Source organism: Hemicordylus capensis, chromosome 4, assembly GCF_027244095.1.
Source record: "Hemicordylus capensis ecotype Gifberg chromosome 4, rHemCap1.1.pri, whole genome shotgun sequence".
NCBI classification, from domain to species: domain Eukaryota; kingdom Metazoa; phylum Chordata; class Lepidosauria; order Squamata; family Cordylidae; genus Hemicordylus; species Hemicordylus capensis.
Window position 1 is genome coordinate 194,822,469 of NC_069660.1, and position 72,089 is coordinate 194,894,557.

Consider the following 72,089-nt stretch of genomic DNA (forward strand, 5'->3'; position numbering starts at 1 on the left):
TGGGGTCATGAGAAAGAGCTCCTTTTTTCTTTTTCTGTGATAAACCACTTTGAGCACTTTTGTTGAAAAGCAGTATATAAATATTCATAGCAGATTTGAAGGAAAACAGTGGTGGTATTTCATAGGTGGTCTAGGAGCAAGCCAGAAAACAAATCTACCCCTCGTGGAGGTCTCAATTGTACAAATGATGGCTATTTAAGATTTGCTCAATCCATTTAAATCTCCAGAGGAATGAGAACAGACTTTGATCTCAGGAGGAAAGTCTATCCCCACTAGTATTGTCAGGTATGTTCAGCATCAATTATAAAACTGGACTGCAGCAGATTTACCAGAGTGTGCAAGTTCCCATCTAAAGAAGCCTTTACACTTTGTCCTTTTTAATCAAAGTTCTTTCTTTCTCTCTGAAGCATGGCATCTTGCTGGGATGTGAAGTGTACACACTTTGGTTGAAAAGTGGCTCCTTGGATCACTCCTCCTTGATCTAGTATCACTTCATACTTCAGATGATGGTTCAGATCACTGACACCACTCCTCCAAGCAAAAAATAAATAAATAATAAAATCCTTGCCCATAGAAAAACAGATGTTGGGGAGAAGTGTTCTAGCCTAGCCTTCTGCCTGACATGCTAGTTGTCTAAGTGTAGGTGTGTGTGTGTGTGTGTGTGTGTGTGTGTGTGTTTAAAATGGGAGACAGTTTGCAGTCATGTTGGCTCCTTTCTCAGTCTGAAATGGTAAAGCCCAAACACAGGTTTTCCAGTCAATTAACCCTCATCCAGAGTCATGAGGTTTTTTTTACCACATGAGTAGAACTTCCAACTCCAAGTGGATACATTGGATGCCCCCCAGCTTTTGCAGGCCACAGGACCCACAATAATTCAACATTCCATACTAGGGGAGTGCAGTGGTGACCCCGCCCCCATCACTGCACAACTCACTGAGAATGTTGGTGGGCGGCAAAGAACATTTCAAACCCCACAGTAATTAGGAATCATAATTCAACATCTCAGTTCTCGAGCGCTCTGCTAACTTCATTTTGGTGGCAGTGAGTTGCCACAGCGCAGCTCCATACCATGGCGACTTGCAAGGATACCCCCGCCGGCTAAAACAAGCCTCCCGGTTTCGGAGGTCTCCCCAGGATGCCCTGTGCACTTGCATGGGACATCCTGAGAGTTCCAGGGGCTGGGTGGCCCCCAATCCCCACAGCCCCTACAAGCTCCATGACAGAGCCAGTAGTAGTATGGGCAGCTGATCCAGCTGCCCAGGGCTAGGTGTTTGACCATGAGCAGGCTAAGCCTGCTCTTCCTGCACAAGCCCTGCAGGGTCTCCACACTGCTCATATGGAGAGCCTCTGTGACTGATGTGAAGGCACTGCTTGTGTTGCTATAATTGCGCAGATAGGTTCAAAGAACCTGGGCCTCCCAGCTCCTGAGGGCCCACTAGCTCCACCCCTCCCTGTTTTCTTCATTATCTCCCTCACTCTGTGAGGCCGCCAGGGAGAGGGGCGAACATGTGCCCCCTCTCCCCAAGCTGTGCCCCTGAGGCCAGTCACCCACCACATCTTTTGCTTGGTTTCTTGTCAGCAGTCCTGGGCACAGACTTTCTGGGCACACATAATACCAAAGCCTTCTGTCCATCTAAGCCAAACACAGATGACCTTGCTTCCCTTTGTGAATGTGATTGCATCTCTGAGGTTTTTGTCTCATAGTGCCTACACACATCAACCCCTTGCTCAGGAAAGCCTCTGCAACCATGAAAAATATGAGCCCTCACCACAATTCTCTGAGGGCAGGTTCAGATGAACATTGCCCTGCACATATGAGAACATCAGGTCTGTGGCAAGAATGCACCTGCCCTGATGACATTGGTAGATGTACCAACATGTTCTTGGCACATCCTCTAATTGCATGAGAGGGATGTTCATCTAAATCACCCCTCTACATGCACTTCAACAAGGTTTTGGGGTGCATGGAGAGGGGCGGTTCACCTGAAGCAACGTACAGGCTGCACAACTTAGAGGCCTACCTGCCTATGTTGCAGTCCTCCTACAGCTTGTTCCCAAGGTAAACATTCATTGTCAGTGGGTAGGATGCTTTTTCATCACAGCAACATCATATTTTTGAACCGTTCTTTGGCTTGCTTGACATGTGTTGCCAGAGGGGACAGTGCCTCAGAAAACTAACAGCTGCTCATCAACTGCTGGTCAGACCCAGGTATGTAGCTATACTACAACTCCTGCACAAACCAGTTCCAGATACCTGTAGTGATTGTCAACTTGGCAATCACTCTTCTATCCTGTTGTATGGCTTTGTCATCAAAGCATAAATTACTTGTGATCTCTTCAGATCATCTCAGCTGCATCATGAAACAGAAGTAAGAAGGTTGCAAATGTACTGCCCACAGTCCATGCAGCACTTCATGATTGACATGAAACACACCAGCCAGGACTAGCAGGCCAAGATACGCTTTCAGTTGTTAGGTCAAGGTGCTTCCATTGGAACATACAGGAAGCTGCTCCCTACTGAGTCAGACCTTTGGTCCATCTAAAGCATCATTGTCTACTCTGACTGGCAGTAGCTCTCCAGCGGCTAATGCAGTATTTGGATTCCGAGGGCTGTCCTTAGACAGCCTTGATGGGGTGTGGGGCCTGGGCAAATCAGGCAGTGTGGGGTCCCCTTCCTGTTAATTCTAATGGGGCTTAAAAGAGCAGGGCCAGGAGTGATTGCCCTGCTTGCCATTCCCTAAGGACAGCCCTGTGGATTCCTCTTTCAGGGTTCATGATGGTGCCCATCCCCCTTTCTCAGTCTCAGATTGCAGGGGAGTGAGTTGTTTCCCTCACTGCCTCCACCTGCTGGACTAAACTTCTGTTGGTCTGGCCTCTCACTGGAGGACCCATACCCGCCTCACCACTGCATAGTGGACAAGTTATAGACTGATTGTAGACCACAAGCATTTCTGCTTGTCTTGCAACCCATTATCTTGGTACCTTTACTGGCAAGTGAGTAAGGTTCCGCCGACTGTTCAGTGCCACACATACCACATCAACTTGCTTTCTCCACCTGGAACCAAGCTCCAACCCCCACCCCTTCTGGGCTGTATCTCACTAGGATAAATGGGGAAAGGCAGATATGTACTGCAGATGGTTGATCCGCTGATGCCAGGCTTACTAAAGCTGGCATGTTGTGGTTTGTTTTATAGCTCATTCCCTCATAAACACAAAGTAATCTTATGTAGATTTAACTAATGTTTATTCAGACACAACTCCATTTTCTCCTTCTCCTTTCCCTGCCTTTCCCCTTCTGACTCCATCAGCCACATTCTGTACAGGATCCCCACTGGGACAAATTTCTCAACAACAAAACATTACTAGGTAGAATACAACATGATTGCTGCTGCAGGCTAAAATCCCTGCTTCTGTGAGGTCAGATGCTTCCAAAGACTTGTTCCAAACACTAGGTCTGCCTTTATGGGAGGGGCTGGTTTCATGTGCCCTAACTCAAGAGCAGTGCCTCAGGCTGGTATTGTGACTCTACAATCATCAGGGGAAACAAAACTCAAGTTTCCAAAGAGAAGCAGGATGATCTCATCCATCCCAAATGGCTTAACATGGGTATGGGATAGAAACTACCCCACCATAGAAAGCCCATTCGTTCCTGGGTTGTTTTTTTTATCTCAATTGACTTATAATGGGAATGGGACAGAAACCATCCTATCATAGGGATTTCATTTATTTCTGAGATAGTGTTTCTCTCAATTGACTTAACATCGAAGTGGGATAGAAACCATCCCACCATAGGGGGTCAATTCATTTTGGGACCGTTTTCTACCCCATGTCATATTTTTTATTAATCACATAAATATCATAAGTGGTGAAGGGCCATACTTATGGATATATTATGTACTAGAGTGCAGGAAAGAGTTTGACAACAAGAGCATAGCTGGGAGTGCAGTGGTTTGCTTGTTTACACACATTTATGTAGACAGGCATTTCCCAGGCAGCAGGCTTTACCATAGGATTAAGAGGGGTGAAATACTATGAGTTATGGGGCATATCAGATATTTTGAATGTGCCCAAAAAACAAAACAAACAAACAAAAAACCCTGATGCAAAAAGTGGATTTTTTTTTTACCCTAGACATAAATCGGGCTAAGCTCCAATGTGCAGTGAAAAACCCAAATCGTGTATGGAGTGCTCCCTGATACCTTGCAGGGATTTCAGCATAAATCTGGACAATATTGAATGCACACCTGCCTTTCCAAAGTAAAATTGCTGTGCAGCAGGGCTCCTGGGGGTGGAAATCCACCCTGAAATCCAGTTGAGGATTAAAAATGAGGCCTTTATATTCTAGGAGTAGAACTGCTGCCAGATATCTTTTCTCCTGTTACTGTTACCTTATTAGTCTGCTGGAATTTCTCCATATATCAGGCTGGTCTCTGTCAACCAAACTCAACTGCAGCTTCATTAATAATGTGTGATTTTTAGCTGTGTCAGATAGGAATCCAGGACTTTTTGTGACACTTACTACTATATTGTGCTTAACTTTAATTAAGTTAAGCACAATTGTAAGTGCCACAAAAAAACTTTGCCTGCAGCAAAGTTTCAAGACAAATTTTGACATTCCTGGTAGGGTGAAATTTTGAAATTTTGAAGAAAAAGTAAGAAAGAAAGAAAGAAAGAAAGAAAGAAAGAAAGAAAGAAAGAAAGACCTCTCCTTAACTCACAAGAAGTTAGTAATTTATTTTTGTTAATATAGTAACTTGTATTAGATATTTTGGTAAATGTAATAGATAACGATTTATTAAAAATGCTAAGGTTTCTAATTCAGTTTCCACTTTTTAGGCAAAAATACTATTTAACAAAAATAATGAAGAATCCTATGGCACCTTAAAGACTAACACATGCATGGTAGGCATGATCTTCCACAGACAAGAAATTCATCAATCTCATGAAAATGAATGGTGCAGGTGCTGGATAGAATTACGTGCACACACAGGTATGAAACAGGCAAGAGGAATCTGTTTAATAGATGAGAATGAAAGATACAAAAGGCATCCTGACATCAGATAAATAGTACATTACTTGATCAAGGTCATTCTAATAATCTTTAGTCAACATTCACTTCCCAACAGCAGCTAGCCAGCCAGATGTATGTCCTAAGCTGACAAGCATGGCATAAAGCTGATGCTGGCCATCCATTTATTTTGACAAATGTTCCTGATGTCCTTCAATATTCAGTTGGGGAGGAGCTGTGGCATAATGGTAGAACACCTGTTTTATATTCAGAAAATCTTGGACTCAATACCTTGTATCTCTAGTTTAGAATGAGAAACACCTGTGTCTATAACTCTGGAGAGCTGTTGCCAGTCAATGTATACAAAACTGAGCTAGATGGACCAGTGGTCTGGCTAAAGTTAAGGCAGCTTCATATAAGCAATGTAAGTATTTCCAGGATGACTGATGACATGAAATTAAAAGACAGTAATAACAAAACACTAGAGATGTGTGAACCAGTTCGATTCAAACCACTGTCTGATTTGAATCAGCCCAGTTCTGCTAGTCCGAGTTCAAACCAGACCAGCCCCAACAAGGGGGGTGCCAGTCTGAGTTCGAGTCAGCCCGGCCCCGATTCTAAAAGAACCTGGTTAGGGGAATATATTTGTAAAGGGGAACCCAGTGAGAATTCCCCTTTACAAGTAAAGGGTCATTCCCTATATTAAGGTGGAGAGGCAAGAGAAAGTAACTTCTCTTTGCAGGCAGTGGGGACGGAGGCAGCTACTCCAACCCTCCCTCTGGTCTCCTTAAAAACAGGCCAGGCTGTTCTTCAGGAGGCCAGCAGAGGGGTTGGAGGACACCCCACTGCTGCCTCCGCTGCAGATGTATCTGCTGCCACTGCCTCAGCTGTCCCCACCAGCTGCAAAGAGAAGGTACTTTATCTTGCCCCTCCACCTTAAAATAAGGAATGACCCTATACTTGTAAAGGGGAATCCTCGCGGGGTTCCCCTTTACAAGTATGTCCCCCAAACCAGTTCTGACCCCAACTTTCTCTTGCCCTCACTTTAGTATAGGGAATGCCCCTTTACTTGTAGAGGAATCCTCACCGAATTCCCCTTTACATGTATATCCCCAGAACCCTAACCCTACTCCGTTATATAATCTGGGGCTGTCTGAGAAGATTGAAAACGTCACCTGATTCTGAATATGACAGTGTTATTCAGAACATCTAGAAATGAAGATGCCATTATTTACCTGAATCCAAGACAAGGTCCCCCCACCTCACACACACGAGTTCTTTCCTGTTAAATATGCAGGGAAGGGGGTCAACTCAGATTCAGAATCCACTTTCTTTGAGGTAAATACTAGGGATGTGCAGAGAACTGGCTGGTCCGGTTTGGTTCAAGTCTGGACCAGACCTGAACTGGACCAGGCCAGTTTGGTCCAGCACCCCGTTGAACCCCCCCCCCCAACAGTTCAGTTCAATCCAGGAGGGTTTGCGAACATTTTTTTAAATAAAAAGAATTATTATTTTTTACTTACCCCCTTCAGGGGAGTTGTTGGAGGCAGTCCGCAGAGGTTCCCCCTCCCCCTGCCGAACTCCCTTCATGCCCATACCGGCTGGCTCTTTGGCCCATTTGGGCCTTCCCCCTCCAGTGTGGCAGCCATTTTGGAGGCTGCCGCACCTGTGCAATTGGCCTCTGCATGGCCTGGATCATGCAGAGGCCAATTGTGCAGGCGCATTGACCTCCAAAATGGCCATCGTGCCGGAGTGGGAAGGCCCGAACAGTCCAAAGAGTCGGCTGGTATGGGCATGAAGGGAGGTCGGCGGGGGGAAGGGGAACCTCTGTGGACACACACACACCCACCACCTCCAACAACTCCCCTGACAGGGGTAAGTAATTTTTTTTTAAGTCCGCAACCACCACCACCACCCCCCACAGTCTAGGGGGTTTGGTCTGTGGTCGAACCAAACAGGGGATTATTTGGTTCGACCCCAAACGGTTGAACCAAATTCATTCGACACCGAACACATTTGACGTTGAACCTGTTTGCACATTCCGAGTAAATACTGGCATAACTTGTATTTAATTTCTATCTTTTAAGGCATCATCTTAAATTTAGAGTTGCCTTCTGTTTGGGTAAATGTAATGTTTTGCTACTGTTTGAAGACTACTGGTTACTAACAACTGGCTACTAGTTTGTTTCAAGTGCAATTCAAAATGCTGGTTTTAATGTTTAAAGCTATATATGGCCTAGGGTTAGGGTATCTGAAGGACCACCTTCTTTGATATGAACCTGTCCAGCTGCTAAGATCTTCACTGGAGGCCTGGCTCTTGATGATTGATTGATTGATTGATTAAGTGCTGTCAAGTGTGTGTTAACTCTTAGTGACCACATAGATAGATTCTCCCCAAGATGATCTGTCTTCAACTTGGCCTTTAGGTATCTCGGTGGTACGTTCATTGCTGTTGTAATCAATTCCATCCACCTTGCTGCTGGTCGTCCTCTTCCTCTCTTTCCTTCCACTTTTCCCAGCATTATCTACTTCTCATTGAGAAGTTCTCAAGGGAGCTGGGTCTTTGCATAATGTTTCCAAAGTATGATAGTTTGAGCCTGGTCATTTTTGCCTCAAGTGAAAATTCTGGATTGATTTGTTCTATGATCCATTTGTTTGTATTCCTGGCTGTCCATGGTATCCTCAAAAGTCTTCTCCAGCACCAAAGTTTAAAAGCACCAATACTAAGGTGAATGGCTATCAGAGACAGTGCTGTCTATAAGGGACAGGCTTCTTGGCCTTGTTTATGAACCCACTGTTCTTTTTGCCTAGTGCCACATCCCCAGGTGACGCCAGCTTTGTGTTTTCCTGGACTGCTAATTATTTTTCTTTTGTCTAACAATAAACTGTTGTTGTGCTACCTGCCGTTTTATTGTTGTTGTTTCTAGATGTTTCTAAAAGATGTGGTAAGCTGCCTTGGGAATCATAGATTGAAAAGTGGATTTTAAATTTTAAATTATTTATTTTAAAATGTTTTAAGCGACTAAATAATTATTACAAGATTTTTTTCTTCTCATTGTATCAAATGATGCTTAAGATAGAATAATTCACTAAATTGACACACTTACCTTCTTTTATCCTCCTGTCTAAATAATGACAAAAAGGGAGGAGATTTCTTGGTAACTAAAAGGGGATATAAAATTTAGGCTGCGAACCTATACACACTTACTTGGTAGAAAGTTTCCTTGAAGTTAGTGGGGCTTACTTCTGAGTAAGCACACTTAGAATTGGGCTTAAATTTGCTTTGACACCCACCCATTGTAACCCATGTTGGTGTTGTTTTCTCTTTTCTCCTAAAAGAGAGTGCTTTTTAAAAAGGATATATGTTTACTCTATAGGGATGTGCAATTCAATTCGTGAATGAATCAATTTGTACCAAACCAGGGCAATTAGCATGATTCTAATGTGACTCAAATAGCCCTTAAAATAAAGGGGCTGATTTTATTAGAATCTAATTAGCCCTGATTCAACAGAAATCAATTTGTGTATAGGGGTGTGCAGAACTGGTTTGATTGCAAACTGGACCACAGCGAACTAGACTGGCTCAAGCATTTTGATCGTGAACCACTTCAAATTGGTTTGAGCTGTTTCATTGAACCGACTGGCCAAGCTGATTGGTTTGACTAAACCAGGTGAAATACCCATGGTTTGGTCCACATTCAGTTGGAATTCAGACTGAACCGCACCACCCACTCCGTGCACACCCCTATTTGTGTGATTTGAGTGGCCATTTTGGTGGGCTTGCCCCTCTTGCTACCTGCTTTTATGGCACTGAGATCTCCTTGCTTCTTGGTTGGCTTGTTGTCATTCAGATCAAGTGTTATCATGGGTAACTGTGCCCCTATTGTCTGGTGGGGGAGGGGGGAGGGACAAAAGGGAGGGAATTTCAAAATGTTTTCAAAGGGTCTGGGGGAAGAGAGTGCCCTTTGTGTGCCCTTGAGGAGGATACATCAGGAGAGGAGGAACGAACGAATCAAGGAAGGTTTGATTTTGTGGTTTTCCTTTCTATGCACTGAATATATGTTGCGCTGTTGCTGTATTAACTGTCTGTTTTTTCTGGATCTCAGATTGACAAAGGCAGAACTTGGGTGCCTGTCCCCCTTCCTTGAGTTGTTGTGATTTGGTTTGTGTTGTGGCACTGGACAATGGCAGCTCAGCTAGCGCAGTGTTCTCGTGCTCTCTCGCTTATTCTCTCTCTCTCTCCCCCTCCCCCCTTTCTCATATATTTTCTTGGTGATTGCTGTGAGATGAGCTCCATATCTGGCCTTGAGAGATTAACTTGTGCTTCACTCACTGCTCTGCGATCTGCTTTTCAGGTCAAGGTGTACTTACTCAGTCAAAATGTGGCTGAAGACGTTGCTTTAGCTGAGCTTATGGCTATGCTTGCTGCTAAGGGTGTGTGCTGCTCTGGCAGCTGTTGCAATACTAGGAAGTAATGTAAGGAGTCATAACTGTGTGAGAGAGAGCAAGTTGTGCCAGTGATATTACTGCAATGCAGCACTGTGGCTGGCAGTGGATTCTGGGTCAGTGATTCTTTTTTGTCCATCTTTGGCCTGTGTGATGGGCCAAATGTGTTCTTCTGTGTTGAGATAGACTGTGTGTGCCTCTGTTCTGCAGTGTTGTTTTTCAAGGCAGGTTGCAAAATAAGTTCAGTGCATTTTCTTGTTTCGCCCAAAGGGGACAATGGGGAACTTGAATCACTCCATTGTTCGCATGGGAGTTCCTAGAGAGACCAAAGTGGGTTGGGTGATATGGAATGTTGGGTGCTACTTACTGCCCAACTCATAAAAGAAATGGGCAAGCAGATGGTTTTTAATTTTTTTTAAACATAAACCCCCATAGGATCCTGCGGGTTTTGGGGGAAAATTTAGATTTTTTTAAAAAATGCTTGCTTGCCCATTTATTTTGTGGGTTGGGTGATAAGTAGCACCCATCATGCCCTACTACGCAATCCACTTTGGTGTCCCTAGGAACTACCTATGCGATACAATGGGGTACCCTAACCACATTGGTCCCCATGGGTGAATCACTCTGTGTGTGTGTGTGTGTGTGTGTGTGTGTGTGTGTGTGTGAATTTTTGAATCTATTCATTGAACCAGCTAGCAATGGCCAACTGGTTTGATGAATTGATTTAAATTCAATTCAAGATTGAAACGAATCACAATAAACAATTCATGCATGCCTCTATTATTCGGTGAGTCGAGAAAATATGCTGTAAACATTTTACCTTTTTAGGATTTAACCAATAAGACACTCCAGGGTATGCTGTTGAAGTTTATTTTTAATAGACTTTGCTGACTGAATGCATGCTGCTATTGTACGAGGAAAGTTGATGCATCTGACAAGTATAACATGCCAATAAATATTATTTTAATGCTTTCATTGCATTTTTGCTTTCTAAATCCCTTGTGCACACATATGAAATGGACATGCAGAGCAATCCCATGCATGATTTCTCAGAAGTAAATCCCACTGTGCATGAGCTTGCAATCGTAACTATTTTAATGTGGGTAGAGGGTTTGCTTTAATGGTTTCTGAGGTTACTACTACGACGATGACTACTACTACTACTACAAATATGTATATACCACTCTTCAACCAAAGTTCTCAAAGCAGTTTACTTAGAAAAATAAATAATGCGTAAATAAGATGGCCCCCTGTCTCCAAAGGGCACAGAATCTAAAAAGAAACAGAAAGTTAGCAGATCCCACCAACAGCCACTGGAGGGATGCTGTGCTGGGGCTGCATAGGGAGTAAATACTTACTCCTGAATTATTGAAAATTAACTGAAGCTTAGTCATTTGGGGCTTTTCAGTCTAAACCAGTGATTTTCCAGCTGTGTTCTGAGGAATGTTGAAAGACAGTTTGCTTCTTACTACCCAGCTTACCCTGAAATGTGGCACTATAGGGTTAGGGAGTGAATGGTATGGTCGAGGTCATTGGTTTTGAACTGGTGGGTCAGGACCAATAATTGGGTTCTCCCCCAACACAAAGGGAGCCACCCCAGTTGAAATACCACCTTTGTCTTTTTACAGAGGAATACCTTTTCTCATGTGCATTCCACTGTGCCCTCTTGAGTGGAGCTTTGCATTGAGACTGACCACCTCCTTTTTTACAGAGAAGGATTGTACCCTACTAAAATTTTCCAGGCAGAGCCAGTACTTTAGATAATGGGGCACTTTAGATATATATATTTTGAAAAAAACCCATTTATATCCTCCAAGGAGCCCTGAGCAGTATTTATGGTTATGTTTAGCCTCACAACAATTCAATGAGGTAGGTTAGACTGAAAGATAAATGACTGACCCAGAGCCACCCAGTGAGTTCCATGGCTGAATGAGGATTTGAACTCAGGTTTTCCTGGTCCTAGTCCAACACTCTAACCACTATGCCATGCTATCTGTCCAGGGGGCAATCATCAGGGCAGAGTTTGTTTATTTATTATACATATTTATATACCACCCAAAACGTAGATCTCTGGGAGGTTTACAATAAAACAGTTCTGATTAAAACACAATTAAAACATTAAAATAATTTAAAATTTAACACACTGTTAAAAGCTGTACACCTAATTAAAAGCCTGGGTGAACAAGGGTGTTTATAATAGTAATAATAAAAATAATAATAATAATAAGTAGCTTAACCCATGCAGAACATTTGCGCACTAGTACTTGATTGCCCCCTTACCTCAGAGATCTCTCCACCCTCACCTAAGCCACACTCCTGCTCCTCCATCTGGTTGCTTCCAGCCCCTTCACACTCTTGGTCACTCCTCCATCCCTTTACTCCACCCCCTACATCCCTCTTGGTCGTGGCTGCAGTGTTGTGGTGCCTATTGGCCCAGCTGCAGCCCCCTATCCCCAGAGACCTCTCCACCCTCACCCGAGCCCCACTCTTGCTCCTCCGCCAGGAGCAGCAGCAGCAACATTTGACCGGGCCCTTGCTCAGTGCCACTACCGCCATGGTCGCTCAGTGCCCTCAGGCCACTGACAGGCTTGGGCCCATCCCTTGCCCTTCTTTCTTTCTCTCTTCCCCTCCCTTCTTTCTCTCTCTTTCCCTTTCCTCTGCTTGCTCTTCCTTTCCCTCCCTCCCTCCCTCCTTCCTGAGTTAACAGATCTTGTTCATCTTGTTTCCTCATCTAATTCACACAATGGCAGCTTCCTGAAGGGGCTCTTTCCTCCCTCACAACCCCTCTCTTTGCAGACCCCTGCCCACTCTCCTTTTATATAAAGAGATTCCTCTCCTCTACAATCAAGAACATCTTCCGACCAGTAACAGTTGAATTCCAACTGACCATAACCATCACAGGCACCATCTGCATATGGAATCCCCACTGCCCAATTACCATGGGCTTCTGCTCTCACAGGCTCCTCCTGCCTATCTGCATGTGAAATCCCCACTGCCCAATCACCATGGTGCTTCTGCTCGTGAACTATCACGAGAGCTGCCACACACAGGATTAGAGAATTATATAGATAGATAGTAACAACAACAACAACAAGTGAAATAAACCATCTGCTGTACATGGACGATGTGAAGTTGTATAGAAAGTCCCAGTCAGAAATTGAATCACTGCTAAACGTTGTCCGTATATTCAGTAGCGATATAGCAATGGAGTTTGGACTAGACAAGTGTGCTGCATTAATAATGAACAGAGGAAACATAACAAAAACAGAAGGAATCGAACTGCCCAATGGAAGCAAGATCAAGAACCTGGAAGAGAAAGAACATTACAAATACTTGGGCATTCTCCAGGCTGATAACATCGCACACACTGAAGTTAAAAGAAAAATGGGAAGTGAAGACATCAGGACAGTTAGAAAAATCCTCAAGTCCAAACTCAATGGCGGGAACACCGTACAAGCCATAAACACCTGGGCTATACCTGTTATCAGATACACTGCAGGAATAATAGACTGGACCGAGGTAGAGTTAGAGATGCTAGATCGTAAGACCAGGAAAATCATGACCATCAATCATGCTCTGCACCCCCGCAGTGATGTAGATAGGCTATACCTCCCTCGCAGCTCAGGTGGAAGAGCAATGCTGCAAGTCCATCAAACAGTAGAGGAGGAGAAAAGAGGCCTTGCAGAATATATCAAGGACAGTGAAGAAGATGCACTTCAAATGGTCAATAATGCGAAACTATTCAACACCAATCAAACAAAGCAGGCCTACAAGAAAGAACAAGTCAAGAACTGAGTAGAAAAATGGAAAAATAAGCCCCTGCATGGTCAGTATTTGCACAATATAAGTGGAAAATCAGACATCACCAAGACCTGGCAATGGCTTAAGAATGGCAACTTGAAGAAAGAAACAGAGGGTTTAATACTGGCTGCACAAGTACAGGCACCAAGAACAAATGCAATAAGAGCAAAAGTAGAAAAATCCACAACAAACAGCAAGTGCCGCCTTTATAAAGAAGCAGATGAAACAGTGGACCGCCTAATCAGCTGTTGTAAAAAGATCACACTTACTGACTACAAACAAAGGTATTACAAGGAAGCAGGGATGATACACTGGACCTTCTGCAAAAAATACAAGCTACCTGTAGCCAAACATTGGTGGGACCATAGAATTGAAAAAGTTGAAGAAAATGAAGATGTAAAAATATTATGGGACTTCCGACTACAAACAGACAAACATCTGCCACACAATACACCAGATATAACTGTAGTCGAGAAGAAAGAAAAACAAGTTAAAATAATCGACAAAGCAATACCAGGAGATAGCAGAATAGAAGAAAAAGGAATAGAAAAAATCACCAAATACAAAGATCTACAAATTGAAATGGAAAGGCTGTGGCAGAAAAAGATCAAAATAATCCCAGTGGTCATTGGCGCCCTGGGTGCAATTCCAAAAGACCTTGAAGAGCACCTCAACACCATAGGGGCCACAGAAATCACCACCAGCCAATTACAAAAAGCAACTTTACTGGGAACAGCCTATATTTTGTGACGATATCTATAGTAACCAACAGTATTGACGATAAAATTCAGCCATTCCAGGTCCTTGGGCAGGACTCGATGTCTGGATAAAACAAACCAGTCAATAACACCTGTATGACTGTGTAAATAAATAAATAAATAAATAAATAAATAATATAGTAGTAGTATCACTATTTAAAAGCTTTGAAAGAAAGCAGATTCAGAAATCAGGATGGCAGGTTTAGAGTATTAATGTATTTTTCATTAATGCAAGAATGATGTTGCTTTTTTTTAAAAAAAAATCTTATTTAAAACAGGAATGATTGTTTTAGGCACAACTACCTTGGCAAAAACCAATGGAGCTATTTTAAAAAATATGTTATTCCTTTTAGTAGAATTTTGAGTGTGCTGGCTGCCTTTCAATTCTTAGCTCATTCACCTCAGACGACAATTTTAGTATAGATGTTTTGATATCCTGAACTTCTATTCCACTCTGTGTTAATATCTATCTATTAACTTGTAAAGGATTCTTTATTTTCATCAAAGGAAGAAAAAATTAGGTCAGATGGTAGTCAGGATAGATGAATAGTCTATGTAAAGAAACCACTTTGGAATTTGTGCTGCCTTTATCTTATCACTTGTGTTGTTTGTTTTGTAAATAAAGATAACTATATAAAAACACAAATTTGATTCTCAAAGAGCAGATCCTTATCTAGACCATACATAAGTAGGAAAACATGTTAATTGCCTGGAAAAAGAACTTTGAAGGAAGGTCAGATGCAAAGCCAATAATTACAGCCACAAGACATCTTTAAATAATAATGAGAAAGAAAATAAACATGAAATTTCATAACTGAAGTGATAAATGAGTTTAGATTGATTTAGTTCCCACAAGTCACATATTTACAAATGTCACATTTACACTCAGATAACCTTTCCGGGGGTGGGGGTGATGATCTGTATGGATTTATAAATATTTTTCTAAATGGTCCCTCTACATTTGAAATTCATTATTATGTTAATTGAAATGACAGTACACTGCCTTACACCTTAAAAAACAAACAAAACAGTAACTATCAAGATCATTTACTGAGGCTTTAGGGGTGTGCACAAATCCGGTTTGCCAGGTTTGGTTTGAATCAGAACCAGACTCAAACAGAACTGGGCATGTTCAGTTTTGTGCACCCCTGAAAACCCCCCCCCCATCTCGGATTGAATTTAAGCCGGTCTGAAGGCTCTAACATTTTTTTAAAAAATTGTTTTTTCAAAGGACTCACTGCCTCTGCACGGGGCACTGCTGTGGGTGCAGGTGGGAATCTCCAGTGGTTCCCCCTCCACCCGCCGGCCTCCCCCGGTCTCAAAATGGCCCAGTTCAGGCAGTTTTTAGCCTGTTCTGGGCCTGTGTGTACTGTCGGGAGCCATTTTGGAGACTGCCGCACTTGAGCCATGGCCACCTGTGTAACCCAGCCTTTGGAGCAGCCTCTTAAATGAGGTTAAAGGAGCAAGCACTCCCTTAGTCCCATTTTCCTGATCATATACAGCACCGGCTGCTTTCAGTCAATCCTGCAACACTGACAGGTGTCTGCCCATAGCTGGGGTTATCCCCACAATGAACCGCACATTCATATGGTGTATTGTGGGAGTACCAGGAGCCAGGATGATATGTCCCATCCCCCACACCTCCACTCTACCAGGGGAAGTAGCAGAGCGTCAGGGTAGGATCGTGCGCCCTGACCCTCACAGACCTGGCAGCCAGATTGTTTTCAGGAAAGGCAAGCCTCTGCTTCCTTCCCTACCACCTGCCCAGAAGTAGGGATGGGCCCGGACCGGTCCAGAGGCCATTAAAATAGCTTCCGGACCGGTCCGGACCTGGGCGGTCTGGTTCGGGTGGGGGGGTCCCTTTAAGAGCGGCGGGAGCACGTCTCTGTGACGTGCGCGCACGCGCAAAGGACTCCTGGGATTTCAAGCAACGTCGGGGAAGGGGTGGCAGGGAGGTGTCCTGCCGCCCCAATTACTCTACGGATTACGGGTGCCAGAGCGGGAAAGCGGCGGGAGGGGTAAGTAAACCCTCCCACCACTCTTAAATGGACCCCCCCCACCCCAGTGCCGGACCACAGTTGGCGGTTCCGTGCACACCCCTACCCAGAAGCCGCCTCATATGATTGTGAGAAAGGGCTCACTGACTGCTTGTCAAGATACATGTACAAATCACTGAAATCTTAAAAGATCCTTATCACGCTGGGCACAAATCCAGGTTGCAGAAAGGTCAATCTATAAGGGCTTTTGTTTATTCCCCCTCCCCCCTTCAGGAACAGGCAAGGTTGTCTGAAGGTGCTGAATAGGCATGTCTGGGTTATTTACACTTGATTCTCCACATGGGTGCTGCCCTAGGATGACAGCTGCATGAAGGACATAACAATTCTCAGCCTAACCTACTTCACAGGGTTGTTGTGAGGAGAAACTCAAGTATGTAGTACACTGCTCTGGGCTCCTTGGAGGAAGAGCGGGATATAAATTGAAAGAAAGAAAGAAAGAAAGAAAGAAAGAAAGAAAGAAAGAAAGAAAGAAAGAAAGAAAGAAAGAAAGAAAGAAAGAAAGAAAGGACCAACCAGCTTCCAAGCATCAATTCACACAATCACAGGAGATAAAAAAGCAAAGTACCTCCTAGCTTCTGCAGAACTCCACAGAGAACCTGCATGGTCCCACTGACTTATATTACTGTCTCTACATGGTTCCTGTTGCAGAACCACTCTGTGCAGGTGATGTTAGGGGTTATGACGTGGGCCACAGTATGTTTTCAGGGCCTGATAATTGCGTATGTCGCATTTTCAGTGTTATATGCTGAAGAGGCTCATATCACAGTTCAAAGGGATTCACAGAATCTCTGTCTGCTGCTCCAACAAAAAGTGAAGGGGGAAAAAAAATCACAGCCTTGCTTTTCTTCCTTTTTGTAGCCCTATTCAGACATTAGCCTTCTTCAGATTATGAAGAAGAACGCCAGTGGCGTTCATGCTTACAACTCTGAAAGTGGGGAAGAAATCTTCCCCTACCATTGTCACTTACAGCCTCCAGACGGCCACTCACAGTTATGGCTCCGCCTGTCTAAAGGTCTGTAACACTGATGGCAAATGCTTCTGTGAGTGGCAACCTTGGGTGAACCAGGTTGCTGCTCATGGAAACACGATGAAGCCATAACCATGAACTGATGAAGCCATAACCATGAACAGCCATCTGGAAGCAGTGAGTGACAGTGGTGGGGCGGCACTTCCTCCCCACTTTCAGAGTTGTAAGTGTGAGCATCTCTCGTACTCATAACATATGAAGAGGGCTATAATGTTTTATGAGTTACATATCTCTGTCCACTTGTACATGTTTTTGAATGACTGTACCTGTGCTCATTCTAAAAGTGAATCTGAGTATATGCCCCTCAAATGATATTTACTGCTAATACCAGGGTTCAACATTACATGTTAGCAGCTGTACCTGTGTATAGTTCCGTACCTATGTATGTTGTAGACTTATTGTATGAGTGTTGAACATATTATGTGAATAGGAACTTAAAGCAGGGGAAAGCCTTCTGCACAGAAGCTGTGCTGGAAGATGAGTGGTGGCTTAGTGCTCCAAGCACTAGTGGAACAAAGAGGTCATTGTGTATGCTGTTCTCCGGCTCCTACCTAATCCCAGGTAAGGGAGAGGGAGAAGGAGAGGACAGGAAAAGATGGGAGGTCTGAAGAAAACGTCTGATTTCTGACTTAATTTGATCTGACACTCCCAATCTGGGCCTGCTACCTACCAATTTTAGAGCATCTAAGTAAAGATGTCATCACTGACTGCTGCAAAATCCATTAAAATATCAAATACATAAACAAAGTAATCCAGAGAACAGGACATGTTGAAGGTTCTGTTGAGTAATAGTTGTCAAAATGTTAGAGGACTCACCAAGGTTATATTTAAACAAAACTTGTTCATGCCATTTGAAATAGTGCCCATCCATTATGATGGATTGGAACTGATGATTGGAAAATTGTTGTTGGTACTATTGTCTAGGAGGCTTTTAGATGCACTTAGGATAATATGTACAGGCTTCTATTCCTAATTTTGATTATGAAGGTTACGCAGGTTGTCAGATTGTTTCTTCTTCTCTCCTCTGTGACCTCAGTATGGCAGGGGAGGGGTAAGCTTATCACCCTGTTCCTCCTACCCAGCAGGGCATTCTCCTTCAGCTATCCCCGTACTTCCCTGGGTGGCCTCCAACGTACTGCTTTTCTCCTCTTCAGCTACCTGTCTGCTCTCTGTTAATAAGCCTTTGCAGCACCACTTAGCCTTGCCAGATCTAGTTCTACCCATGTTATTCCAGTCAACCCTCAGCTTGCTCCCACCTGTGTTTCAGTTGGTTGCCTGGGCAACTGCCAGCATGCCAGGCCTTGATATGGCTTCCAGCTTCCTCAGCACTATTCAGAAGCAGCAGCTGTGTCAGAAGTAGCACCGGGATGTGAGTTCGTTGGCTGTTTGTAGTGGGTGAAGGGGGGTCTCTGCAACTGTGAACTAGGAACCTTGACACAAATATTGCAGAAAAATGTGGCACTAAGGCTCAGAATACTCAATGGGATTTCTATGCAGTATATAAATATTCATCATGTCCATACAGGTGAAACTCGGAAAATTAGAATATCATGCAAAAGTCCATTAATTTCAGTAATGCAAATTAAAAGGTGAAACTGATATATGAGACAGACGCATTACATGCAAAGCGAGATAAGTCAAGCCTTAATTTGTTATAATTGTGATGATCATGGCGTACAGCTCATGAAAACCCCAAATCCACAATCTCAGAAAATTAGAATATTACATGGAACCAAGAAGACAAGGATTGAAGAATAGAACAATATCGGACCTCTGAAAAGTATACAGTGTACTGTGCTTGATTGGCCAGCAAACTCGCCTGACCTGACCCCATAGAGAATCTATGGGGCATTGCCAAGAGAAGGATGAGAGACATGAGACCAAACAATGCAGAATTGCTGAAGGCCGCTAATGAAGCATCCTGGTCTTCCATAATACCTCATCAGTGCCACAGGCTGATAGCATCCGTGCCACACCGCATTGAGGCAGTAATTGCTGCAAAAGGGGCCCAAACCAAGTACTGAATACATATGCATGCTTACACTTTTCAGAGGTCCGATATTGTTCTATTCTTCAATCCTTGTCTTCTTGGTTCCATGTAATATTCTAATTTTCTGAGATTGTGGGTTTGGGGTTTTCATGAGCTGTACACCATGATCATCACAATTATAACAAATTAAGGCCTGACTTATCTCGCTTTGCATGTAATGCGTCTGTCTCATATATCAGTTTCACCTTTTAATTTGCATTACTGAAATTAATGGACTTTTGCACGATATTCTAATTTTCTGAGTTTCACCTGTACCTGTATGTGCAAGTTTAGTATTTCCTTGGTCTAGCCAAAGCTTCTCTTTTTATTAAAATCACAAGAAGAAACATTGGCTTTTCTCATGAGGGCTGCTGAGAGGATTTACAAAAGAGGCCCTCACTCTTTTGTGGAGTGGCCCTCACTCTGAACCCGAATTTGAGATGTTACTTCCTAGGTACCTGTGTGATTAGTGGTCACAGCAGATAAGCCAGTAATGAGGGATAATTTTTCACTCTGTGCCTAATTTCCAGAAGGGCAACTACGTTCATCTGTTGTTGTGAAAATAATTCGGTATGCTGTAGTATCTTTGGGATTGAAAACGTTTACTGTAGTAAAAGCTTATGGAAATGTGGAGCCCACTTGGTGTCAGATACATTGGATAAAGGGCCTTGTCATCCATGCATCTCCAAATGAGGATGTGCACGGAACTGGTTCCATGCACTCCTGGGAGGGTGGGGGGTTTGCTTTAAGGTGTGGAGAGGGTGTCCTTTCCTCCCTCGCCATGTTTTCATGTTTTAGACTGCTGAACTGGTTCGTGCACACCCCTATCTACAAATTCTTAAAGGTGTCACAAAAGTCCATGTTGTGTTTTCTCAGTATTCAGACATCCCTCACTGTGGCCTCCCCACTGGTGAAGATGTTGTTCCCTAATTCATCCCCCAGCTGGCTAGCTCACCTAGTGACCGTGGGCTTTATACACCATTAGAACAGAAATTTAAGCTCAATCCTATGCTAAATTTACAGTGTCTCACTTTGGTGCAAGTTCCCTGATACACTGATGAGGGCCCTACACTGGTGTAATGCCAGGGATATGCCAGCACAATGCTTTCACAGTTTAGCTGGTGCACGCAAGAGCCAAAAGGGGGGTATTTTGGAAGAGGTGAAGCCTTAGTCTGCATTCTAAATTCCTTTGGACTCCACTCTCCAGCCCCTATTAGAGTTAAGGTTATACTGTCAAAAGAGGTGTTGCTACAATTGAATGGGGAAAGTGGACAAATGTCCCTGGCCCCCTGAGGGATGGGGGCGGGCGGTTGCTGCCGGCCAAGCAGCAGCCTGCTCTTTGCTCTCCCCTTCCTGCCATTCTGGAGAAGAATGGGAGAAGAATGAGCAGGGACCCATTTTCACTTTGTGTACCAGGACCCACTTCAGCCTTGTTATGCCCCTGAGGTGGTGACAGTCAAAATGGTCTTATTGAACCCAGGAGACAAAATACACTGCTGCACCTTTACCTGCTCTACCCATGAGCCAGAGCACAGGATTCAGACTAAAATCCCATCCAGATATTATGTTGTACAAATCTACGGATGTCTGTAGACTCGTACATGGTTTTGTGTGAATGACTGCACCTGAATTCATGTTAAAAGTGAACCTAGCACAGGCCCTTCAAATGCATGGTACATTTGGGAAGTCTACTTCTATACCTGTGTTCAACAAAACATGTGAACACTATACACTTCTTGTACAAAGCCTGATTCAGACATTATGCTGTACGAGTGTACAGATGTCTATACACCCGTACATGTGGTTGTGTGAATGGCTGTACCTGTGTTCATTTAAAAAGTGAACCTGATACAGGCCCTTCAAATGCATGGTACAGATAGGAAGTGTACATCTGTACCTGCATGCAGCATAACATGTGAATGACTGCGTACACTGAATACTATATACGGTGTACAGCTCTGTAACTGTGTACACTGTATGTTTGTTGTACAAGTGTTGAACATAATGTGTGAATGGGCCTCAAGTGTTGAACATAACATGTGAATGGGGCTTAATTCTGTGCCTAATCACAGTACACTAATACGGGGATATGAATTCCTGACAGGGAGTTCTTTTTAAACCTTACTGCACACATCCCCCCTCCCCGTGACATACTAATCCCTCCCTCCCACTATAAACTTGACTTGAGGACGCAAATCACAAGTTTATCAACAGTACTGATTTCAGGTATGTTTTAACCTTAAAGTTCCAGCTATAGCACTTGAACAGAACAACAACAACAAAAGCCTTCTGAATTGCCATCTCAAAATGCAATGTACCGTATTAATGGCCCTGCAAATAAAAGCAATGTTACGTAACCAGGTATATTGTGTATACAAAACAATCTAGACTAATACTTTTTCAGTGCAGCAGATAGCCTTTCAAGCAGCAATGCTTTCATGTGAGAAACTGATTAGCAAAAAAATGTTCTTTGATAACATTGTGGGGAAATGCAATGTATTTTAAGCAAATTCTTGTCTTCTTTTGCTATCATGTTAAGCAGTTGAAAATCAACCTCTCTATTGAACATTGCCATTAGCTGCTCCTGCCTTGCAGGTGTGCTTGACAGGTGCTCAAAAACAACAGTTTTGATGGTCCCAGTGGGACAAAACTTCCTATGAAGCATGTTTATGTGCACCTATGAGATATTATCAAGAAACACTGCTTCAGCACAAATTTGTTTCTCTGGGAATATGCTCTTGTTTTAGGGAGAGCACTCTGAACGGTTGCTATGATGAAAAAAAAATTCTGACAGAAAGATACTCAAAATGTGGTTTTCCGCCCCCGCATCATCTCCACACTGGAAACATGGCACTGCTTTATCGCAGCCGTACAGTTTGTAAAATGTACATATTCTGTGTTGGGGGGAAAGTTGACAATGCTATTTTCATATCACATGTCATGCGCAAAGGGGGCATGGCCTGGGCTGCCGAGAGCCCGAACAAGCTCTCAGCTCATCATTTCAGACAGCGTCGACTGCCTGATAGCACATTTCCCCCTTTCTCTCCCTCCAGAGAGGGAGAGGAAGGGGGGAAACATTCTATTGGGCAGTCTGCGCTGTCTGACATAACTAGTGCAGAGTTTGCCCGGGCTCTTGGTGGTCTGGGCGTGGGAGGGGCGAATTTGCTCTGGGCTCCTCTGGAGCCCGAGCCATGCCCCCATGCATGTGACATCACGCACATGGGTGAATGCGGAGGGGGCTGCCGAGAGAGGCTGGACACAGGCCACCACTCGGCTGGCTCTGCATCTGTATGTTCCTATGTTCCTAGTGCAGCAAACTTGATAGATGATTTGCTGCAAAGAGGAGGTTGAAGTGTACAACAAAGACGTGATGCAGCTTTGACCTTTCCTGCTCTAGATTTCTGTTACTTGATTAGTGTTTCTCTCCAAACTATTACTTCAGCACAACTACTATGGAACACTTGATCACTGTTCTGAGTCACTGTCCTTGTACCCCTCTACTCCCTCTTGCCTTGCACTTTTTAAGACTGAGGCTTGACATGCTTATCTGGGTCAATTCTTCTTCTTCCCTTTCTACTTATGGCTGTGAACAGCGATGCCTTCTCAAAGGATCTTGAAAAGTCCAGGTTTTCATCCTTGACAGTGCTCTTCTGGAAATATTCCACATATTTCCGTAATGGCATCTCACGGTCAAAAAGAGAAAGAAAAGTTTCCTCTTCATGCTGCTATTGCATAGCAACATATGTGGATGGACTCAAAGTCAGAAAGACTCAGTAATTTTTGAACAGTTCAATAATACTGCTAATAGTATGAAAGAAACACCATAATGTCACATACACGTTTCACAATTCAAAATGTTTTGTTCCTAGCAAGCACAAATGGAATCACTGACAACTCTCAACAAGAAGCTTTAACCAGAAATTAGGCTTGTTCACATGACCATATAGATGTAATGGAGCTGAAGAGCTCCTGCCTCATTAGCTGCACATAAGCAGAACTACTGTTTGGATCCACAAGTTCAGGAAATAGAAGATCAATAGTCCAATCATTTTAGGTCAATTTTTTTTAGCAAATAACAGAAAATCTCAAAGTTTTGAAAACCAGTATAGATATTGAAGACACTATTGTAAGTAACATACGAAAAGTACTGATTGATACGACTTGAACTTTGGCCACCATCTTGGAAAAATGGAAGCCAAAAATAGTTTTTCATATATACCAAACAAATTGTTGCTTCAACAGGCTACCCTGTTCTGATCATGATAACTCATAAAAAACTCTCCAGCCCAGGTTTTTCCAAGCAAGGTAACCCAGCTAGTCTACCCTGCTTTTAATTGAGAGTAGAAGATAGGAGGAACATAGGAACATAGGAAACTGCCATATACTGAGTCAGAACAATGGTCTATCTAGCTCAGTATTGTCTTCACAGACTGGCAGCGGATTCTCCAAGGTTGCAGGAAGGAATCTCTCTCAGCCCTATCTTGGAGAAGCCAGGGAGGGAACTTGAAACCTTCTGCTCTTCCTAGAGTGGCTTCATCCCCTGAGGGGAATATCTTGCAGTGCTCACACATCAAGTCTCCCATTGATATGCAACCAGGGCAGACCCTGCTTAGCTATGGGGACAAGTCATGCTTGCTACCACAAGACCAGCTCTCCTCTCCAAAGGTAGGAGGCTTTCCTACCTTGATTCTCTGGTCTTGAGAACTCAAACAGCTCTTCTAGCATCCGGTCCCCTCCCCCACATGGCAACCATAAAGCTTTGTGGCCAGATAAACCACTGGAAAGGGACACACGAGTTGGCAAGGCTCACAGTATGATCCTGGAACTGCAGTAGCTTTGGGAGTGCTGGGTCTGCCTTCTAAGCCTTTATGACCAGTGGGAGGGCAGTTGCTGATGTTATAAGGCTTTTTCCATTCTGCTGGCAGCACAAAACATGCTGGCAAAGCAGAGGGGACTTTGAAGGACTTTCCATGAAGGGACAGGGCTTGCAGCTGCCCATTTTAACAACAGATAATGCGGCTGCCTTATAGTCCCATCATTTTAAGTCAATTTTTAAAGTCATTTTAAGTCAATCATTTTTAAGTCAATCCCAAAGTTTTGAAAATTGGTACAGATGCCAAGGACACTGTTGTAAGCAAATTACTAAAAGTCCTGATGGATACAGCTTGAGCTTTGGCTGCCATCATGGAAAAATAGCCACCAAAAATAGTTTTTCATATATCCCTCACAAACCATAGCTCCGATGGGAAAATGTTAAATATGAAAATTGTAGAGCATGAAATGCTCTATAAAAATGTGATGTTCATTGTCAATTTCAACCAATGGTTTTGCCATAAAGTAGAGGTTTACGTGGAATCCTACTTCATGGCGACTGCACCATCTCAGTTGCTTTGTCTGTAGCTCAACTCATACAAGCGTTTCCTTCAAAACCCAACTTAAATATAATTAAGGAGCATGAAATTTACTGTCAATCACAAGAGGGGGCTCCCCCCCTTTTTTGCTATGCTATTCAAGGAACACATGGAGGATAGGGTCCAAGCAGTTCATGAAACATGCCTCCTACACACTCATTTCCATACCACGCAAAAGGTAGAGTACTGGTGCATCTTTTTTTAATGTGGTAAACCTATTAGGCCTAATCCACAAGCTGCAATTTAGAAAAAAACTTATTTTTGGCTTGGTTTGTACTTCATCTAAATCAGAATGTTGAAGATCAATGGCAAAGTTGGGCTTTCCTTCTTTGTTTTTAGCTTCAAGTGGCCGAAGATGGCTCATGCACTTTTCTTATCATTTGTTGACCTTCTACCAAGCTGTTATGAAGCTGTGTATACAGTCTTACATTTAGCAGCTGGTTAAAAAAAAAATGCAGGGTTGAACCTACCAGGCATCCACATCATCCATTTTTGAAATCAGTAGCTGCAAGACCCATCCCTCCATGGAAGGTCCATCAAAGACCCCTCTGCCTTGCTGTTTTGTGCTGCCAGAAGAATGGAAGCCAGCAGAATGGAATGCCAGCAAAAAAATGCCAGCTAATGACATCAGTGGCTGCCCTCCCATTGGTCATGAAGGTGCAGAAAGCAGACCCAGCCAAAAGGAGGCAGACTCTGCCAAAGCTACTGCAGCTCTAGGATCATACAGTGTGCTTTGCCAGCTCATGTGTTCCTTTCCACTAGTTTCTTTGGCCACTGAACTCTGTGGTTGCCACGTGGGGGAGGGGAAGAAGAATGCTGTTGGACCAGCTTGAAGAGCTGTGTGAATTCTCAGTACCAGAGAATCAAGGTAGGAGAGTGCTCCTACTCTCAATTAAAAGCAGGACAGAATGGTAGGATTACCCTGCTTGGAAAAACCTAGGCTGGAGGGATTTGCATGAGTTCTCACAATCAAGCGGAACAAGGTAGTCCAGCTTCTACCACAATTTAAATGGTTGTGTGAACCAGCTTACTGTTTACTAGGTGCTAAAGCTGTGGAGGATCAGGATGCCCTTGATGTTTGGGGCATTTGAATTTGAAACCTCACAATAAAAGTATCCCTAAAACCAGAGACGTTGAGATAAGATAAATGTCAGGATCGATGTTGGAATTTGCAACAGTACATCTTTGTCGACATGCATTGTCCCTTTTGATTAGTCATTTCATTGTCCCTTGTGAGTGTTCACTCATACTGCTAAAAGGAGAAAGTGGCAGCACTCTCCTCTTTCATTGGGAGCCCATTCATTTATCTTAATCAGACTTGGTGCTATATAATAGGGGTGTACACAAAACCACCTGGCCCAGTTTGGTTTGAGTTTAAACTGAACTTGAACCACACCAGGCTAATTTGGTTTTGGTCGCTTTCAAAACCCCTCCCCTCACCTATTTGGTTCTGTTCGGGGGGGTTCAATAATTTTTGAATATTTTTTGTTTAACTTGCCCCCTCTGGGGGGGCTTCTCCAAGGCTGCAGGGGGGTCTGAAGAGGTTCCCCTTCCTCCAGCCTTCCTTTCCCTAAAAATCACCCAGTCCGGGCATCTTCAGTCCTTTTGGGGCCTATTCCTTGGTGTGGTGACCATTTTGGATCCCTAGAAAGGAAGTCCGGTGGGGGGAGGGGGAACCTCCTCAGACACCTTGGAGAAGCCCCCAGAGGGGTTTAGTTAGAAAAAAAGAATTACAAAAATTGTTCATCGAAACCCCTCCCAAACCAAATGGGTGGGGGGAGCGGTTTCAAAGGGGGCCAAAACCAAACTGGCCTGGTGCAGTTCAAGTTCGGTTTAAACTTGAACCAAACCAGGCCAGGTGGTTTTGTGCACACCCCTATTATATAGCACCAAGTCTGATGAAGAGAAATGAATGGGATCCCAATGGAAGGGCCACCTTGGAGAAGCCCCTGGACGGGGTAAATTAAACAAAAAAATAAAAATTTCAAAAATTGTTTGTCAAACCCTCCAAACTGGGGTGTGTGTGTGTGTGTTTGGTTCGGGGTTGAGCTGAACCGGGGGTGGTTCAGCTCAATCCCAAACCTTCGAACTGAACCTGTTCTATGTTGAACTGGTTCAGATTCGAACCGGTTTGTACACCCCTACTATATGATTCAACACGTTTTGAGGTAGTCGTTTTTCTTTAGAAGAATAAGGTTGGAAATATACATATATGTTATTTTACATTTTAAATATATATTTAAAGATCACACATGCATACTGTATATTGAGTATAGGTTTTAAAAAACCCTTCTCTTGCAGACTCTAGTTAAAAATACTAGATTTAAATTCATACTTCAAATTCAGTACTCTCTTCTTGTAGCATTGTAAAGCAAAGCTATAACATGATGGAGGATGTTAGCTGTTAACATGAAGAAAAATGAGTATTATTCACTAGGCCTGTGCAAAGATTTGGCTTTGAAGCATCAATGCCAAATCATGTGCACATCTCCCTTGGTGCCACATGTGGAAGCTCTTTCCACTGCTTACCTCCATACCGGTCTTGTGCACAGTGCTGAATAGGGGTGCTTAAAGGGAAATGGAGCTAGGGGAAGCCCCAAGGATATATTGGAAGGTGCTCAGAGAGGCACGCATGGAGTGTAGTCCTTCCCAGCTCCTATGTCCCCAGAGAGCTTGATGCGGAAGTACTAGGAAGGACTACACTCCCCATGGCTCCACATGTGCCTCACTTGGACATCACTTGGGCTTTCTGTGGCTCAGCTTCCCTTTAAGGGCTCTGCTGGTGCTGTGCACAGGATCACTCCGTGCAGAGGTATCGGGGGGCAAGGGTAATTTGCTAATGATTCAGCTTTGACGTTTCATTACTTTATCTTTATACAGGCCTATTATTCACCAGATTATCTATCTATCTATCTATCTATCTATCTATCTATCTATCTATCTATCTATGAAAAAGACTAATTTTTTCTTCTGTTATATGCTTCTGCTTAATTTTGTTGCATTGTTGTGATTGTATATGGAGATAGTCCTCCTTCCTGCTCCATGAAACGAACTGTTGTCATGAATCACTTACCATGGGGGGAAAGTCACAGTAGGAAGCAATTTTAAAAGGTCTCTGTGCTGCAACATTGTGCAATATAATTGCCAACAATCAAATATCTGTTATTCCAAAGGCCAGATGCACTGTTTGAGAGAGACACATTTCCTGAGCACCCCACATACATAGGGAGTCCCTTTCTCCCATTAGGCGACTATCAAAAATCCAAACATAGGTGTTCCTTATATTGCAGCCATGGTTGTCAGGAGTTTGGCATTGCTCGGCAGCTACCATGGGTGTTCTGCTGATCCCTGAGATCACCTCTTTCCCCTTAGCCTTTCAGTGGTCTTGGTGGTGGTGTAATTTTCTTGGGATCCGTTTAGGTAGGAGGGGCCCAATCTGAGCAGTTTACTGAGGACCCTTGAACTATGGAGCTGGGCCTGATGTCAGCCAATATCCCATGGATGCTGAATAGAACCACCCAATTCCTGTATCTAGGTCAACTGACACCTGGTGATCCTCAGACTGGCCTTTTAAGGTTTCTCTGGATGATGGTAGTTAGCTCAAATAGAGAGTTCAAATGTCTTTTAGATTTGATTCCCTTCATGCATTTTTCCAGTGAATAAATTGTATTGGTGATGAATTGCAAGCCATGAATTAGCAAAGAAAGCAAAGTCAATTGAAATTCAACCACAGTCTGAAAAGGTGCAAAGTTGCATATTTATCAAAGGAAGCAATTTCTTCAAGTGAAACACAGATTCGTTTTTCATCTAAATGCTATCACCTGTACTCCGAATGCTTGCCTTCAACCATCACTGTATAGCTTTAAATTAATGTTTACACAGAACACTGCTTAGAAATTAATATTTTTTAATCTTTAGACTGACCTTTGGGAGGTCTATGTCTGCAGTTTCAAATTATTTTTGCCTGTGGTTTGTCTTTCATAATGACAAAGTCCGATTTCAGTAGCATAGCTTAAAAGAAGTGGGATGAAATCCATAAGAAAAAGATGGTATGTTGATAAAATTTGGTCCTCTACCAACTGTTTACTGAATATTTTCCTAATATTGGCATCTAGTGATATTTGAATTAAATATTTGGTATTTGCCAATATTTGACTAATGGCATGCCATAATTGGCATCTGAGAGAATTTGAATACTGATATGCCATGGTATTTGGCATTTGACATTATTTGACATCAAATATGTGGATTCAGATCAACAGCCCCCTCATATCATTAAGAGAGTGCATGAGGATGTCCTTGGGGACATCAGGGCATGTGTGTTTTCAACACAACCCTCAATCAATTTGGTTCTTCATGGAGAGCTGGTCTACCCATTCAAACCAATTGGTAGACCTGCTCTCCCCAGAAGAACAGTGCAATTTGACGACTGCTTTTTCTTGGGAATGCTGGTCAACCAATTGGGTTGATGGGGAAGACCAGCCCTCAGAGAAAACCAGTTGGTAGACTTGCTCATTGTGGTAGATATCCACACTGGATGTTATCTGGGTCAGTAGGTCAATGACCTGAAATGGCCCTGACAAACTTATTTTTATTTATCTATTTATTTACATTTTATATCCTGCTCTTCTTCCAAGGAGCCCAGAGCGGTGTACTACATACTTAGTTTCTCCTCACAACAACCCTGTGAAGTAGGTTAGGCTGAGAGAGAAGTGACTGGCCCAGAGTCACCCAGCAAGTCTCATGGCTGAATGGGGATTTGAACTCAGGTCACCCCAGTCCTAGTCCAGCACTCTAACCACTACACCATGCTGGCTCCTCTAATGATTATTCTAAAAATCATTAAAAACTACTTGATTGCCTGATTGCTTGGGGGGTTGGGTGGTGGGTAGCACCCATCATGCCCCACCAGCCAACCCTCTGTGCTGCCACCAGAAGCCACACATGGGGGGCAATGGGTTGTTTTGAGTCCCTGTTGTTCCCTATGGGAGAAACACAGCACCCACAAGCTGTTCCTCTCAACAGAACACACATTTCAAAGACATTCAAAAGTAGATCACAAAAATAATTCACACTTACCCATAATCCACTGCCAGCCACTGTGCCAGTGCTCCAGTAAATATCATAGGCACAATTTGCTCTCTCACACACAGTTATGGCTCTCTCCTTACTTGCAACAGCTGCTACAGCACAGCAACACCCTTAGCAGCCAGAAATTGAAAGCAAGATCAACTACAGCAATGTGTTCAGCCACATTTTGACTGAGCAAAGGCGTAAGAATAGGGGGGACGGGGGGGCACGTGCCCCGGGCACCATCTTTGTGGGTCACGTGGGGGAAACCACCATGAGCCCCAACGATCCCAAAAAAACACAAAATTTCAGCAGTCAAGGGAGCGCGTTGGCGCCCCTCCCGCCACTTTCCAGCTTGGCACCCGTATTTTGTGTAGAAATTGGGGTGGCAGGAAACCAGCCGCCCCCGCCGCCCCCGGATTAGGGGCCAAATCGGCCCAAAACTACTGCCGCGGCCGCCAACCACCCACCCAACACAAGGCCTGATTTCGGGCCAAGGGAAGCCAACCCCAAACGGCCCAAACCGGCCAAAACTACTGCCGCCGCGGCCGCTGCCCGCCCACCCACCCAGCCGCCCGGGGCCTCACCTAAACAAGGCCCCACAATTCAAAAAGGAGAGGAGCTTGCAAACAGAGCTCCTCTCTCTGCAAAGTCTCAGACGCTACTGAGGCTTTGGGTGCGCGGCGCAAAGGACACCTGGGAGTTGCGCCAGAGGCCCGGTCTACCCGCCAGGACGAGGCCGGGTAGACCGGGGCTCCGATCGCCAGAGGCCCGGTCTACCCGGCCTCGTCCCGGCAGGTAGACTGGGCCTCCAGCGGAACTCCCAGGCGTCCTTTGCGCCGCGCGCGCAAAGCCTCAGTAGCATCCGAGACTTTGCAGAGAGAGGAGCTCTGTTTGCGAGCTCCTCTCCTTTTTGAATTGTGGGGCCTTGTTTAGGTGAGGACTCGGGCTCGGGCGGCTGGGTGGGCGGGCGGGCGGCGGCCCTGGCGGCAGTAGTTTGGGCCGTTTTTGGCCGTTAGGGGTTGGCTTCCCTTGGCCTGAAATCGGGCCTTGTGTTGGGTGGGTGGTTGGCGGCCGCAGCCGTGGCAGTAGTTTTGGGCCGATTTGGCCCCTAATCCAGGCGCGGGGGGCGGCTGGTTTCCTGCCGCCCCAATTTCTACACAAAAACACGCGCCCTCTCCCCCTTCCCTCCACACATTCGCTCCTGTGTGCTCACGCTCCTTCCCTCTGTCAGGCACTAGGAAAGGTGCAGAGTTTTTTGGAGGGGGGACTCAACCCCATCTTCACAACCCAGTCAAGTCCCTGCTACTTGGATGTAGTTTATTACTAGCAATAACGCTGGGAGCCGTGGGATGCAATTTGGGCAAATGTGCCTTCCCTTCAGGGTGGGAAATTGGCTGGCTGGCTGATTCCCATTCGCCTTAGCCACCCGCTCTCCATCATTTATTGCTGGCAGGAAGAGTTCCTTCTCATTGTCTGGTGTCTGCTTAGACTCCTGATTGTGGCTTGACAATGCTCACAGAGAGGTGTCTAGGATTAGTGTACTCTGGCTGGTACCTCTGGGCATCCTTGTTCCTGTCCTTTTGGAAAGGGGAGTTTTGGATTTTCCTGATTATAATGTTTGTTCTTAGGAGGAGCTCTCCTGATTTCCCTAGAGATATGCATCTAGAAACTTTTCCAGGGGCTGTTGTTTGTGTTCAGTGAAATCAAGGGGCTGCATGAAATGGGTGGAAATGGGACCAGAGGGCTGTTTTATAAATTGTGAATAATAGACTTCTAACTTTTTTTTAACCCTGAAGAAAAAACCAGTGTGATTAAAACAACAGACCAAAAAATAAAATAAAATAAAGAAGTGCTAGAATTCATGTGTTGTGTTTTGCTCTGACAACTTCCCCTGTGAATCAAAATACCATATTCTGGTAATAGAAAGGAGGGGAAATGATGGGTACAAATATGCAGTGCTGGATTCTTTTTTTTAAAAAAGGATGTGCAGTTATATTCTCAGATATGACAAGATAGGTAGGAGAGCTTTAAGAGGACTCATAGATTGCTTATTGAACATGACATGTATAGATGAGGGAGATTAACTATTTCTGTTTCAATATTTTTCCTGTTACCCTTTCATTTTGATAAGACAAGGTCTTAAGTCAGAGATGGAATTATTATTTTTTAAGTAAGAGTATTAACTAAAATGAGACAAGAAGCCTGGCTCACTCTGTAGTTAAGGTATAGTGCCTGGTTTTAATCTGGAATATTCCTGTTATGCCAACTGGACTAAATAAATTTAGATCCAAATATTTCAGCTTAGTGCTAGGTGGTGGATCAAGCAAGACACAATTCATTATATAAGAAATATAAAAATTAACCTATAAAGATAACCCAATGATTTACAGTTACAATAAAATATGAAATTGTACAGGATTGGTGCAATTGAATAATATATATTTTTAAAACCCATAAACACATTGAATTCCAGATTAGGTACTAAAAGAAGGATTAACTGCACTGAGGCAGATGTAGCATATAATCATAAAAGTGTTTTTTTACTGGTTCCTAAATAAATGTAAGTGCGGATGTGTCATCATTCATTGCATCATAATTCCTAAGTGCAATGTAGGATGTATCATCATTCTTTGCATCATAATTCTGATGTTTGAGATACAAGCCAACTTCACAGGGTTGTTGTGAGGAAAAACCGAAGTGTAATGTGGGATGTTTCATCAGATGTATGTTGGGGCGGGGGGGGGGCGCGCGGTGGGGGGGGCGCCATTTCAGTGCTTGCCCCGGGCGCCGTTTTCCTTAGTTACGCCTCTGTGCCTGAGTGAGTACATCTTGCAAAGCAGAGCGGAATTCAGATTGCAGAGCAGACCAGAGCATTGAATGAAGCACAAGTAATCTCAAAGTCGAGGCTAGACATGAAGCTCAAGAGCAATCACCAAGAAATGTTACACAGACACTGCCACTATCCTGACCATTTCTCACCACAACACCTTCTCACAAACAGACCACCAAACCACAGCTCTAGGAAGGAAGGCACCCAAGTTCCGCCTTTGTCAATCTGAAATCCTACAAAACCAGATACTTTAAGCAATAAGCAATAGCACAACATGATACTCAGTAAGAAAACCACAAAATCAAGCCTGCCTAAATTCTTTGAGTGGACAGATGATCTTTCTTCTAGAAAAGAAAGTGAAAGTTCAAGGAATGAATATGATCAGCCATTCAATTGATCACTGACCCTCTGTTCCTTCATCATCTGGAATACCTAAAAATAATATTAACAACAACAACCAACTTTATTTGTTCGCTTCCCCATAACAAATTATTCTCTGGGTGGCTCACAATAGAGAATTAAAACATACAATAAAAATACATAGCACATTAAATTGTAACAGACTAAAAAGGTGAACAGAAAATACAAAATATGACACAAAGCAGCTTAAAACCCCATTTTAAAATTAGTTAAAAATCAGATCAAATCTGAACATCAGAATTTAACAAGAATTTTGAACAAAAAGGTCTTTACCTAGCATCTAAAAGAACCAGGTGAACCTCACTGGGGAGGCTATTCTATATTCCTTACTGGGGAAGCTATTCCAAACCTACATTGCTTTTACATGTAATATATGTTTGAAATGTGCTTAAAAATGTAAAATAAATATTACTTTTGGGTTCATATTTGTGTTTAGTACATATAAGGGGGTCATGCAATGGACCTTCGCCTAAGGTCCAAATGACCTAAAAATACCACAGGTATATATGTTGTCTGAGGTGCAGAAGACAAACAGGAAGTACTGATGTGTATGTCTTCAAAGAAGGGATGTGTCCAAATAATTTCTGCACCTCATTACAGAGGCGCCGAAACAATTTGAGCTGCCACAGTTGAATTGTTTCAGTGGGGGGGAGCGGTAGCTTTGAAGGAGGCACACATGTCTTACCTGTTCCTCCGCTGCCCACTGCCACCCCACTGTGGCACTGTTGGTTCTAAAAAGCCATACTGCATGGCTGCAGTACTGCTCCCCGCTCCTGATTGCCAGGAGTGGGGAGCAAGAACCGAGTGGGAAGAGGGCATGCCCCTGTGTGGCAGTTGAAAGGCTTTGAAGCTTGGGATGGAATGTGGCAGCATCCCTGTTGCTGGGCATCTGCTTTTTTGGGATTAGAGACGGGGACAGGGATGCGGCAAGGGAGAAGCACCCCAGGAATGGAGTGGATGTGATCCGGGGCAGGTCTGCACCACCATCTCTATGATCATGGTTCTAGAAAGTGAACAAAACTGCGGTTATGGCACCATTTGCATTTGGACACAACCCTGTCACCAAAAAACCTCAGGTTACAGCAATGAAACTCACTACAAATCAAAGGCTCAACCTGGAGTTTGGCGTGGCAAACCTCAGGTTGCTTTTGCCGTGAAACTGCATCTGGTGGCACAAATTTGGATGTGATGGAGTTCCAAGCTCTGCCCCATTTAACTGTGGTTTCACATTATGTGCAGATGCAGCCAATGTTTGAATATTCTGAGAAGGAGGCTTAACATGGAAAAAGCTGACATGGTAGCTACACTGTTATCACATTATAGGCTGAGATATAGTTCATGTAAAGTGCTTCCTAACATGCCAAATGTCGCTGGAATTTGATGTGCTAAGTGCAGATGGAAAATTACTTGCCTGTTTTCTTTTGACTACCAAACCTTTGGAAATGCACACTCATGTCCACAAGATGGTGCTCTTTCCATTGCTGTGTTTTGAACGTTGTAGAAACAATTTATACCCAATTAAACCTTTGAGTCGTAAATTATTGAGGATACCTTTGCACTAGAAGCTGGTCTTGCTCCCGAGGCTTTCACATTTACAAATAATTTGCATAACATTTCCACATGAGAGATTAGAAAATGTTGTACTTTGGCGATAATCTCACATTTAATATAAACTACTATGTTGAAGTTATCATAATCCATTATCTTCTGCCAGAAGGTGTGCAACTATGTGTTCAGACAGAAGTAGAAGAAAAAAGCCTATTTTTGGTTTTCCATGTATTGGGTTGAAATAAAAAAGCAGCGTGAGGTTAATCAATCATGTTATTTCAATTAATTTATGACATATTTTGATCAAGTTTTTTAAATCAATGTACGAAATATTGCTCTATCTTATCTGTTGTATACTCTGCATAATCAATTTTATGACTACTTTTGTTCTTAACCAATGCTATATAGAGGCAAACACAAAGCCCAGATATATGATGAACATCATAAAAAATGTCATAGCTATACAATATAATTTAAGATTAACAATCTCTCTGCTGACTGACAATGAAAAAAAAAATCATCCAGAGTGAAATCTTAAATCCTTCTCTTAAAAAAAAAATCTCTGCAGGAAAAATAAAATGCTTATAAATATCAGGGGTATATCAATGTAAACATGATACACATTTCACATCTATAGCCTGATAAAGGAAGTAAGGCTATGCATGGACACAAATGTTGGGATCAGGTCCAATACTATATAATCCAGTATTGCAAATGTCGGTTCAGGGTCCTTCAGAATGTCAGGGATCAGGTATTTTCTTGACCAAGCTTTAAATCAATTTTTTAAAGTAACCGGGATACTCACTGTGAACCCAGAGGAAAAGTAACCTAACACCAGAGAATCACAGGGGAAGTGATGTAACCTCAGATAATGCAAGGGGGGAGGATGTAATATCACTTAATCATAGGAGAAACCTGGGAATCTGCTGCAAGAGAGCAGAATCTTGCCACCATTCTGAAAAGCTCCATTTTTCCCCAAAGAGGTTGGAAAAGTACATACTGAAATGGGCTCTCCAAGTTTGGATCAGAAACTTCTTTGGCCTCCTCCAAAATCATCCATATGGGGAAGTTTCCAAAGTTCATGACTGGAGGTTGCCCAACACTAACAGGAAGAGAGGTGCACATACAAGGTCCCCTGTTGGATATGTACATGGGTGCATATCTATTCAATGATGCACATTCAGGAAAGAGGAGTCTAATGTTCCCCCCATGTGCAAAGCACACTGTAGGTGAGGGAGAGGCAAATGTGGATGATACTGTGCAGCCTCAGCTACTATCCTGTGCTGTTGGTGGTGTGACTGTAACAGGGATATGCCTCCACTAGCAGCATGTGTTGGAAGTGAAGGACTTTGTGCTGTCTCTTGTCTCCGTGACATAGTAGGACAGACTAGTGAGTCAGAGGACTAGAGGGTCAAGACATTGGTCATCCCTTCTCTTCTGCTCTGACACTATCCCTTTGGAATGTAGATTGCTAATCTTAGGGAGTTCCTTCCTTCCAGCCACTTCCTCCTCTCTCTCCTCTTCCTGTTCGTCCTACCTTGCAACATGCAAGCTCCTCTCCCTGCACCAGGTGTGCAGAGATGCAGAATCCATCTGAATCCAGCTAGCTAGATAGATTAGAGATCCTAACTCCTCACTTTCCTATCTAGAATTGAATTATCTAATAAATGCCATATATATTGATTTGAAACTATGAACTGGCTCCAAGTTAATTTACTCTCAGCATGCACGCATGCCTAACTAAATTCCGCTGTGTTGTGCCTCTGTGCACTCTGCTATAATGAAAAAGGGTTTCTCCTACCAGAGAGAATTCCCAACAGCATGTAGCTGTTATGAGGTTGTAGGCCAGATCACAATAAGGGTTTGGTGTATTGAGAAGAGCAAGTGGACCAGATCAATGCCAAACCTGGCATTTAATGAAGCAGTCATGTGCTTGCTTTACCACATATACATGCCCACCCTCTTTTGAAAAGTATTATTTTTATATTTAAGCATGCAACAGAAAGACATATACAAAAAACAACACAGGCAACAAAGATGATCAGTACAGCAGAGGCATTACAAAACTCAAACAACAATAAATGCATTATTTTTGAACAGGAAATAAACTTGTTCATATTATACAGAAAGCCCACAGATACCATGGGTTCAACTTTCACGATTTTGATGTTTCACGGGAAACTGCTTGGTACACCAGTTTAGTTATAGTGGGGGATAGTTTCGATCTTCCACATTGTATATGCACACTATGCATCTTGAAGGTCTACCACTTTGGTTAGGAAGCAGATGGTGTGAAGAAGACAAAGGTAGTGGAGCCAATGTTGCAGCATGGAATGGAGAAGCTGAGGTAGTCTCCTCCTGACCTTTTCCTCAGTGTGGAGGCAGTGTTACAGCACATAGATCAAGGAAGCTGAGGCCATTTCTGCTTCATTTCTTCATTCTTCATTTTGTGGTACTGTGCTGTACATTTTCTTTTGGTTTTTTGGCACAATGGAATGGTAAATCACTGGTTGATTTAGTGCTCTTTTCCCCTGTGTTTGGTATTTCCACTTTCCCCCTATACTAGTCAAGCGTAAACCAGTGGATGAATTGCGGTGCTCAAAGACAGTGAAAAGTCATGACCTTGAGTGAAAAAATGGAGTTATTGGATATGTTATCTCATGGGGAAAGTGCAGGCTCTGTGGGACATCATTATGGGATAAACAAATCAACTGGTATATAAAAAGAAATGGGGGGCGTGGCATTATCCATGCTAGTATTTGTTGTTTGTTTATGTTTTTCATTTATATACCACCCTATATAAAATCTGAGGGCAGTTTACAATCTAATCAGACCAAAACCTAAAAACAGATTAAAATTACCATAAATAAAACTTTAAAACTTTAAAACATCATAAATTGAAAGCCTGATAAAACAGGTGTGTCTTCAAAAGTCGCCTAAAAATAACCAGAGATGGGATTTCATTTGAGAGTGTGTTCCAGAGCCTCAGGGCAACCCTATAGAAGAATTTGTGAAGTACTTTGTCAAGTACTTGCAGCGAGTACTTCACAAAGTACTAAAGTCGCAATGCAATCTTGTAACCCTCACACAGAGCAGATTGGACTCCGAACGAAATATAGAAAAAAGCACCACTGAGTGGACCAGTGATATAGGAAAAAGCACTGCAGCTCTACAACCATTTCTATGAAGAAGGTCAACAAGAAGATGGAAGCACAAATTCAGCTAGGCCTACCTCCAATTTTCTAGCAAGTAAGGGCTGATTTGAAAATTTCAAAAGCCATTGCAGCTTCCATAACAGTAAGTTAGCAAGGGAAGCAGCATCAGCAGACCATACAGCAGCAGAAAGATTTCCAGCACAGTTTAAGCTGCTAGTGGAAGAGAAGGGATATCAGCTGGGGCAAGCCTTTAATGCAGACGAAATGGGACTATTTTGGAAGAGGATCCCATCTTGTACTTTCCTCTCAAAACAAGAAAGATCTGCTCTAGGGTTCAAGGCAACTAATGACCAAATAAGTCTTCGACTATGCAGTAATGCTGCAAGAGACTTTGCTGTCAAACCAATGCTGCTTTACTGAGTGCTGAGCCCCCGTGCCCTCAAAGGGAAAAATGGGAACCAGCTCTTTATTCTGGTGAGCCAACAGGAGAGTGTGGGTGACTGCTGCATTGTTCATTAATTGGGCCACCAATTGCTTCATACACATGGTCAAATGTTATCTGTCCTCTAAGAACCTTGCATTCAAAGTTCTACTGCTTCTAGATAATGCTGCAGGTCAGCCTGAAAGCCTGGCATTTGTCTACCTCAACAGAGATGTTGTCTTCTTATCTCCCAATACACCTTCCTTAATTCAGCCCATGACCCAAGGTCCCACAGCAACATTCAAATCTTACTATACCCACAACACATTCAAGAGCACCCTGTACCAGTTGGAAAGCAATCCCACTTTATCAAACACTGATAGCTGGAAGAGTTATAACATAGCTGATTGCACAAAGAACGTAAAAACTTCCCTTGAAGAGATTAAGCCTAGGACTTGAAATATGTATTGGAGGATGTTATGGAGTGAGGCTGTAAATTCTTTGTCTACCGAGGGTGCTTGCTCAGTAGATGAAGTTATGAAAATTGTGAACCTTGCACATAATGTTGGGAGTGAAGGCTCTGAGGATATCCAGGCAACTGAAGTAGAGAAACTCCTTCAATCCCATCAAAATGAGTTAATACAGAAGGAGGTGGAAGCACTCATATGCCCAAAGCTTGAGGGACCACCTGCTCCCAAGGATTTCTGCCTGCTCGACAAGGTCATCAGAGGGCACCCTGCTCCATGTGCTGACAATGAGGGAGGCTCACCTATCATGTACGCAGGACAGGGCCTTTTCAGTCATTGCCCCCAAACTTTGGAATGCTCTCCCGGTGGGCCTCTGCTCCCTAGTCTCCATCACGGTTTTTAGAAAGCAAGTAAAATCTTGGCTTTTTACCACGGCTTTTAAATGAATGTTTTGTTTGCTGCTGCTTTGTATCTTATGGTTATATTGCACATGTGGGTTTTTTAAACTTTTAATTAGATTTGTAATTTTATATTCCATTCTAATTCTTATTGTGCAGTTTTTAATGGTTTTATATTTTAAAATATTTTGTAAACTGCCTTGAGGTTATTTTAATGAAAGGTGTTAAATTTTTATACCAATCTATCAATCAATCTAACTATCAATCAGGTCAACTGCTGAGAGTAGTGATGAAGAGGAGAAAGAGGAGGAAATGATGGTTCTTTAACCACTCACAATTAAGGTGCTGGCAGGTGGGTAATTTGAAAATTGATCAGTTCTTGGAACGCAGGATTAAAAAAAGGAATTAGAGACTGCATTGGTGCCGTACAAAGACACCTAGAAGGATCTGTAGGAGAGGAGAGCTGGTCTTGTGGTAGCAAGCATGACTTGTCCCCTTAGCTAGGCAGGATCCACCCTGGTTGCATATAAATGGGAGACTAGAAGGGTGAGCACTGGAAGATATTCCTCTCAGGGAATGGAGCCGCAGAAGGTTTCAAGTTCCCTCCCTGGCTTCTCCAAGATAGGGCTGAGAGATATTCCTGCCTGCAACCTTGGAGAATCCGCTGCCAGTCTGTGAAGACAATACTGAGCTAGATAGATCAATGAGCTAGATAGACTCAGTATATGGCAGCTTTCTATGTTCCTATGTATGCTCCTATCTTCAAAAGCAAACCAAGCCACTATCTCCAGTTTCTTTAAAAAGGTTGATAGTACCACCACCACCATCACTACAACTCCTTTGTTGCCAGATGATCTATCAGCCACACATGGTGTTTCTGCCTCTCTGGGACCACCTTCCTCCTACCCAGGAACCAAACTCCATTATTCAGCTATGGTTTAAGTTTTGAATATTGCATGTTCAGCTTTCATGGCAGTTCTCTAGAACATTACCCCTGAAATATTCAAAGGCCTCCTGTACTCCTTAATAAAGCATTCAGCTACTGGTCTCAAAACACTGTTAATCACATGTAGTTGGCCAGTTTTCTTATAAAAAGCTAACTTAACTAGTTTCAACTGTCCAAACTTTCAAGTGAACACTTTTTTTTATGGCACAGAAATTGTATGGGTGGAATGTGGGGTGAATGTATGGATGGATGGGCAAAGGTGGTTAGATCACAAACTTATTTCTTCATGTGATTAGATTAGAACACATACATCAAACTTTTATGTGAACTGGCCCAGTACTTAGGATGAATACAAAGGCTTGGTCTGCACATGAAGCAGACTGAGGTGGTAGAGTGGACTGTACCATTTCAGAGTATGGGTGGGGAATGAATGAATGTATGAATGAATGAAAACATGTTTATAAGGAAAAGATTCAAAATTATGATCTCCCACCTGCACTCTAAGTGGTACAGTCACCTCAGGATTTAATCACCTTTTTCTGTGTTTTTGTGTAGACTGGGCTAAATAGCAAACAATTGCATTTTATAAATCACAAATTCTCTTTTCTTGAGTATTGACAAAGCAAACCCCTGATACATTGCAGTGATTTGCATGCATTTTGCTTCAGCTAATTAAGTCAGGGGTTGGTGGTTTTTTGTTGTTTTTTTAACACTCCTGGAATTTATGTAGATCTATGAGCAGAGGCAACGAAATAAAACTAATTAGCTCAGTTAACATATTTTTATTTTTGAACTTAATACCACCAGTAATTAATAGTACTTCATTTACACTAATGGGATAAGCATACACAGCAGTAGATATTAAGAACCATTTACAAGCTGTAGAACGTATGCCGAACCCCTGCCTCCTTCACACACACACACAATTTTCTAAATATAGATTGTTGAGCCAATTAACTGTTTTGCATGTAACTGATTCATCAATTAAGCAGTTAGAAATTAAAACCCACGACCTCCTTTGTCACTTAGCCACATTCCTGTCTCTCTGATTCAACCACACTCTTCTAGATGCCTGTGTAATGTCAGTAGTGTGCCTGTGCACCCAAGAGGCAAGTGCCGAAGTGTTAGCATCCTCTAACCTAGCGCTGGCAGGTCCCAGAATCACACTAACACATGGCTAACAACAAAGATGTGTAACAGGGTAGGCAAAAACCAAATGTTTGCAGTTACCTAAAGGGTGGCACGTAAGAAGTGGGTTGAATATGTAAGAAATCAGGTCTTTAGCTAGGCTTCTGTGGTTGGCACAGGGTAAGAGTCATGTTGCACAGGTTCACCAATATATTTAGCTTTTCTTTCCATGGCTTTCCCAGCACACCCTGCTTGTGCGACAACAGTCCTAGAGCTGACATTGTCTCAGATCTCCCATTAGAGATCTTCCACTCAAGCTCTATACCGATGCATTGCCAGCCTTCCAAAACCTGTTTCCTGGCCTTTCCCAAGCCCTTAAGTTGCACAAGTGTAGAGATGTTTGTATGCTCATACAAATTTTTGTGTTCATTTAAAAAGTGAATCTAGGTGCTGGATGTGGAAAATGAAAGAGTTAGGAAGTGTACCCCTGTACCTGTGCTCAATATAAATTGTGAATCAGTGTACCTTTGTATAGATCTGGACCTATGTACACTGCACACTCTTTGTACAAGTGTTGAATACAGTGTGTGAATAGGGCCCCAGTCTCTTTCTCATTGCTTCCCTCATCCCTCCCCCATCTTCTCTCAGTCCCTCCCTCTCCTTCTTTCCTCACAGAAAGGACCATTTTCTTTTTCAGGTCAAACACACTTATCACACAGCAGAGCTGTTGGTGGTAATCCATAGTTCCATTTCAGCTGGAAGAGCCTCTAGGATATTCATCCTGCAGGTCTCCTCTTTTCTACTTAGGTCTTCAATGGGCAGCTCCACATGTAGTCCAAATACTAATTTAAATTAGCATTTGGGATGCATGTAAAATGGCTGTTCAGATGAACAGCTCCCCCCACATCTAATAAAGGATGCACCATGAAAATGTTGGAATGTCACAAAAGATGTCACGATCAGTGTGCACTCGGTGCATCTCCCTTTTAATTGTGTGGCCAGGGAAGTGCCAATTGTGTGGCCAGGGAAGTGCCATTGGTGACCTGCATCTAGCTACTTGGTAAGCCATTGTCTGCACTATCTTATCAAGTGGTTGCAGGGAACTGAAGGTAGAAATTAACTTGAGAACTAGTGGGATTTTCGGAGACAAGCCAGAGGATGGGACCAGGCCCTCCTGTTGCAGCTCCAGCCAAAAGAAGATGGAAGATGTTGCTACCTGGTGGACGGAGTGGCTTGGGTTTGTTTGGTTTATACCTGCATCAGAATGAGGTGAGAATGAGGGAATAAAGTTCTGAGGTAGTATAATGCTCCTTTGAATGCTCCCCTGTGTAAAAGGCAAAACAAAAAGAAAACAACTTCTTGCCAGAGTAGAAAACTAGCACAGTAGATGGTGGGCTAGGCTAGTTGTGATTCCCACCACCACCACCCTGCCTAACTTACAGAGATTTTTCTTTTCTTTTTTAATATAGAGGAGCATTAAAAACTACGTCTCTGGGCTGCAGTCTGAACTAGTAATGTCTACTCTATCACCTCAAGTTTGCTTCAAGTTTATTGTGCTGGATGTATCAATCAGACCTCAGGCTCAAGGGAGAAGGAAAAGGAGGCATGGGTTGAGGGTTTGCAAGGCATGTATAGTCTCTGTGTTGGAGTATATAGTTAGGGAAAACAGCCTAGGAAGAAGAGAGTTACAAATGGGTGTTTCGGGGGATAATTTACTTCTGGGGACAACCCTGAAGAATGTTGGCCTGGAGGCTTTACACAAAGGGCTTCTACCCCGAATCTCCTTCGGGAGAGAGTGTATGCATTCACACACCAGCCAAACTTACCCAGAGGTTGGACACACTCCACACACAAGTCGGGCTTTGTCTTGCAAATTCTAGCTTATCTCAAGCTCTTTCCAGGTTTTTAAAATGCTGGTTTTAAGCTACTTTTTCTGAAAATGCTGGATTAAATAGGGAGAGGCACTGATGTAGAATCATTAGCATGATAAGAAGGATACCCTCTTTACAGATGCAAATGCAGCTCTTCAGTACTCCCCCCCCCCATTGGCTAGAAGGAAATCATGAAGGAAAACATGTGAACTTGCATCATAAGCAAACCCAAGAGCAGAGGGGAGGGGCAGCTTCCCTCAATGCTGTGAGTGTACTTCAAAGTGGCTTCGCTCAACATTTACCCCGCAGCATGAAGCCATGTGCGAATAACTCCCTGGAACACTTTCAGGAGTTAGAAAAGGTCAGTGCTTCAGCTACACATGTCAGAGTTGCATAAAACCTGAAGAGAAAAGGACTTTAAGTGATCAGAAGTTGATGACTGCATTTGGAGAGGCTGATGATGACTGCTGGTTTTGTAGCCCTTGTTGGCAGTGTATGGCATACTCCCACCAGCTGTCCTTTTCACTTGAGCTAAAGTTCCATCTGTTCTCCAAGCTTTGTTGGGCGAGATCTACATTGTGATGTGATTCTTTGGCAAATTCTGGTCTTCCCAAAGGCCACCAGAGACTGGAACAACTGGCAGGGAAATCCCAAGCACCAGGTGGCTAAAGAATCAGTAGATTTAGCAACTCACACAGAGAGAGAGCGAGAGCGAGAGAGAGAGAGAGAGAGAGAGAGAGATATTATAGGTTATTTGACGGTCCTGCTTGACAAATGTTATGGGGAAAACCCTTATCCAGGAACACAGGGGCATATGATTCAGCAAAGCATATTATTTCAGATTCACAAGTGTTGAAATCACTTATCTCCATATCTGCTTTTTGAGGTATGGTTGACCACAAATTATCTTCACTGGCAAGAGAATCCAGAATTAAAGAATCCCTGCGTTTGATGGGCAGAAGGGTAGGCTAGCCCATATGAGCTAGTAAATGGATTTGAGCTAGTAAATGGATGAAAGAGATAAGCTTTGTTTACACATACACTAAAGCTCCTATACAAAGTACAAGATACCTATATGTGTTAGATATAACAGGTGCACACACAGAATCTGATGCATGAAGACCCAGCGGCATGCAATGCTTATTCAACAAAATTGGTGTGTAAGCATGAAGATCACAGTTTATTATTTATTTACATTGACATTTTACATTGATTTTACATTTTACATTTACATTGATTATAATCAATTTACATTGATTTTAGGCATCTATGTATTGGCTTACATCAAGCAGAGTTTGTGAGGAAGACAGCAGAAAGGCAGATCTTGCTCCTGTCTCTGTGTTGAATACATGTGAATAGAGTATGTGTATGTGAGGGAGGGAGAGAGATCAACTGTTTCACATGTTTATTTAAATATTTCAGAGTTTACAGTTGCTGGTACTGAAGCTTCTTGGTAGACACAACTTCACGCAACATTTTATTTCTGCAGCTACTTTTGGGCCTTTGCGGTCACTGGTGCACTTAGGGCAAAAAGAAGCCTGGACCTGAAGGGCTTTGGAGCCCCACCACCACCACCACCACCACCACCATCACGAGCTCCCTCATTATTTTTTTTAACCTGCTGCTGCTGCCACTGCTGCTCCAGTCACTGGGAGGCCCTCCAAATGATCAGGGGGCCTCCCCAGAGCCCTGCCACTGCACCACTTCCCCACACCCATGCTGCCGCTACCCCGCACCTGCCACTGCCCCATGATATTTGTCATACTCAACACCAGGGGGTGGGGTGGGGAATGAGTGGCTGATCAGAGCAGGCCTCCCCACCGGTGGCAGTGGGCTGCCTCTCCAGTCTCCACCACCAGCAGGCAGTTGGTGCACTCACAGTCCTGCCAGCGGCTGAAGTGCTTATGGCCCTTCAGGCAGGACACCATGCCATGGTTACGGCAGCGCACACACTTGTTTGTACAGCTCAGCTTGTGAGTCTGCTGCTCCCCAATGGTCACCACTCTCTCCACAGGAGGCGGCTGCTGCTGTACCATCACCTGAGAGCCCTGCCGGCTGCCATGTCCTCCCCATCCTCCACCTCCTCCTCCTCCTGCTCTTCAGCCTCCTCTCCCAGGCAGGGCTGCAACTGCTGCCACTGTTGCAACTATCAGTGGAGCAACAGCGGGTGCAGGGCAGTGGTGGGGCAGGTGCAGGGCGGCAGTGGGGCGGGCACGGGGCATCAAGGCAGCAGTGGGGCTCTGAGGAGGGCCCCCCCCAGACAGAGGAGGCCATGGACCTCCTCTTAGTCCATGGCTAAATCTGCCTGTGGTGCTTGTTTTGCCACCTCCTGCTATGTAGGACTTCATCTATGAAAATCATAATATTAATACACTTTATTTGTTAGCCATTCCATAACCAATTGTTCTCTGGGCGGCTTACAGCACAACATTAAAACAAGAGTTAAAAACACACAACACATTAAATCATAACAGACCAAAAAAGTTGGGTGGGGGAGAAAATCCAAAATACAATACAGCACAATTTAAAAGACATTGTTAAAATCAATTAAAATCAGATCCAAATTTTTAAAATTTAAAAGGCCTGAGTGAACAAAAAGGTCTTCACCTGGTGTCTAAAAGAACAAAGTGATGAAGCCAGGTGAACCTCACTGGGGAGGCTATTCCATAAATGGGGTACAACCCCTGAAAAGGCCCTATCCCTAGTAGCCACCTGCCTCACCTTGTTTGGCAGGGGCACTTGGAGGAGGGCCTCCAAAGAAGATATTAAGGTCCAGGTTGGGACATACGGGGCAAAGTGTTATCTCAAGTAACCTGGTCGCAAGCCATTTCCCTCCCTACTAGATTTAATAAGCCATGAAGGCCAAGGGTCAAGGCTCTGGGGTTGACTATGAACCTCAGAGTAAGAAGCTGGTAACCACTGACACGTGGGCTGCACACTATCGGGCCTCAAAGCTGTCCTTAGATTCTGAAAGGAACAGAGGTATACAAAAGTAGCTCTTGTGACTGGCAATATTAAGCCCCTGGATTGGTCATGTCTGGTATAAATACAATGTGTCTGGCCGTCTGGTTTTGCCTGACCAACAGAAAAATGCTTATTGCATGTCAGGTTTCTCGGTCCTTCAGCTTTCTCTCAAGTTGTTGACCTTGTAGGCCCTGATCCAGAAACCACACCTTCCAAATCTGGAATAAAATGTGATTTCCCATGGCCTCAGCCTGGCCATGATGCTTCTGGAATTTCATACCATTGATAGGGTAAACCCAACCTTTCCTTCAAATAGGTAGCACGAGTTTATAAATAGGAGCCTCTGCAATTCCTCTCCTGTCTATCTCCATTTGGGCAGAGTGGAAAAGGGCAGAGTATGGAAGGAAATGTCTACATTAGTAAAAAGAAGTTGTTTCTTTGGGTCATTGTCGCTGAGTTTCATTTGAACACACTGATTCACATTTGAACAATGTCTGTAAGTATAGAATGCTGTGAATCAGCTCTTTCGTTAAGCCTTTGCTTATTTGGGGTTACTATGACAGGTCTTAAGGACTCTGAGCAAGACCATGCTGCATTAAAAATGGCACAGACCTGGCATAAAAGACAATCTCAGCCTCCAAGAACAATCTCGAAGGAACAAATTAAGTAAGCATGAGTAAAGTATATGTTTATGCTTATGTTTGTAAGTAGATAACTGAGGCAAAAATATAGACTCAACATATTCATATTCTCCCAAGTTGATATCAACTTGCGAAGGCAATGTGTGAAAATATGCACAGTCTTAACTGGAGGAGGAGGGAAAGCAATAAGCAATACGGTATTGGCTGCCTGACATGAAAATATTTCATTGGATAAGAAAACACGAATATATTCAAAAGTATTGTGAATTTCAGTGAAGAATCCTGGCCCATCCAAAAGATAAACACAATTGTTATAGTTTAAGATTTTGGCCATGTTATTAGAGGGTGGGGAAAATACTCCTTACTGCAGTTAATCATGCAGGGAAAAATTAAAGGAAGAAGTGTCGGAAAATGAAGAACATCCTGGCTGAAAATTTTGTGGGAATGGTTGGATGTACATCCTTACAACTTTTTAGAACAGCAGCATGCAAAGTCAGAATAGCCTTAATGACATCTAACGTCCAGTAGGAGATAGTACCTGAAGAAGAAGAAGAAGGAGTCCGCCTTTCAGCTGCATGAAGTAGGCTGCATAATTTGGTAATTACATGTGTGCAGATTGCTGGTGGGTGGGCATGGGGGGCAGTTACATACATTGTGGCCAAAAAGCAAGAAATGGAACGTATGTCAAAATTCTGTGAAGAGTACAGATAGATTTAGGAGTCAGTCACATAGGCGTGATTCACTACCACTGTTCTGTGTGATTCACTACCACTCTGATTCACGGAGTAGCAGTGGTCCATACAACTCATGGCAACCAGTGTTTCATCTGCATAGCTGGGAAGTTAGAATGAATAAATAAATTTACTTCATGTCGTGAAAGAACTATTCCCACTCTTCATTTAGCTGAAGTACCATAGTTTATTTACCAGTTAATTTTCACCAGGAAAGTAAACAATTCCCATGAGATTGTATATGTGTGTTTTGCTATTTTAAAAAATAATGTTGACTTCTTCCAAATTTCTAAAAAGTTTCACCTGCAACCGCCAGATTTTCTTCAGATTTTACCCTGACCCTAAAACCTGCTAACTGAGCAAAGAGACACCTTTAAGTGTGAAGATATAAGAGAAGTGGTGATTCTTAAATATAAGAGAAGTGATGATTCTCTTATATTTAGCAGGAAAAGAGCAACTGGCCCTATCCAACCCCAGCACAGCATCCCTCCAGTGGCTGTTGCTGATATTTGCCTAATGTTTCTTTTTAGATTGTGAGCCCTTTGGGGACAGGGGACCATCTTATTTATGGATTATTTATTTTTCTATGTAAACTGCATTGAGAACTTTGGTTGATGAGCAGTATATAAATATTGGTGGTTGTAGTAGTAGTAGAAGTAGTAGATTTTGCTCTTGGTGATGACTGGATTTTAACTCAGAAACTAGCTGAACCAGGCGCAGACCATCTGCGCCTCTAGTCCCCCCCCCCTGCTTTCTCCCCCCCAAGCCCACCCACCAGTCGCCGCTTTCTTCTCTGGTCCGCCCACTCACCACCACCATTTTTTTCTCCCTCTCATTAGCCCACCTGCTGCTGCTGCTTTTCTCTCCCCCTCATCCGCCCGCCACCGCTGCTTTTCTCTCCCCCCACATCTGCCCGCCTGCCGCCACCAGCCCACCACCGCCACTTTCTTCCCCCTCTCCTCCTCCAACCTCACTCATCTGGGCCTCTTTCTGGGCAGCGTATCGCGAGAGTTCCGTCGCCAAATCCAGGGCATGCATGCTGGCTAAGAGAATGAAATATATAGATGCTTGCATCTCCAATTGAACTCTTTCTTGTGTAAGGGACAAAGGAGATGTGATTTTATTCACATTATTGGCCCTGATATGCTTGCTTTTCTTTCCTGTAAATCAAGGGGGTGGGTGGGTAGGGAAGATTTAACCCTGCCAGTCCTTTGTGGTTCTAATCTGAATCAGGAGACCTACTACATATGCTATTTATTGGTGTTGGGGGGGGGGGGACCCCAAGCCTGCAAAGGCCAATGACATGATTAAAGTAACATTCAGGCCCTCCTCCATATGGTGACTCTAAGGCAGGACTGTATCGCTTGTATGCATGTGTTGTGTCCTAGCAGGAGCTTGGCAACTCCCTTGCTTTTGCACTCCCAAGCAAACAGCAAAAAGAGGAGTTTAAAATTGTGACCCACTTACAAGACTAACAAAGCCCACCAGCCATGTATGGCAGCCCAGGAGAAGCTCGTGTTTTTGGTACCTGCTTGGAGTTGCAAGAACAGGGGACTTAATCAGACATTACATTAAAAATGCTACATGCAAGTACCGAATTTAAAATGGGAATGGAAGTCCCAGCTCCCATTCTGTCCCTCATCCTCTATCAGGTGCTGCTCACAGATATGCCAGCCTTCATCTGAAGAGACAAATGGCATATCCGTGAATATGGTTGTTTACATGATTTGGGGGCTGGCACACCCCAGCCTCCTGATCGTGGAAATGCCAGCACTCACAGATATAATGTTTGTCTCTTCAGTTTAATGCTGGTGTATCTGTGAGCAGAGCCTGCAAGGGATGATGAGGCTGGACAGGACTGCCAGCCTCATTGTGGACACTGTGCTCATGTGCAACCATTTTTTAATTTGAAGTCTGAAAAGGGCTTTAGCTTTTTCATATTGCTAGGCATGCCACTTCTTGTACATTCCAAGCAGTATGCCACTTCTTGTACATTTACTGCAGTAGCTGGCCCAGATTCCTAGTCCTACCTTCAAAAAAGGTGTCTTATTGTTTCAGAAAAAAGGGTAAAAGGGTGCTCTTAATAAGCCTGTTTCTACCCTCCAATGTTCTAGCTGATGAGTAAAAGTATTTGATAGCAGCTCCAGGTGGACATCCCTGATTGGCAACTGAGTGCATTAGAATCTTAGATTGGATGGGCTTGATTCAGCAGGGCTTTTCGTATGTCCTTAGGTTCAGGGAGTCCTGATCTGTGGGCCCAATGGACACAACAGACCACGGTTTGCCTCCATCCCCTCGCACACTCCCAGATGATTACATTCTCAAATCTGGGAGCTGACAAAGCGGGGGGGGGCATGGCTGTGCAGGTTTCCTCCAATCCCAGAAGGACAGCCAATGGGAAGGAAGTGAATAAGAGGAGCTTCCTCCCTTACCTCTGGTTTGGGGAAGAATCCCAGTCTGGATGAAATGGAAGAAGGAATGGACCCTCGGCTGGGTGAGTGGAACTCACTACAAACCAAGGATTCATTCCTAGGTTTGGGGACAATATCGATCCATGGCTGGGTCCGGGAACCATGGTACCAATCATTCAGACAACGTGGGGGGCCAAAGAGGAGGTGAGTTTGCCTACTGTTTGGCAGTATGTGTGAAGGTGTCTATTGGCTGAAGCGCTGGTATAACGGCAGAAACACCAATGTAACACCAGTGCTTCAGAAGAGTTCCACACAAATTTTGCACTAGTTCTGGTGTATGTTTCTTGGAATTTCAGTGACCTCTCTTTCCCACAAAATACTCTGTGCTTTCCACAATATGTCCCTGAGGGTTACACAGCTCATGAGGAGCTGAGCCGGAGACAGTGACATGCTAAAACATACAGGGGAGAAGGGCATAATATTTGAACTCTTCATTAGGCTCACATGTCTGTATGTGACACTTTTGGTTATTTTCTGTTTGTTGATCCTCAGCCTATGGGTCGACTGGGCATCCTCACCAACAAATCATGCATTCAGTTATTGACAACTGGTGTTGGAGGAGGAATCATACTGCAGAAAAAGGTTGCCTCTATGAAAACACTGATTGTTCTGCCGCTGACCAGCTGAGGGTATGTGCTGACATGCTAGGAATTTGGATTCTAACTGCATTTGTAAATCTATGTTCATTTCTGCTTTATGGCCTCTAATCAGTCACACCGTTAGGATTCGTATTCAGAGCATCATCAGAAAATTCTAGAGCTTAGCCAGAACATGGCATTCACCTCTCCCTCTCAGGGGAAAAAAAAGCCTTTTAACACTTTCTTGAGGTGTAAGTCACATTGAAATCAATTATGGAACCTCCTTTGAAATCAATGGACTTACTCAGGTAGGTGTTAATAGAATTGTGCTTAAAACTGACTTCTGCTGAGGATGAGGGCATGCCATGCCATTTCCGTCTAACTAAGGCTTATCTCTAAAAGTTGAAGTAGAATAATTTGTTCTTAGTACACAACCACCAAATGTTCAAGACCTGGGAGAAAACCAAGTGGTTTCTTTTTACATTTGGATCTTTTTTTTTTCTTTTCATATTAATTGAGGAACAGATTTAAAGCCATGCATGTACTGCTGGAGCAGCAAAATCAGAGACAGAAGGATGCGACAGCTTGCCATATATCTCCCCAACATGCTCTCGGCTGTGCTCTCAGACTAAAAAGTCAACAGAACAGATGAGAGAAAGAGTGAGAGCGAGAGAGAGACCACTTTTTCCTGGCATGGGCAAACTGTCAGGTAAATTTGTTTCACTACTCCTCCTCCAACTTTATATTTATCTGCCAGTAGCGGACAAAAAACAACTAGCAGAAATGCACAAATTAATGTACTTGATTTTACATAATATGCAAATTAGCTTGTGCAGATTTGAAGTCCTATTTGGTAAACCTGCTAGTAGGTCATATTAAAGATGGCTGACATGATCTGCAATGGTGCACAGACAGAACGCCGTGGGTTGAGACTACAGCAGAGCTGGTAAGTGCCATGATGCTTTTAAAACCTCGCAGCTGTGCCAACAACATTGCTGTTTTTTGCCCAATTTTCACAAACTGGAGATAAATACAATAACGCTTGTGCGACTGCCGCTTTTTAAAAGCATTGGGGCTGCCTTCCAGCAATGCTGCAGCCACAACACGCAGCATTCCATCCCCAGAATGTATATAAAACACCATTGTTTTATAACTTCTTTCCTCATAAACACAAAACAGTCTTATGTAGATTTAACTAAGACTTTATTCAGAAAACAATTCCATTTTATCCTTCTCCCTTCCCTCCCTTTTCTTTCTGACTCCACCCCCCACACTCCACCCCCCACACTCTCTACAGGATCCCCATTGCGACCAACTTTTAATCAGTTTAATTTAGTTTATTACTATCAACAAGCAAAGATCAGCAAATACAAGTTAAAACTTTACAGAAAAGTATGGATAAAAAGAATACATAAAATAACAATGTTAATAATAATCAGGAGAGCAAAGCCCATTTACATATAAAAATAGCTGTTATCCAGCATCCTAACTGAACCGAAAATCTAAAAGACAGGACAGGAAATTAGTTGTTGTCAAGTCCTAATAGGAACAGAGCAAAACTTAGCCACCTTATATTTAATAGAGGGGATTTTGTCTGCAAGCAAAAAGGCAACATAAAATTCTTCTTAACGACCAGGTAAAGATAATACAATTAGAGTTAATAAAGTCTGTCGTATGTCCTTATAGAATAAGCAACACAACAGAACATGTTGTACATTTTCAACACCCCCTACAACTTTTAATTAACAAAGCATAAAAGTTTGCTATATAGTATACAATGGCCATGTAAGCCAATGTTATTATTTATACTACTTTTCATCATCATCAACAACAAAAAGGTCCCCAAGCACTTAACATAGCAAAAGGAATGAGAACATGGTTCCTAGTCCAAAGAGCGTTCACAATTTCAAACGATACAGAAGAGAACACCAGCATCACCCACTAGGAATGATATTACATGGGATTCTTGGGACGGTTGCTCTTCTCCTGCTAAATTTAAAAATACAGCTGCTTTACAAGGTGCTTCTTTGCTTATGTAGCAGGTAGGCTATGTTTGGCCTGGTGGGCTGAAAGCTATTGAGGACTAATCTAATGAAAATACTACCACCACTACTACTACTACTACTACAATAATAATAATAAATAAACAAACTTTATTTGTTATCCACCCTGTAACAAGTTGTTCTCTAAGTGGCTCACAACACAGTATTCAAACAATGAGTAAAAACACATCACACATGAAATCACAGTACACCAAATTTAATAATAATACAAAATTCAATGCAAAACAATCTAAAAACATTTTTCAGAAGTCAGTTTTAAAAATCAAATTGAAAAATCATAATGTAATAGGCCTGGGTGAAGAAAAAGGTCTTTGCCTAGCATCTAGGTAGCATCTACCCCTGCTAACTGGGCAAAGAGGCATCTTTTACCATGGTGATTATCTTTATTTAGCAGTGGGAGAGTAACTGGCCCTATCCACCCCCAGCACAGTACTTCTAGTGACTGTTGCTGGTGTCTATCTTATGTTTCTTTTTAGAATGTGAGCCCTTTGGGGACAGGGTTCCATCTTATTTGTTTGTTATTTCTCTGTGTAAACTGCCCTGAGCCATTTTTGGAAGGGTGTAGAAATCGAATTCTTCATCATCATCATCATCACCACCTAAAAGAACAAAGTGACAAAGCCAGGTGAACTTCACTGGGGAGCCTATTCCATAAATGGGGTGCAACTGCCAAAAGGTCCCCCTTTTCCTAGTAGCCACCCACCTCACCTTTGGCAGGGGCACTCAGAGCAGGGCATCTGAAGAAGATCTTCCAAGTTGGGACATGTGGGGCAAGGTGCTCTCTCTGGTAACCCAGTCCCAAGCCATTTAGGGCTTTAAAGGTTAAAACCAGCACTTTGAATTGGGCCCGGAAATGGACTGGGAGCCAAATGGATTGGGCCCAGAAACATAATATAATCAAAATGTCCAATCCCAGTTAATAATATTGCAACCCTATTTTGTACCAACTGCAGTTTCCAGACCATTTCCAAAGGCAGCCCCACGTACAATGCATTCCAGTAATCTAAGTGAGAGGATGCCAGAGCATGCGTCACTGTGGCCAAGCTATCTCTATCCAGGTAAGGTCACGGCACATCAGAGGCGTAACTAGGGAAAACGGCGCCCGGGGCAAGCACTGAAATTGAGCCCCCCCCCACCGCCCCCCCCCCGCCGCACCCCCAACATACATCTGACTGACACACGTTTCAGAAAATACACCGCCAGTTACAAATAACTTCTTTGGACTACTGGAGAACAAAACCACAGGGATAGAAATCAACTCTGAACCCTGGTCAAAAGATATTTGGCAGGCTCAATGAATATTAAAGTAAAGCTGCACAAGAGGCAACAGACATTTGCCACTCTACTGCAGACTTCCCCTGTCATACATGCACACTGCTGTGCGTGGCTAACAACCTGCAACGCCTCTCTCTGACAGGAAGGGTGGGTGCATGATTGCCAAACCCATTCTACCACTGCCTGTCCTTGTCCTCCCCTTGGTTCTCAAAACAAGATCCTGCAGTTTATTGCAGAACTTGAGATCTGCTGCTAACAGACAAAAATTCATTCTAGAAACATTTAATTCATGAGAAGTAACTGAAAATACCCCTCTCATCTTAACAGAGAAATAAAATTAGCTACAGAAATTCCACACTTTTACTAGAGTGGCAATACCTACGAAAGCAATACTCTTTTGTCATTTCAGGAGCACATCCACATACAACCAACCTGCCAGACAGCAACTCTTTTTGAACGAACACACACACACACACACACACACACACACACACACACTCCCCTCGCTGCTGATATGACTGAAACACATGGGTTATGTTCCTCTGTCCCTTTAAGAGCTGCACAGAAAATTTTTAAATATTCCTGCAGCATTGTGAAAGAGAAGTCTAGAGCTAATCCTCCAGTGCCCCCCCCCCTTCCCTCCCCCTGATCCCGCACTGACTCAGCTCGGCTGCTTGGGAAAGGTCCCTCTCCACTCACAACAACTCTGCCTCCTTCAGAAGGGAGGAAACTGAAGCTGCTGCCTGCCGGCGGCAAATGCACACAGCACAACCACCCGTGAGGATCTGGAGGGGCAGGAGGGGGCTGGTTAAAGGCAGACAGACTTCCAACACTGGGCAGGGCGGATATTCAGGCCATTATGCTTGCGCTGGCAGGCAAGACGACCCCGGCCACTGCTTGCAAAGCAGAGGGATTTGGAGAGCAAAGCAAACGACTTTGTTTTTCAGCCCCCGGCGGGGGGAAGGAGAAGGAGGACGAGGAACCCCAATACGTCTCTCCTGAGGGCCAGGGCTAGTCCCAGCACTGGGTTAATTACTGCTCCAGTCCAGCTACCCTCGGTTTAGGGGTGTGGGGGGTGAAGAAGCCTGCCTGCTGCCCAGCCAGCGGCGCGGAGAAGACAAGCCAAGCCGAGCGCAATGCCCCCCCCAAAGCCCGCCCGACCAAGTTAACACCATAATAAAATTTCAAATCATGTAAAAAGAGATCACATCACACACACCTTGTCCATGTCCACTAACTGCTTTATGTTGCAGTTGCTTTAATATATTGCAACCAATGCCAATGCATTAAATTAACTTTCCTGCTTCCTCCGCTCCTTGTCCTCCTTGTTGTGCTTAAGGGTGGTGCACCCCTTAATATCAGTTTTGCACACACTCCCTTCCTTCCTCCACGATGCAGCCCCCAATTCCCCCTCTCAATTCCCAAGAATATACACCTCAATCCCAAACCTGACTCTAACGGAGCTTACTTACTCTCAAGGAAAGTGCGCGTGCTTCAGATTGCAGCCCTACATATTTTGAGGAGGAACTAGACGGGGATACGACAGAGGGAACAGAAAAGCCCCGTGCTGAGTATACATTGAACAGCATCCCCCAAACAAAGCAGTTCTCTCTAACCTCACCTTTCCCCAAGCAGCATGTCATCACGGGCGCCGCCATTTTACCAGCGAGGAAAGCCCAGCACTGCAGTACGCTCGCAAACGGTCCCCGGCTGCTGCGCAGAGCCAAAGAAGAAAGGTTCCGCCCGCCATGCAGCAGAAGCGACCACCCGCATCCCTCTGCCCTGTTTCGCTGCGCCGGCTGGCCTCGCGCCCTGCCCCTCCGCTTACCTTCGGGGGACTCGCCCTGCTCGGCTCCTCAAGGGGCGCCCAGCTCCTCATGCCCTCGCGCTGCTGGCGCTCGCAGACTGAGGAGGCGGCGGCGGGCCGAAGGGGCAGCAGCAAGCAGGCAGGCACTTTTAGGTGCCCGCGCCGCGGCACCGCGGTGGCACCCAGAGCAATGGGGGGGGCGCCGGGACCCGGGGAGAGGGAGGGGGAGGGGGAGGGGGACTGCTGCTGCCTGCTGCACCAAAAAAAATCGAACAAATTTTTTTTTTAAGGAGGCACTTTTTGGCACCCCCCACGTGGTCACACAGAGTGGCACCAGGGACACGTGCCCCCCCTGCCCCCCTATCGTTACGCCTCTGCGGCACATCAGCCAAAGCTGATAGAAGGTGCTCCAAGCCACAGAGGCCACTTGAACCTCTAGTAACAGCACCCCCAGATTGTTAACCTGGTCTTTCAGGGGTGGGGAGAGCAACCCCATCTAGAACAGGCAACATCATCCACCAGGGTAGAGGAACAACTGGCCAACAATACTTCTGTCTTGTCTGGATTGAGTCTCAGCTTGTTCACCCTCATCCAGTCATTACTGCATCCAAGCACTGATTCAAGACAGTCACGGCTTCACCTGCATTTGATGAAAAAGAGAGATACAGCTAAGAGTCATCCACATACTGATGACACCTCCAGCCAAAACGCCAGATGACCTCTCCCAGTGGTTTCATATAGGTGTTAAACATCATACTGAAAACGTGTGGGGTTGGGGAATGTAAGTTACATAGTTGTCCTATTTACGTATTATATTCAGTTTCTGAACAGTGAATGCATATAGAGAATTGTACGCACATAGTAATTAGCACATTCTGTTCAACAATATGTATAGTGGTATACGTCCTATCTGTATCCTGCATTTGGTTTTACTTTTGGAATGAATAAATGTACAGTCATTCACACAAAAACATGTACATGTGTATAGACATCTGTACTATGCACATACAGCATAATGTCTGAATAGGGCTGATTGGGTTGAATATGGATTAACTGAAGACAAAGGGGTGGGTATATAAGCTTGGGATTCGAAAAAAACTGTCAGCTATAGGAAAAGTAGCTTGTTTCTGTCAGTATCCCAGAGGCCTTGCCGCAGCTGTTAGTTGCTTCTCCCTCTTGATCATGTGCCTTTTCAAAGGAGACTTTCTTCGCCCAGCTGTAAAGAGGGGGGGGGGGCGGAAATCTCATGGCATCATTTCCTGGTGGATAAAATAGTAATTTACAAAGGAGAATCAGGAGGCACCTGAAGAGCGATTGATGGAGAAAATTATTTATCACAGCCTTGGTATGTGTCTGAAGTCTCTGCCTGATTCCCTGAGCATCTGGAAATATTAGTCTGGCACTTGAGGTTCCTCATCCTTTGACAGCTCAGTGTCTCTTTATGCATAATAAGTCTTTCTTGTGCTGTGTGTTCACCTTAAGTAAGTAGAAAACTTGAGCCAGCCATGCATCATGACTTGCTACCCCAGGGATATCTTTTTGTAAAAGTCATGCTTATTAAACCTGTGTGAATTAGGGCCTGTTGGGACATTATGATTGTACAGAATAAAAGGAGTTACAGTACTTCCACACTAGGTGGCCAGATTTGGCTTTTAAAAAGCCAAATTCTGGCTTACAGCCCATCTGACCCACGAGTATACCCCTTAGGTTCTGGCAACTGCAAACACCTCCGTGCATGGGAGTATAAAAATATAACTTATAAAAATATAGGTTATAGGGAGATCCCTTATACTGAAGCAGACTAATGCATACCTGCCAACATGTCCCTATTTTTCCATCCAGGTGAATGGGGAAATAGGGACATGTTGGCAGGTATGCTAATGATCTATCAGCTGTGGTACTGAAAAAGCTGGACATAGGAAAAGAAAGATGGGCAACCTACAGGGTAATAAACAAAAAGTATCAAATGCACCCCAAAATCTATTGAATGCATATTAGTGAAAAATCTGTAACAACATTGAATGTAATATAAGATATCTGTAATACAGCCTTTCTCAGAAAGCAAAGCAAAATCTATGGAAGACCATATACTACACACACACACACATACACACTTTGCAAATGGCACTTATATACAGTCCAAAAAGTACTGGAATTCTGTAGATAGATGAAGTGCAGATTCCAAAATCAATAAACTGAACTTCAGCAGGATCAGAATCAATATTACTCAAATGAGAAGGCTTTGCAGCTGGCTGTGATCCTTACTTGACTTGAAATCAATGTTCTAAGGTGCCATTGATGTAACTAGAAAACTTGAAACAGACAGTACAAAATGCCAGTGTCTTCTATGGAACAGACATACAATGGAAAGGCATAAAAGACAGGCCGGTACAATTGTATCCATTTCAAATATCACCTTTTTCCTGAATTAAGGACTCCATCCTTTACTGATGGAGTTACACTGGCTGCCAATAGGTTTCCGGACGAAATACAAAGTGTTAGTTATAACTTACAAAGCCCTAAATGGCTTAGGCCCTGGGTATCTAAGAGAGCGTCTTCTTCATTACAAGCCTCACCGCCCATTGAGGTCATCTGAGGAGATCCGTCTCCAGTTACTGCCGACTCGTTTGGTGGCTACACAGACGGGCCTTCTTGGTCGCTGTCCCGAGATTGTGGAATGTGCTCCCTGCTGAGATACGATCCTCCCCATCTCTGGCAATTTTCAAAAAACACCTGAAAACCCATCTCTTCACCCAAGCTTACTCAGTATCCTAAATTTTGAGGGTTGTAAAATCTGGTTTATTTTAAAATTTAAAACCTGATTTCGGGGGTTTTAATTACTGTAATGGTTTAATTGTTGTTTTAAAATGTTTTTAAATTGTTAGTTGTTATATTGTTTTTAATTTGTTTTAGCTCTTTACTGTTTTTAGTGGTTTGTTTTAACTGTAAACCGCCCTGAGCCATTTTGGAAGGGCGGTATATAAATAAATAAATAAATAAATAAATAGCCAGATAAATAAATAAATAAATAAACATAGTGAAGCCCTAAAAACAATGCAAAATATGCAAACATTAATATTTTATATCTGCCAGCTAAAATGGGTAGTTTATCAAATGTAGATCTATTATTAACTGCTTAAATCAGACTTTTCTAAGGTTTTGTTTCTTTATATAGCAGTTATTTATACGTTTACATAAGAAATATTGTTATTCAAATATTTATACAATGATTTTCATTTTTTAAAAAAGTTCTCACAATAGTTTACATAGCAAAAGAAATGTGTCTGTGTGGTGGGGGAGGTTCCCTGTCCCCAAACAGTTGTATAAGAACACACACACACTCACCACAAGCAACAGGTACTGGAGTGACACTATGCTGGTCTGACTAGAAAGGGTTGCTCTCATCCTGCTAAATATTATTAGAAAGCCACAAGGTGCCTCTTTGCCCAGTTAGCAGGAATTGCCACTTCCATGTTTTATTTCTTTAGGCTGCTTCACTGTAGCTGGCAGCCATTATGCTATGGAGCAAGCCATGCTTCAGTGGTAGGTAGAGGAAAGACTTTGGGGATGATATTGGCTCTGTCTTCACGATGGGAAGTGGATGTGCCAAGAGCACATTCTCTGTACATGTCTTGATGCTCTCCTGGCAAGTCCCTTTATTGTGTGGCGGGGTTGGTGGGTTAAATGAATGGTTAAAACAAGTATTTGGAGCATGTGTAAAGGGACCATATGCGTGAAAAGCCCTCCCATGCAATAAAGGGATTGATATTTGGAGCATGTGCAGAGGGACCATTAGGATGAACAGCTCCCCGCACATGATGAAAGAGACATACCAGGAGGGCATTGGGATGTCTGTGGAGGACATCCCAGTGGGTGCGCTTTCAGCCCACTGCCTTTCTAATTGCATGGGCAGGGATGGTACTATTGTCCAAACTGGTCCGATGTGTTTTGCATGGAAAAGCTCTTCGGTCCAGGCCCTGGCATCTCTGGTAACACTAGGAAAGACCTGTATTTGGAGAAAAACTACTTGGGACTCAGTGGACCAATGACTTTATTCAGTGTAAAGCAGTTTAATATATTTGAGTGAGTTCCTCTGAATCACGCCGATCTGCCACTGGGCTTGTGGCCCCGCAGTGCTCTCAGACAGGCACCATATAATTACTATGATCGCAGCAATACTTTCTTAAGCTGCTATGATTGTGCACTTCCGTAAGATGACATTGCAGCAGTCAAATGGAAGACAATCTGCAGATAGACAGCCTGCAAATGGAAGAAACAGTTCAGGGAGGCATCTGCCAGGCCACAGTCCTGATGGCGAACTTGCCTGCTCCTGAGGCACTTGCATAGGAGCTGCCAGCCAATGTGAACTGGCCCTCAGAGGGTTTTTTTAGTGCCATCTGTCCAAGCATTTTTAACAAGAAACATTACATTCCATAAAATGGCATTACAATTAACACTGTCTTGGAGTGGATAATTGATGATCTCCAATTTAACCAACTTTTCCCACTAAATAAGAAATGTTGGTCTCCTGTAATTTATCTTCCCTCCTCACCACCACCCCAATATTCTCCCCCCGCAAAAAATTAGTTCATTTGGACAGGTGATAACGTATTGCACATTTTAGATCTCTTTCATATTTTAAATCTCTTGAAAACAGCCCAAAGCTATAAAATAATATGGCTAACTTTTAATGTGTAAAATGCATGAAACAAAATAGAATGTTATGAATCCAGGCAGTTGGAAATCAGGAGATAATGAGATCTTGAGCAGAAGCAACTAGAGCTAAAGGGAATTCATGCAGCTAGGAGTATGAAATTAATCATATTGCAAAGAAATGTAGAGACAATCATGGCAAACGGATCCAAGAGTAATTGACTTAAACAAGAGAGGTCTCAAATTTTGTTCCAGCAAGATTTCCTAGATCAAAATGTATTTTTATCTGACATAGTTGTAAATAAAAAAAGCAAAACAACAACTATTTATTTTGGCATACCTAATCTAGTACCAGGCATGGAGCCAGAGACCATTCAGTGGAAATGGGAGGGAACCTTCCTTAAAAGTCCCCAAAAGGGACCCAAACACGAATGATCAGTTTGGAAGAGGATAGTAGCCCAAGGCAATGGTAGAAAACATCATCTGGGCAATGGCTGGAATATTAAGTTTAATCCCCTACATCTCCTGGGAAACAGGCCAAGTAATGGCAAAAAAGAGACTTCCATGCTCCAAACATAAGAAAAACACTTATTTGGGGGGAAAGCAGCAAAACGCTATATATTGGCCAAATGTGGACGTAATGCAAAACTGGAGTTAAACGGGGCAGAGGTTGGAACTGCACTACATTTGAATTCATGCAACTGCAGTTTTATGGTGAAAGCAACCTGCAGTTTGCCTCGCCAAACTCCAATTTGAACCTTTGGTTTGCTGGAGTGTTGGGCAGAATCGTTAATAATCTGTGATGACAAAACAGCCCCTTCTGCCATGTACAGCTCTCTCACGAGAGGCTATTGGGGGCTCTATATCAAGCGAGGTTGCTCTATGCAGGAAAGCTGCAGGGACAGGTACCCTGGCAACTGCTCTCCCTGTCTTGGTGACTGCTGCCAGGTAGCTGTCCCCTGCCAGCCTGTCCACCCAAAGATGTGCACCTTGCTTGTGCCCCCCAATGATGACCACACTGTCCTGGGTCACTGGAAATTGGGGCTCCCCTCTGCCGTGATTCCCCACAGTGGCAGATCTGCAGATCTGCGTATTGCGAAACACAAGCCCACATCTAGAAATTTTGAAAGGGAGTAAAGATCCATGCCCACACATGGTGTTTCACCTGTCCCACACACAGGGCTAGGCTCTGACACATGGAGTGTCACAATATGCTTTGGGTTCATGCAAGGCTCCCCATGGGAGGAGGGGTTCTACCTTTAACCAGACAGAATGGAGGCCCTACGCATGTGGGGCCCACTTTGTTGTGTTTGCTCAACTCCTGAGCGTGCAGTCTGACAGGAGACCTAGGGCATCCTACCCAATGGTTCCCCCCAGTATACTGGCCCTTTTATGAGAAGAGTAGTCCACTGGCAGCAAGCTGCCAGGGGAGCAGGACTGTGATTTGGCCTGCATAGACTACTTTGCTAGGGTGAGCCCTCATAAGAGTATCCGAGGTCATGGCAGAACAGACACTCCCCCAGATCATTTGCCCTCCCTCATAAACATATTCCCTCTTAGGAAGTCATCATGTTCCTTTCCCTTTCCTGAGAAACAGGAAACACACACGCACACACACACACACACACACACACACACACACACACACACATATACACATGCAAATCGTGCATCTGCGGGATAGTTTTGTTGCGAGGCTTTTAGGTGGTGGGTGGTGCAATCATTGTCAGAAGAAGCACTGGCATGGTATGGCATTTAAATGCCCTTTCCATGCCAAGGGTGGGTGGACTATTCCAAAAAGGCGCAATTGCGCTCAGCACATCCCCTTCAAGACAGTGGCCAATTGCAGCTGCTCTGGTCATGTGCTGATGCTTTGCCCACATTCTGGCTATGGTGCTTGCTGGGATACGGCCTTGGTGGCCAAGACCAGGTAGGGGCCACCCTGCCCTGAAACCACAATGCCATTCATGGTTTTAAATTGGAACTGCGGGTTTGTCAACGTCCAGTTTCACATTACTTGCAAATGTGGCCAGTGTGTTTGCCTCTTTAAGATCAACAATGCAGTCTCAGCACAGGGTTCTGTCTGGAAGAGGACTATATCTTGGGAAAGGGGTCCATTTTGTCCTGGCTGTAAGAAATAGAAGGAAGATTTAAAGATTCTCTCTGAGGATCCTCTTTGGCACACTTTGCAGGCTTGTTGAGATTTTTAAAACTCATACACACACCCACAGAAAACTGTGCTAAGGATCTATTGTAACCCACCTTTGGAATAAGAAAAGACAAAAAGGCTAAAGAAATAATTTTTGGATTTGTGTGGCTGAGCAGCATTCAGCAGTTTTATACTTAGTCTTTTCACCGATGTTTTATCTCTTCACTGTGTTCATACAGATATTATATTACATTGCTCGTCACCGGTACTTTTTTGTTTGATTTTTTTCATTACTAAAGATTTGTGTGGAATTTTTTTACTTCTGCCAGTGGTTCTGAGATTATATTTAATACTCGTTTTGTTGTGGTTTTTATTGACTATCCCCAGACTCACTCAGAAGTAGGAAAATTGAAACATTTGATATGTGAAATCTCATACCAATATGCCACTCCAAACAGTGTAAATATGCAACAGCGTAGATAGTTGCTTCATGGCTAGTTCAGAATGTGTGCTGCACTATACAGCTTGTCCTGTTTGAGTACTTGCTGCCTCAGACAATGTTTGGAGAGATGTGATGTATAACTTTATTATATACATTAGGGGTGTGCCTGGAACTGGCAGCAGCGGTTTGGTTCAAATTTGAACTGAATTTGAACCGAATCGCCCAGTCCACAAACCAGATCATTAGAACCAGCAGCGGTTTATTTTGTGTTGGCAAACCGGGTCGAACTTGGTTGACCTGGTTTGACCTGATTCAAGTGTTTTGCTTGTAATGGGGAATCTGGCAAGGACCCCCCTTTACAAGCAAAGGGGGATTCCCTACCTAAAAAGGGGTATGGGGCACAGGCAAGAGGGTGCCTCATCCTGGTGGCTGCAGTGGCAGTTGCAGTGGTGGTGCAGTGGCAGCTACCCAGTGGTGCATGTAAGAGGGGCTGCCACTGTTATGGAGCCGCAGAGCCACAGCAGGGATCCGCTGAAAGCATAGCAGGTAAGATAGCATCTTACCCATCCCACTGGACCTTCTTTTAGGTATGGGATCCTCCTTTGCTTGCAAAGGGGAATCCTTACTGGATTCCCCTTTACAAGCAAAGATATCAAACTGGTCAAACTACTCAGAACCACAGTGGGTAAGGTCCCCTCTTGCCCACCCCACTGGACCCCCTTTTAGGTATGGAATCAGCCTTTGCTTGCAAAGTGAAATCCTTGCAGGATTCCCCTTTATAAGCAAAGCACTTGAACCAGGTCAAACTGGGCCGATACTCTCTCTTTTGGGGGGCTGGTCTGGTTCAAGCTCAAACCTGTCAAACTATGCCTGTTTGAATCGAACCAGGTATCATCACACAAACATTCACATAGTGGCACACCACTCTAGCAATGGTGGAGTGTACCCAGAAATAATTTTATTATGAATAATATGGAATTCAAATCTGCCACAGACAGACACACACATGCACAGCTTAGGGCAAGTTCACACATCTATGTGCATGACTCCATGGGTGACATACAAAGTTCCCTTTCCTCTGAGGCAGAGAGTCTTACTCTGAAGTCAGGGTTCTTGTTATGCAGTATATGTCACTTTATGACTCCACTATAAGGTACTAGCTTGCATGTGTGAAACAACCATTAGAAATCAAAGTATATACTGAACCTCCAATCAGTTTAGGTTGGAGACTTTGGGGGACAGGGATCTGGCTTTATTGCTTATGTTGTTTTAAATAAAGCACTATTTACCCTTATAAAAAATAAATACACTAGTAAAACCCAGGGTTTGGAAGGTCTCAGTCTAAATTTCACATTATTTTCGAGTAGCATCCACAGCTGTGCTTAGTCTGGAATAGAAATCCTTAGTCCCGATCAAGAGTCCGTACTCAGAACTAAGCACTCCTGTTCCAGACTAAGAACTTCTATTCCATTATAAGGTCAAATATGGATGCTCCTCATTATATTCTGCATAGTTCTGTCTCCCTTTTCAAACAGATGAGGAGGCTGAGTGGCTGTTCAGCCTTCAAAATACACTGCAAACAAATTTATTTATTTACTTATTTATTTATTTAATTTATTTTTACATTTCTATACCGCCTTTCATTAAAATAAAACCCCAAGGCAGTTTACAAAAAATTAAAACATACAATAAAAGCAATAAAAACATCAAGCAATAAAACATCAAGCTAAAAACATATAAAAGAGGCATAAAAACAATACAACTGATAAAAACACACAGAAGCAGCAGTAAAAACGATTATGTAAAAGCCTGGGTAAAAAGCCAAGTCTTTAAAAGTTTTCTAAAAGCCATGATGGAGTCTGAGGAATGAATGGCCACTGGGAGAGCATTCCAGAGTCTAGGAGCAGCAACAGAGAAGGCCCTGTCCTGAGTGCACGACAGCCAGGCCTCCCTCATTGTCGGCACCCGGAGCAGGGCCCCCTCAGATGTCCTCGTCAAGTGGGCAGCAACCCTTGGGAGCAGGCGGTCCCTCAAATACCCCACGCCCAAACCGTTAAGGGCGTTAAAGGTCAAAACCAGCACCTTGAATTGGACCCGGAAATGAACCGGCAGCCAGTGCAGCTCTTTCAAAATGGGGGTGATATGATCCCAACGGGCAGCTCCGGATAAAACCCTCGCTACCGCGTTTTGCACTAGCCACAGTTTCCGGATATTCTTCAAGGGCAGCCCCACGTAGAGCACATTACAGTAATCCAGCCACGACGTGACTAAGGCATGGGTAACCGTGGCCAGATCTGCCTTCTCGATAAAGAGACGCAGCTGGCGCACCAGCCGAAGCCGTGCAAAGGCACCCCTGGCCACTGCCTCCACCTGAGCTTCCAAAAGCAGAGCCGGGTCCAGTAGTACCCCTAAGCTGCGTACTTGTTCCTTCAAGGGGAGTGCAACCCCATCCAGAACCGGTAAAATCTCCTCATCCCGATTGGCTCTCCTACTGACCAACAGTACCTCCGTCTTATCCGGATTCAATTTCCGTTTGTTAGCCCACATCCAGCCCTCCAGCCCCCGATTAAGGACATCCACCGCCTCCCTAGGATCAGATGACAAGGAGAGATAGAGCTGAGTGTTATCCGCATATTGCTGACAACTCAGTCCAAATCCCCGGATGACCTCTCCCAGCGGCTTCATGTAGATGTTAAACAGCATGGGGGACAAGACCGAACCCTGCGGGACCCCACAGGCCAACGGCCACGGGGCCGAGCAGTAGTCCCCCAGCACCACCTTCTGGACCCTCCCCCCAAGAAAGGACCGGAACTACCACAATGCAGTGCCTCCAATTCCCATACTCGAGAGGCGGCCCAGAAGGATACCATGGTCGATGGTATCGAAGGCCGCCGAGAGGTCCAGCAGAACCAACAGGGACACACTCCCCCTGTCTAGTTCCTGGCGTAGGTCATCCACTAGAGCAACCAAGGCAGTCTCAGTCCCATACCCGGGGCAGAAGCCAGATTGAAAAGGGTCCAGATAATCCGTATCATCCAAGACCCTCTGCAGCTGGGACGCCACCACACGCTCCATCACCTTGCCAAAAAAGGGAAGGTTAGACACAGGTCTATAGTTATCCAAGTTGGAGGGATCAAGGGAGGGCTTTTTTAATAGTGGTCTTACCACCGCCTCCTTGAGGCACGATGACATCCTGCCCTCCCTTAATGAAGCATTAACAATCAACTCCAGCCATCTGCCTGTCCCCTCCCTGGCAGCTTTTATTAGCCATGAAGGGCAAGGGTCAAGAGCGCACGAAGTCACCCGCACACTGCCCAGGATCTTGTCCACATCCTCAGGCCGCACCAACTGAAAAGAATCCAACACAACGGGACCAGATGGTACCAGAGGCATGTCTGCCGGAACTGCCAAAACTCTGGAGTCCAGGTCCAGCACGGATGCAAGCGACTTTATCTGCAAAGCGACAGGCAAACTGATCACAAAGAGCTGTAGATGACTCCTCCCTCACTGTCCAGGGGGATGTGTGGAGCAAGGTCTTTACCACACAGTGGTAAACTTCTCAGTGACCCTTCAAAGCTGATGGGATAATACTGTAGGCAGGTTCCCATGACCTGCTGAAAGTTAATCAGAGGTCTTGGAGAAGGAACCAGAAGTTTCTGCAGTGTGTGCGACTCCCATGTGGTGTGCTGGCTGAACTTGGACTTCACAAGGGCATGTGTGATGAGAAAATCTCTGCTTCCCTCCCATACATATGAATCCACCCTGTGTGTATTACATCTTTCTTAGCTCCCTTGAAAATGGGTGGGTTTAAACTAGGGTTTGAACCTGAATATGTACATTAGCTTTTACACTAATTTCCCGCTGTTCAAAGATGATGCTATGTTACAAATAAATGCTCACTTGCTTGGGCCAATAAATACAAAAGGCACCATGTTTGCAAAGTCTTCATTCAGATGTTGCATTACTATCTATTTTGCATCCCCCCATTTTGAAAATGGGTGTGGAAATTATGCTGGGGTTAATACTTGTAATGTAAAACGGTGTTATCAATCCATTTTCGCCCTAGTATCCGAATTTTCAAGAAAGATACCAATTGCAATTTGTGTATAAATTTCCTGGCCCCTTGGAAAATGTGTGTGGGGATCAAGCTGGGGAAGCATGCTTGAAACATTAAAAAGGCACGCTGAGTACGCTGAAGCAAAGGCAGAATATCCATAAACAACCAGACATGTGTTCTGAATGTGCACACCAACTTTTCTTTGATGGCGCATTCTTCAAGAGAGAAATCACATTACAGCATACTTTCAATTTCCTTCCCTTTTTGAAGTATGGGTGGATGGGAGTTGAGCTGGTAATTGCATTTGACACCTGGAATTATGTCCTGAATGTGTGTACTAATTTTCATTTTGATATGTCAGTGTTTGGTGGAGTTATCACATTATAAGCTGGACAAACACAGAGATTGTGAATGGCTGATTTAAACTCAAGACTTCGCTTTCTCCTGTCAAGGATTTCAGCTGAAGTTACCTCAAGCGTCATACTTTTTAATGGAGAAAGTTCACACATTCAGCTAGGGGTCATCAGGTAAGGATGTATCAAGTCTCACAAATTATTCATGTGTGAATCTGCACAAAGTGCAAGGAGAAAAAACTGTGGCTATTTGCCCAAAAAGGGTGGTTGTATAAAAATTTGAGCACCATGGCATCCTGGGACCACAGGACTTGTGCTGCCTTACTCATGAATAGTGAGACCAGACTTGACCCAAGAGCCCTTTCTCAGCATTGTACCATTAAAATGAGCCTCTATAGCAATGAAGAGGCACAACACCCGATTCCTTAGAACAGTGTTGCAAGCCATCAGGAGGGTTCTTCTGTCAGGGTCAATTTATCACTTCTGGTACCAGAAAAATGGCTTGTTGCTGCTTGCAGACCTATTTGACCTAGAGTGAAACAGTTCCCCTCAAGGCAGCTAAAAGATTGCTCCTGATTTTTAGGGGCAGAAGGGGGTGGCCTGGCTAACCACCCTAAAAAATACAGTTTAAAAATAGAACCCAGATAAATATGAAGAAAGCTCCATATGCCCTCGTGGGTGGGGGTGAGAATCCAATATAAGGACAGGTGTGTACATTTGAGTGCTGATAAATGATATATGTGTACTAAAGACTGAAGTGGTTGGATAAGAAATAAAATGTCATCTGCTGTTTCCATCTCTACATGTAAATTAACCCTAGAAGGATGTTGTTGGATACGTTGCCAAGGAAGCAAGAGAAAAACACCCCTCCCCCTTGCCCTTGCAACCATTTCTGGTTCTGTGCTTTTAAGAACATAAAAATAGCCCTGCTGGATCAGGCCTAAGGCCCATCTAATCCAGCATCCTGTTTCACACAGTGGCCCACCAGATGCCACTGGAAGCCCACAGGCAGTTGAGGGCATGAGTTGAGGGCATGCCCTCTCTCCTGCTGTTACTCCCCCGCAACTGGGTACTTTAAATGAGGAAAATCTAGGAATACAGCATGCTTGTTGCCAGGCAGTGAAAGGAGGGGTGAGGAGACATTGCAAGGTAGCAGAAGATGGGACATTCACTTTGAGAAACAGCCAGTAAGGGATGCACACTGCCTAGAGCTACACATTTCTGAGCTACTCTGAGCCTCCCTCTCTATGGTTGTGGGAGAAACTTCAGCACAAACTCCAGGTTACAGCAGGCATGGAATTCAAATAGCATGATGGGGGCCAGCAGACCCACAGTTGCAGCAACCTAATCAACTTGAAACCTGGCGTTCAAATAATGGTTTTGACTTGAGACACTAATGGAACGGTGGTAGGGAAGAAATCAAGCATTTGGATGCTTACCAGTGGTTTGGTGTTAGGTCTCAATTCGGCCTTGGTTTCAGTTCTGACTCATGGTTTGTCTCCAGGTCCTGCTTCTGATTTGTCTGCTTGGCTTTGATTCTTGGCTTCGGTATTGACTCCTGGCTTGCTTCCTGACCCCAGTTGCTGGTCTGTTTTCTTGCTCTTGGTTCTCTGCTCAGCCCTCCTGATTCCAACCTCAGAATCTAACCTATCTCCAGTGGCTGTCTATACTGTAACTGAGCATTGACATAAGATCAAATTATAAATTCAGTAGTTTGCTGCTCCTTGCATTTTCCTCAAGTTCAGTTAAAATATTTAGCAAACTCATATATAAAACAACCCTTCTCAGTCCTTCATATATATACTCCATCCTTATCAATTGGCTATTATTGTTATCATATCATTTCTTATCTATTTCACCCACTCAGTGTGTTTGTCAACCTTACAGCAGAGTTTCTATCTAACACAATTTGAATTAATTTGTTTCCAAATCCATCTTATTTCAATTTCCTTCCAGCTTATGCCAAAATTAGTGTTTGCTGTCATGTTGTTTTGGTTTTAAAAATATTGGGTTCTGTTTCACTAAATAGAACTATTTTGCTGAAGGCACTACAGTAGATATAACAAGTAACAGTGGATTGGCTTTCTTATTAATTCTAAGATGTCCTCATTATATTTCCTGGATATTTAAAAGGCATCAGGGGATTTCATTATGCAGACAGAGCTCCTAGTTACTCAGGTGATGGTTCTTTGAATTAGATATTTGAATTTTGTTTGGGGAGTTGTATAATGTGTCTTATTCATCTAATTATATACCAGTAAATCAAGCTTGGCAGAGACTCAATCCTTGTCATGTCAGGAACAATTTTGGAAAAGATTATGGAAAAAAGGCAAATATCTTGGCTCTGCTTTAGTGGTTTGGAACCGGGGGGAAACAAGCTTTATTTCCTTGCTTAGTGTGTTTCTTAATATATATATATTTTTTCCTTTGTTGTTCACCAGGGTAGGACACATGCCCCAAGTTTCCCCTGTGTGCTGTTCTGGCACATCTTTACCCTTGAACACTTCAAAGGCAGCTGAGAGCAAACAAATCCCAGGCATGTGTGGAGCCGGACTGCAGCTATGGGTCCAACTACCAGTTCACTGGTGGAGAGCTTTTTGACTGGCTGGAGCAATTTCACCAGCCAACAGCCAGATAACAGGATGCTGCAGGCTTGCAGTTTCTGAGCACAGGCCATGAAAAACATCCAGCTTACAAATGTGTCAGTTTGCAAGCATATAAAGCTATGGCTGCTCTGTTACATTTATATCTGATATTCTTTCTTTCAGACCTTAGTAGTAACCTCTTGTAAACCTCTGTATACAGTTTTCGTCTTTTATTCAGGGTATCATGTAAGCACTAACTAGTCAAATAACTGCCCAGAGACAAATGTTTGGGTGGTATACAAGTTGAATGAATGAATGAATGAATGAATGAATGAATGATGGCTGACGTGCTGCACAGCCTTACAAGGGTGGCACAAGAACTCTGTCCTCACAAGGAGTGAATTAACTTAGAATGCATGAGGTTTGCCTCACAGCACTGGACAGGGAGAGTGGGGAGAGATTTTTTGCTTCTTCCGCAAAAAGCCCTTTTTGCATCCAGGAATATTTTTGTAGGGTCTCTCATGGGCTCCTGTTCCATCCTTGTAAGGCTGTGAAGCATATCAGCCAATATATCTAAGCATAATTCCCTTTCAATTAAAAGTGCCAGTGCATAAGCAGAATAGTCCACTTCCAAATTTGAGGAATAATTTTGATGCTGAATATGTCCAGAGAAGTGTTTGCAGATCAAAGTCTTACAATGAAACAGAAGACTGTACAATTCTCAGGATCCCTCCCCACTCCCTGGATATCACTGGTCCATTCAAAACTCTTTTGGCTTTTCTCAGATTTCTTCAGGTGCCTGTGGAGGAACGTACAAATTCAATTTTAAATGTCACTTTTTATGAAATTTCCGTGACAACTCTACTATCAATCCGCTTCCACTTCTTGTCTTTACTCACTTGTACTTTGTGTTCTCCATGCTTCCCTGACTTGGCGAATGACCTTGCAAAGACTACTATGAGCCCTCCTCAATCTGGGCAGAAAGGAGAAAAATAGTGTTAAGTACAAGTTCGAATTTGTCTCATGGTGTTGTTTGTTAGTCTGAATTCTGTCAACATTATTGATTATTTACATTACAATTCTTAAGCTATTTTCCAGTCATATTGTGGGCTTTGTATTACATAAGGAAATACCATCAAAGTCAGCCTAAAACCTGCAATGCAAAGACAGCTGCTGTTCTTTCACTTAGATAGTGCGACATGACTCGGAAAGTAAGTGTTCATTGATTTTACAAAATGAACAAAAGCTCTTTAAATAGCATAGATTGAGATAGGCAGCTTGACATTAAGAAATGTCTCTAACTTATTGCATGTAATACCATGGGCATCCTTCAAATGTATAAGTCATAAAAACACAAGATACCCAGAGATCAATAAGTAATTGTTTAACATCATTCCAGGGCTGAATAAGCAATTTATTAGTGAAAGTTTACAGATTGTCAATTGATTTCATGAATATATAGAAGAATTCATGAAATATCATGCCATCATTGCACATTTTGGACCACAAGTTATCCCAAAAACCTACCTCTTTTGCAAGTGTTGAAGGGCCAAGTAGACATTGGCCACATTGCAAAATGTGAAATGGCAGTTAAATGCGGCAGAGGCTGGAATTTTTGTACATCCGAATAAATGAAACCATGGTTTTGTGGCAAAAATGACCTCACCAAACCCCAATTGAACCTTCTGGTTGTAGTGAGATATGCCACCCCAACCTGAGGTTTTGGCATGGCAGCGTTACGTCCAAAAGTGGACGTCACCATAACTGTGGTTTCATGCTGTTTCTGGAACTGTAATCATAGGGAGGGCAGCCCAGACCCACCTGGAATCACGCCCACTCCATGCCTGTGGCGTTTCTCCCTGGCCACCTCTCCGAGCACTTGCCCCACCCAGGAATTCTTGAATGACCAAGGTCTATTTTTTCTACAGTGATGTTGAGTGAATGTGTGTGGTACATAGGCTTACACATGAGAACAACCATCCAGCAGGAGCAGCATCACCTTCAGCGAAAGGAGCAATTCTACATGTGTGATGATGATGGATGCTGCTCCTGTCCGGTCCACTTTCTCATGAGAGTGGAAGGACATGGGGATACCCCTTCAGAACCCATGAGAAGAACTGTCTTGAGGGGACAGGATTGCAAATAATGTGTGATGAAAGCCCTTCTTGCACGGACTGCTCTCTCACGAGGGTGTTAGCCATGGAGACATGTATGCGAGCTGGACAGCAAATGCCACCCAGCCTGGTTGCTCCACACAAACAATCTGTGGGGATGGTACCCCGGCAACACCTCTCCCAGTCTTGGTGACTGCCATGAGGAAGCAGTCCAAGAGAGCCCTCTGTCAGTCCGATTTCCTATCAGGACATATACATTTTTACTTTTGCACAGCACAATGACCCCACTCTCCTGGGGTTGCTGGAAATTGGGGCTCCCCTCTCTCAAAATTCCTTGTGGTGGCCAATCTGCATATGCTGCAATGCTGGTCCAAGCCCGGGAAATCTGAATGAGAGTTAAGATATGTCCCCA